Source organism: Saccostrea cucullata, unplaced genomic scaffold, assembly GCF_032062105.1.
Source record: "Saccostrea cucullata isolate Sc308-1 unplaced genomic scaffold, CSIRO_AGI_Scuc_v1 ctg356, whole genome shotgun sequence".
NCBI lineage: Eukaryota > Metazoa > Mollusca > Bivalvia > Ostreida > Ostreidae > Saccostrea > Saccostrea cuccullata.
The window spans coordinates 914,136-980,000 of record NW_026918279.1 but is presented as its reverse complement, the minus strand read 5'-3'; the positions used below and the strand labels follow the sequence as shown (position 1 = coordinate 980,000).

Sequence of the window (65,865 nt, the reverse complement as noted above, 5' to 3'; positions counted from 1 at the left end):
CCGGCTTACATAACAGAAAACAGGAACGGTGACGTCATCGTAGCAGATTTGGATAAACAGGCAGTTATAGTAACAGATCACAAAGGTGTCTATCGATTTTCCTATGAAGGTCCACCAAATGGACCAAAGTTGGACCCACGTGGAATCTGTGTAGATGTACTTGAACACATATTAGTGAGTGACTGGACAAGCAGTTCAGTGCAAATAATTGATAAAGACGGTGTATTTTTGCTTACATTGCTTACTGCTAGCAGAAACAGTCCGCCATATGGGATATGTTATGATGAAGCAAAACATCTTCTTTGGGTAGGCTATGATAACTCTAGCAAAGTGACTGTGTTTAAATATCTAAATTAGACACGATATGGCTACAACTTTGAGTGATTTCCATGTAAGATAGATTTTTTTTTCTGTCAACTTCATCACCAATGCTTTAACATAGTTTCCATCATCAGATATAGGTACGAGAGTTGTTCTGGAAGTTTACGAACCATGTTAATCTGTGGAACATTATCTTCATTCTTTAAATTGAGCACATTATCTTGTGCAAAAATACTTTTTTTTGTTGGTGTCTGATTTTCATTCTATGTAATTTATTGTAAATCTTTATTTTATTTTCAAATCAACGTTTTATATAAGCACGGAGCAAACTCAACATCTTTGTGAAACAGCATCACAGATTTCACAAAAATACTATCCTTAAACATTTCGCAGTAATGGTATTACACCAAAGACTTAATATTAAAACGTTTTTCTGTTACCTTAAATGAATTTTCTTTACAATTATTCCATTGGCATAACTTTGTATGCCAATGTTATTTTTATTTACTGTGCTTAATGTTGCTTTCACATGATCAGCACTCCTGAAGCGGCTTATACATGCATAAAATATAAATTATGGAGATACTAAAAACATTATTCAAGCGCAGAAGTCCATAAAACAATACAAAATAGAAGCAAAGCAAAACAGACCTCCAAAACATTACGCAATTGTGTTTAGCAACGACATTACCAAAAGAGTCAGCAGAATAAGCAAATATTTCAAATTTTGAAACAGAATTGGTGAAAAATTCAAGAAAAATGAATGAGTTTTGTTAGAATGAAAATTGTACTGTGAATTATGAAGATATGAAATTGCTTATGAGAATTTAATTGGTAATTACAGAATTTAGTTGTTTTTTTAATATCGAGAAATAATACAAAGAGGCAAGACGGTAATTGAGCTCAAAAGACCATTGAAACAATACAAATTGAGAGCAGAGTAAATACTTAATACTGATCATTAAAACATTAGAGGTGGGATCAGGTTCCATGGAGGAATAAGCATACCGATCGGTCACCCGCCATGTACTTCGATCTTATGATTGGGCAAGGGGAATAAAACAGAGAAGACTCAAAGGAGAAATAATGGCCTAACACTTTGTATAGAAAATGTGGGTCAAGACTCTACTTGACGATATATTGCACTTGCAAACACTGTCATTTTATCGACAATTACATTTGCGAAATGTTGACTTTAGTGTGGACTGTTGATATCAACTTATTTGTAAATATTTGGTCTTCTTCAATAAATTGTTCATGCAAAGATCTTTCTTCGTCGTATCACAATCAAGTGATATACCTAAACTGAACAGAAACCAAACAATGTTGTCACAAAGAAATGCTAACAAAGCAAATGCACATCATCCTTTAAATTATTACGTCTTATTGTTAATAAGAAACTTCGTTTGGTTCAAAGTCACTTAATCCGAAACAGGCACATATTATCTTACACAATAAAAGTACGTCATTACATAGAAAATATGACAGCAGAGCTATTGCTATTCATAATGCCATGTTCACTAAATAATCGTTGTTTATTACTTATATTTGCATTCTTTGATGTTGTCAAGAATATCAGAGGAAATCCTGGCTTACATATGGATGTGGCTTGTTGTCTTCAGTAAAGAAAAACACGCGGCTAAAAAATTAGTATATCTCATCATTGCAGCTTTTCGGATCTCTAATATCACAAACAATTTATAGAGTATTTGCCTCTTGTGACGTCATCGATCAACGTTATTGAAATTCTCTGACAAAAATCAATAATTTAACCTTATTGGGAAAAAAGTGAATGCTTTAATAATGATTATAACTCCAGAATGCTTTTCTATGATTTTTAAAAGTTTTTTTTCTATTCATTTTTAAGAGCTGAAACAGACATATACTATTTTTTCTGAATGTTTCATAACCCAAGTGTGAAGAGTTATCGTTCTTTGTACAAATATGCAAAAATATGATAAGAAAAAATAAAAATATGGAGTTGTCTTCAATTCTTAAAAAGTTTTATATTACAATTAAATACATTGACCATAATTAAGTTTTAAATATACCAATCGGCAATTTTAAATTGTTCTGAATTTCTTTTTTCCAAAAAAATAATATTAAAAACTTATATTTATTTCTTTTACGAAACATTTCATATATATACTTCTCAACACCTACTGCAAGTGTCGTAGAGCTTGTTGTACAAGAGTGCAATAGAGCACTTGCACTCATAGCAGAACCAGTTGCGTGTATAGTCCTATGAACGCAGTTGATGAGTACATGTTCATAGTGGGAGAGAGCAGTAGGTATGCAAATATGTAGAGAATAATACATACCCTTTTCCAATAAAAATAAATTATAAGATTGATTTAATAGTTTATTACAACAATCCTTACATGGAAAACATATATCATAAACCTTATTGACAAACAGAAGCTCCAGAAGGGAAGTTAAGATCTGTTATAAAGTCACCTTTGAAAAAAAAATTATCGGTTATATCTAATTATGAAGATAATACGAGAGGTTATCAAAAAGTCCTGCAAGTAGTATAGTGTAAGGGAATTTTGACTTTGGGCGTATATTCCCTCACACTGTACTACTTCTGCACCATAATATTAAGACCGTTTAAGATATATCAATGACTTTTTACACATCTAGTTAACATTATATTTTATATCGATAGAATAAACAGATCATGTTTTATTTTTTGAATATTTTTAATGCTTTTGTAAGCAATGGTATGTCCAGGCGGCACAAGCTCAAAATAATTGAGAAAAACTGTAAATATAATGTGTATATTGATTGCTATTTTCATTAACTTCTTAAAAGACATTATTTTCCCTCTCCATTTAGCCAAATCATGCAAGAAGAAAAAACTGTGTTTAAAGATTACGATTAATACTTATTAGCAACATTGCGGAATATTTGTAATACCTTTTGTTGTTATTTTTGTTCGAGAATTCTAGCGGAAATATCGAGCAAATCTCGCGGAAATATCGATAATATCACATGAACAGCAATGAGTTCAACAATATTAATGCTAATGCAAAAGAACAATGAACAGGATTTTTGAGATTTTGATTTTGGTTTATGTTTTAACCGAGTGTGCCCAATGTACACGGCACCACGAATTTTCTTATGGCGGACATTTGTATGGTATGTATACTTCAAATGAATATTTTTTTTATTCTTTTCAGAAAAATTTTCTCCCATCAATAACCGTTTTAAACTTCCTATATATTCGATTCTGATTTATTTCAATTTTTAAAAATCACCTTTACCATTTTTTCTGAGTCCTAATTAAGATGAAAGGCAACCATTTTACACCGTAGTAAACTAATACTCGTATACAGTTTAATCTAGAAACGTAACAATTGTCCAAGTGAATATGTATGGGACAAAAAAGCGTTTGATTAAAGACATACTGTATACAGGGAAATTTTCGCCCCGTTTTATTTTCGCCCCTTTCGCCGTACCCTCATTTGGGCGAATTTAAAACGGGGTGAATTCAAAGAATACATTTTAATTTCTTAAACAAATCAATGACTGGGCGAATTTAAAACGGGGCAAAATTATTTGCAAGAGTAAAAGGGCGAAAATAAGACGGGGCGAAAATAACCCTGTATACAGTATTCAGGTGGGAATGGGAGGCTCGTATTAAAAAAAGATACACGTAACTGAATACCAACCTATTTGTAGGACCCACAAAATGGGGCGTGACATGGCGTGAATGTAATGGAGAAAACCAGTCCCCTATTGACCTGCAGTCCTCCAAATGTAAAAAGAAACAATTCAGAGTGAAGTTCAACAACCATGGCGAGAAATGTGACGGATATCTCATAAATAACGGTAACATAGCGTTAATAAAGCTTTTAGTTGTTATTAATTTTGATGTCAATTTTTAAAATTAGTAGAAATATTACAACAGAAAAAAATACATTTCAAGCCAACACATTTAACACCAAATATAATAATTTTTCATTCATCGAAATAAGTATATATGAAATATATGGAGATAATGAACAGTATTCAAGATCAAAAGTCCATAAAACAAAACAAAATAGGAGCAGAACAAACACGGACCTCCTAAACATCAGAGGTGGGATCAGGTGCCATGGAGGAGTGAGCATGCCCTGCCGACCATGTCATGATCGGGAAATAACGGAAAAATCACTTACGAAATGATGACTTTAAACGAGACTGCTGATAGTCTTGTTTCATCAACTTGTTTGTCTATAATTTACCTCGTTTTAGAAATTGTTCATACGTACTGCGTTTCCTACTCATAGTATGTTTGAAAAGACGTATTTTTCAAAGAAAAGTGGTTTGTATGATACATGAAGAGGTTAATTGCAGGATTTAACGCTGCAAAACTTCTAGCATGAAATATGGAAATACATGTAATAACGAAAAATAATCCAGCCCAAAAAGTTGAATTAAAACAATACTAATCGGGAGCGAATATATAAAACATGGACCTTTAAAATTATCAGTTGGGATCAGGTGCCATATAAAAGTAAACATTCCATGTCGACTGGTCACCCCTTCCTTATTCTTCGTGTTGTGATCAGCATTAATGATATATTGCTTTTGCTGACGAAGTCATTGTATCGACCATTAAACTTGCAAAATGCAAAATAAAACGAGACTATTGATACCCTTAATTGTTTCATCACTTTAATGTTTGTATATTTGTAAATATCTAGTTTTAGATATTTTTCGTACTAAGAGCATTATGAAAAATGATGACTTTATTTGAGACGACTGCTGATATTCCTGTTTCATTAACTTTTTTGCCAGTAATTAACCTGGAGTTACTTCCTATCCCACACCAACCGCGCCTTTTGAAGTTTGGGAGATTGATTTGTATGGACCATTACCCCTATCTACCCAGGGAAGCTCCTACATCTTTACGGCTGTTGACATGTTTAGCAAATATTCCGTTGCTTTTCCTATCAAATCAAATGATGCCTTGACAGTCGCCCATGCATTTTTCAGGCTTATTACGACATATGGAGTATGTAGTACAGTTATCAGTGATCAGGGAAGTGAATTTATAGCCAAGGTTACGTCCGAGCTCTGCAAGATGCTGCATATCGCCCAACAATTTACTCCGACCTTTGCGCATCATTGCCTTGGAGCCTGTGAACGGATACATGCGACACTTGCTGAGAGACTAACATCTTATATATCTCCAGACAAAAGCAACAGGGAAAATTACTTATCATCTGTTGTATTTTCCATTAATTGTTCCGTGAACACTAGTCTGGGATATTCTCCCTATGAGATTGTATTCGGGTGTCGACCAAAGTTTCCACTAGTCAACTATCATACAGAACCAACGGAAGCTCCCAAGGACATTGCTACTTTTCTTAGAGACAAGTTAAGTAAAATAAACATCATTCGTACAGAAATAATGGAAAATGTACAGAAAGCTAAAGACACAATGTTGAGCAATGCCAATACCAATCTTCGGCCTTTAACATTACGGAAGAATGACTACGTGTTTGTTCAAAAAGAAAACGCACACAAGCTTCAGAACCAATTTACCGGACCTTATGTTGTACACAATATACCAAGTGCACACACTGTGTTACTCAAGGATCCAGTTACCAACAAAGTGCTAGATAACATTGTTCACATCAATCGTGTTAAAAAAGCATTTGTTCGGGAGCCTACTCCTGACTTTTTCAGTGTTGTGTCTGCAAGACAAGTCACACAGAAAGACCAAAGCTGTCAAACTGACGTGGTTACGACACAACGGGACATTCCAGAGGTTACATATCCAAAGCGCCCTCAACGGACAATCAAAAAACCACTTCGTTTCCGGGATGACAATCATGTGGACCCGCGGAATATTGTCACATACACGGCATCTTCTGACAGTGATGGGTTTCACAGAGTCAAGAAAATCTTGGGTCAGCGATATTCTCCCAAAGGATTGCAGTATCTGATCCAGATTGCAGGCGAACCTGCAGATAATGCGTTTTGGGTTGCGCCTTCTTATTTGAACGCCAAAGCCAGGGAAGCTATTCGAAAAAGACCCCCTCCCTTTATTACTTGAGCCATAAATCCTATGTTGTACATTATTATGTGTAAATTTTTTTTACATCCTTGTTAGTTGATTTTGTTTTGTATTTATTTTTTATTTTGGCGCCTTGTATAGATATTTTGATTTTATGATTGGATTTTGAGATCATTAGTATTTGGAGTGAATTATGTTTCACAGCATTTTTGTCCGAGAAGGTAATTTGCTCTAGTTATTTAACTGCAGGAGCTCGTCTCGTGGTGCTGAGGAGATAATTTAATTAAGCTGAGTGACCTACTCTGTGAGAGAGCAATGTTTACTAGCTTTGCTATGAATTACTGTTTGATTGTGGCTGTTTCGAAGTCATCCTTTATCTAAGTAATTATTTTAGCTGCTGTATATCAATGTCTCCTTCATGCTATTTGTTTTGTAAACCATGGTACTTACATGATAGATGGATACATGTATTATTTTTCGATTATTTGTGTCATTAAAGGTTATGCCTATTTTTACAATTACAATTTAATATGTTTCTAATGTACAGCTTAATGATAAGCGCAAGTACGAGAACATTATTTTGAGCTTTTACTCATGTTGTAAATTGTATGTGACATTTGCTTATTTTTTTTTCTGTGTAATCCTCTTTTTTTTTTTTTTTTAAAAAATATTAATTTGCATTTATTAACCCCATGTAAAATTGTTTTACAATTTTATTTTCTGTGGGCGGATGTTATGATTATGGGTTATAAGGGTTTCTAAATGACAAATTATTAATTATTGATACATGTATATTTTTATATAATTGATTATTACTTTTCGGTCTTGTTTCACATCTGTAGTTGAAAGTTAATTGTTCTCATTTGATGTTTAGGAAAGGCATTTTTGCACATGTTACCAATATTTAATTCTTGACATCTCTTTCCTGCCTCACGATATCAATGTCATTTGCTCATACTTGTTATCAACTTTATGGTTAGATCTTAGGATCGTGTTCTTTGAATTTGTTATGCTTAGCTCTACCTAATTTCAGTGTTGTAAATTAATGTCATACACGGATTTCCCCTGTTCTTGCAATTTTCTATCCTTAATTTAATTGGCTGGTCAGTACGAAAGGGGGAGGAGTTGTCAAAGATTAGATGTGAGTGAGTTTGTAAGTGAGTCACTTTTAGACCATTCTTTGTTAAATTCAGTTTGTTTAATCTTAAGAAATCCTTTGTTAAATTCAGTTGTTTTAAATTGTATTTGTGAAATTCATATTTTTGGACTTACAATAAATTCTAAACTTTAAAAACCGACTTATCAATTGACAATTTATTACAAAAATAGGACTGTATGTGATGATCAATGAATATTCAGGGAATCGAAGAAAAAGGATGGAGAGCTGAATTTGCTAAAAAATTATAGAGCTTCCCCAGAAGATTTTTATTTGTGTTGACCTTAACAGAAAGGTTTGTGTGATTATTTAAATTTATTAGTAGCATTTATTAACAAAAATCAAAGTGGTTTTGAAAATTTGATCCTTGTACATTTCAGGTAAGATCTATTTGTAGAAGTATAAGATTATCATTACTTTATTGTTAATTTAAATTGCATGGTTCATGTGATTCATACTGGTATAGTATATAAAACTTTCTCATGTTGTAGTGGTTAATCAATTTCTTATTTAAGCTCATTTCTATTGATAATGATACATGCATCGAAGAAACACAAATCTTAACGTTAGAATTTCTTTTCTATTTAAGAATCTTACACTAAAGCCAAGACTTCTATTGATCTAAACAGAACACAATGCAACATGCGATGCAAAATGACAAAAAAGAAAGACAGAATAGAAGACACTGAATCTCTGCAGTTATAATACCTGTAGAAAATATAAAGGAAATTGTTTTTTTTAAAAATGCAATGTCGATATATCCATCTTCCCACTGTAGGTTCATAACCCGGCAAGAAAAGAAAGGTGCAAATTCACCGCTATCTTGATACTGGGGGTAATTAAGGATATCAAAACTGTAAAGACGCCTCAGCGTATCAAGAAAGCATGTTTGAAAACTGTGTCTTGCATAAAAAACAGGCTTATAATTTTTGGTGTGAGGAGTGCAAAGTGCCGGCATGTAATAGATGTGCAGATCATTTCAATCATACTGTAATAGATATACAAGAAGCTGTCGAAAGAAAAATAGCAGAAAACAAACAAACCTTCATGAAAATTTGCAATAGGATACTGCCGTTCAATCTTTCGATTAAGATTAGGGCTCAGGAAGATATAAACAGTAGTGGCGCCCTGTCGAATAAATTACTCGGGTACATGCTTGAAAAAGGAAAGAGGTTAAAAATATTGTTGGATAGATTTGTTTCCAATGATTGTGCTTTTATGTCCAGAAAATCCAGTAGCATACTTCGTAAGCAAATGGTGATGACCAATACGCACTTCAGAAAATTACAAAACCTTTGCGACGAAATCGACCAGTTAGCCAACAAGCCTGTAAAATTTCTTTTTTTTCTGACTGGGAAACCTTTTAAACGTCTGAAATGTGTACCCAAAAATATATCAAAATTAAGTTCAACGTGTTCAGACGAAAATTCTAACATAACTGAAATAGTCCAGATACTGGCAGATTTCACCATCAAAGACGAAAATATAAAAGTCGAGCCAGAAAATATAATGCACCAACCAACTCTTTTTTCTTCGATTCCTCTGAAAGACATAAATCGTGTATGTCATATTAATTGCGTAACTTCAAACCTGATTTGGATCAGTGACTATAAAAATAATCTCTTGTTGATGAGAATTGATGAAAACAGGATATCTGTAGCTCACCGAATTCTTGAAGACTTTTGGGGACTTGGTGTGTACACGGTGTCCACAACAGGCGACCTGATTTATATTGACAAAGGGTCAGAAATCAGGAAACTATCTTCAGATTGTAAAACGAAAGTAAGTTTGTTTAAAATAGGTAATGGCTGGCGACCACGGTGCATTCATTATTCCCATCTCAACAGGGACTTAGTCATTGGAATGTGGAAGAAAAAGAGATGCCGAATAGTCAGGTATGATATTTCGGGTCAAGAAATCCAAGATTCTGAGAATGGAAGTCCGACACTATATAAATATCCGGCTTACATAACAGAAAACTGGAACGGTGACGTCATCGTAGCAGATTTGGATAAACAGGCAGTTATAGTAACAGATCACGAAGGTGTCTATCGATTTTCCTATGAAGGTCCACCAAATGGACCAAAGTTGGACCCACGTGGAATCTGTGTAAATGTACTTGAACATATATTAGTTTGTGACTGGACAAGCAGTTCAGTGCAAGTAATTAATAAAGACGGGGTATTTCTGCTTACATTGCTTACTGCTAGCAGAAACAGTCCACCATATGGGATATGTTATGATGAAGCAAAACATCTTCTTTGGGTTGGCTGTGATAACTCTAGCAAAGTGACTGTGTTTAAATATCTGAATTAGACGTGAAATTGCTACTGCTTTTAGTGAATTGCCATGTACGATAGATCCTTCATCACCAATGCTTAAAGGGGGATGTACGGCCACCTTTAGTGCAGAGAGAACAAAATGTAAACATTTCTTCAAATGGCTAAAATACATTATATTTTGATCTAATTGTAAGTCTTTATGATAAAGATACAATAAATATGCATAACTGAATGCATGTTGTGCATATATAATCTATACTTTTGCAGAAAAATGCTTTTGATATGCTCCTTAGAACTGCGCAGCTACAGAATTCAGCAGAGCCTTAAAAAATCCAAAAAAATACGCAAACTGTGCATTAATCTTCCCTCTACAACCATTTGTTGAGAAAATGTCTAAATTTTGCACTTTTAAATGATAATTTCAAGTTCAGAACAAGGTATTGTTGTCTTCAAAAAGAGTGTAAAGAACCATGAAAGTAGTTCATTGATAGCAGCACGTGGTCTATTTTTAGCACAGAATTTTGTTTTCCAGACCCCTTCTTAATATGGAAGGACATAACAATCTTTAAATGTAGAAGAGAATTACAGTTGCAAAATATTTCAAATAATATGAACACTTTTAAAAGAGGAAATGTGTTATAGTGTGGCTTGAAGTAATTTATTTAGTATTATTATCGAACAGTTGTTAAATAGTGTACGTATTGATATAAACTCTTTGATTCCAGGTAAGGAAAAATGAGTACCATCAAAGTTAAAAATTAAGACTTTGTAAGTTTGCCACAAATAATTTATAATATCTATCAAAAGTTTAATTATCAGCAATGAAACACAAAGAAATTAAACACATAAAATCGATATGAATGACCTTGTGTTAGTACCTACTAGTACGAGGGGTGATCAAAAAGTTCTCGAACTATCTCTATATCTACAAAACCACAATTTAGATTAGAAACAAATTTGGTGCACACACAAGTTCTATAAATAGCATATGCTGAATAAAGTTTTGCTCACAATGTGAAAATGACGAACAATGGTTGTCCCAGTGGAACTCGTTCAACAAACGACTAAAATATTTATGGTATATCTTAAAAATGCCTTTGAAGTAGCGTATAAGAATTTGTTCATAGTTTATTAAGACAAATGACTTCCTAATAATTCAATCATTGATTGGATAGATCGTTTTAGTGAAGGAAGGCAGATGGTTGAATATGATACTTGTTATGTTGCCCGGTGAAAGCAAGTTTGAAAAGGGGTGTGTTTTAAATTAAGCAATATGCTATCAAAGATCTCTAATTTACACTTTGAAAAATACTTGAATATTTCAACAATAATATAACTATCAAATACCTAAGATATCCTTTACTTTTTGATCACACACCCCCCTCCGTATACTCTGTCAAATAAACATTTACAATTTTCATTACAGTGGAGCAACATTTGAAAAGGAATAAAATCATTCAGAGTGGGTTAGGAGATTTAATGAATAAAAAAAACTTTTTTTTCTATTTGCCCATTTTGTCAAAATTACAATTTTACAGAGTAAAGAAAAAAAATCAACTTAATTAAATATTTTATACCATCTTTAAAATGACGTTTGGTGGTCCTCCCAACTGTAGGAAAAATTATTGGGTCCGTATTTATAGGTGAGGGAAAAAATTTCCTTAAAATTTGAACATATTTGTTGACGGAAGAAAAAAAAATCGTGTAATTGGATGTAAAATAAAATTGAGTCGGGCCATTTCTAAGCAGTAGATCGGGAGAGAGGGCAACCAAATATTTTTATAACAAATGATCTTATAAGGCTAGTACATGTTCCATCACATACTTGTAATGCAAAATTTTGAATCTTTGGCACTATTTTGAAAAAAAGAACACAAGGATTTTCGAGGGGGGGGGTAGCCTCTCATTTTTTTGCGATGATAGACATAGCATATGCAATGGACCTTTCTTTGCAAACATTGTGCTTGCTTATAAATTTCAAAGAAACAACTCAATATATTTTATCAAGCTTCGTATGTTCAATGAGCGAGAGCTTACAACTTTGTCAACATAATGAGACATGATGCGTTTTTATGTTCAAACATTACTCCAGTGTGGGTCATTGCAAACAATCAAGCTATTTATGTGAGGTGCCTGAAGGAAATCCTATAACTGCCTTTTTTTCTATCTAACTGCTAAACAAAATAGACATATGTATCAACTTTTCGAATGTAAGACATGTAATTACAATTTGTTTTTCATGCACCGAATATTGTTTAACATTTTCAAATTAAATGCTAAGCATCCTCCTTGCAGTGCCCCATTTCAAAATAACTTCTATCGCCACAGAAAAAAGACCCGACGTAAACACATATGTTTAGGACATTTTTTATCTTTTTTCTTCAGTTTCAAAGAAACCAACAAATTATCAAGACTTGTTCCATGAAAAATTAAATATAATCATGGTAATAAACGCATCGATCCACAGCAGATATATGTACATGCCAACCACGTGCTCAGTGTAATAATATTAACGAGGAAACTCGAGCTGTAAACAGAACAGTTTTTCCCGACTTGCAGGAGTGGGGTTAAAATCGCGTTTTTTCATTAATCAGACGAAGCGATGCAACAAATAAAAGTAGTAAGTAATATTACCTAATGATTATAACTTATTAATTTGTTGTTTTGATGTTATTATGGTCGCATTTATTCGAATCTTGTGTGACAGAGGAATGGTGGACGAAATAAACACATGGTCTCAGGAAGACACCCATATGAAAAATCAAATTTTCAAGAATTATGGATAATGACAAGAAAAAAGCGAAACAAATGGTTGTAGCCATATTATGAATGAATCAAACTAACACCATTTTCAATGCATTTTTCATCTCGCGAATGCTGTAGCTGCGCAGTTCTAACATGATTAATTTCCTCCTAATTAAAACAAAATAAACTTAATTATTTTCTAATTTTGGTCTCTAACAGTAGGTAATTAGTGCATTAGCACTTTGAGTAACTTTGGGTTAGTTTAGTAGAGTATTAAGCGCATTCTTGATATTTCTTATTTCACACCAGACTAGATCCAATATGGCTTGTACATCCCCCTTAGCATAGTTGCCATCAATCAGATATGTACGAGAGTTCTTCTGAAAGTTTACGAACCATGTCAATCTGTGGAGCATTATCTTTATTCTTTAAATTGAGGACATTTTCTTGTGCAAAAATATTTATTTTTTTTTTGGTGTCTTGAGTTTCATTCTATGTAAATAAATTATTGTAAAGCACGGAGCAAACTCAACATCAGTGTCAAACAGCATCACAGGTTTCTCAAAAATAATATTCTTAAACATTTTGCAGTATGGTATTATACTAAAGACTCATTAAAACGTTTTTTTGTTACTTTAAATGTATTTTGTTTACTATTATTTTATTGGCATAACTCTGTTTGTCAATGTTATTTTTATTTATCACAGACTCCACATAAAAACAACAGTGAATTTAATGTTTCCTAATTATTTATTTCTTAAGTTTGGCATTTAATGGCCACGGCTGGTTCAAATCAATTTATGAAAAATACACGTGTACAGTGGGTGCCGACCCAATTGGTTTTTGGCACACCTCCAATAAAAGCAAGCAAACAAACAAACAAACAATCAATCAATCAATCAATCAATATTAACTGTACACATGTCAAAGTTTTACAGGATAAGACTGACGTTTAGCTTCAAAGTTCCTGCAGTTGCGTCAGCCTTATGCATCAATCAATATTCATCAATCAATGTTCAATACGATCAATTAATGTTGAGTTCAATCAATGAATGTTCAATTCGATCAATAATATTCAATTGGATCAATCAATGTTCAAACAAAATTCAACAAATCAATATTCAGTTCATTCAGATCAATGTATTGTATGCTCATGTTAAGCCAATCAATATTCGAATAAATCAATCAATGTTCAATGTAAATTATGTTAAAATACAAGTTCCTTGTATTCCATTCCAGAATTATCCACGCAATCATCTTCGAGTTGCGCCCTGTTAACAGCGGCGCAAGTCGAGATGATATGTGTTAAGCTAAATCCGCCAAACGTGCATAGATACTCATTAACTATGCACGCCGCCACCAATGTGGGGGTAGCTTAACACCCTACTCAAATATCCAGCCGTGACCACACCGATACAGGCTCATAATGAATACACATTATTTTGGGAGTTTATAATAGTTGTGAGTCCACTTTTAAAATTTTCAAGGAACAGCTTATTACCAGGCGTAGAGAGGTGTACCCCGTCGGGGCGGTAATTGTCGGGACTATGATGGATATTTGACTGCTTAATGTACCCTCCATTGTGATGATATAAAACATGTTTTGCAATTGCGCTATTCACTCGCGCCCTACTTTTTTCGATATCGGGTCTCCCTTCACATTTCCAGGCTATCCTTGTTATCATTTGCGACCAAATTATCTTCGTGTGCGGAAGTATCATTTGGATTTTTTTCAAATCACGTTTTATCGCAACTATTAATTCAATGGTCTTTATACGGCCAAGGTCGTTTGCTCCACAATGTAATACATGTACCAAAAATTTTGGTGGATCAATGAACGTAAGTAAATGTTTTAAAAGTTTAAAGACACCATTACAGCGCATTCCTCTTCGACCTTGCCACAATATTTTATGCCTGTCAAAATTAAGGTCAGATGTGAAACCTAATTCAATCTACGGGCACTGGAAGTTAATGTAAATATATAGTATGTGTATGTATAAAAAAAGAAGGGTAGGACACTCTTTTTGAGGCAAATTCGGGTTTGGGGTATTGTAGGCCTTTCTCAGAAAACTTGACGCGATTAATCGTTCAGATATAACTTACTTTAAATATATTTACTGTTTCGTTCCGCTTCAATACCGTCCCTTCGAAGAATAAGATGTTTTTATACCCCCAAGTGCCTAAGAATTTCGTTAGACTGCCTTACTTCCGCTTTATCCAAACTGAATAAAAAGGTAAGTTCTGATTGGTCAATGTCATACACACATTTTATATACTATACTAATATTCTTCATTATTCCTAGAAATTATTTGTGAAAAGGCTAAAATATAATTAACTGCAACTAACTCTTCAACAAACGTCGAACATACCATGACAAATAAATTGTTTCTCGCTTCATGTATATCCACCTGTCTAAATTTTATTTAGACTGGTATTGCCTGTCTTTACCCTACGCAGGATCAGACAGGCAGGCCAGTCTAAATTTTATTTTATTATTGACCAATCAGAACTTACCTTTTTATTCAGTTTGGATAAAGCGGAAGTAAGGCAGTCTAGCGAAATTCTTAGGCACTTGGGGGTATAAAAACAACTTTTTCTTCGAAGGGACGGTATTTGAAGCGGAACGAAACAGTAAATATTTTTAAAGTAAGTTATATCTGAACGATTAATCGCGTCAAGTTTTCTGAGAAAGGCCTACAATACCCCAAACCCGAATTTGCCTCAAAAAGAGTGTCCTACCCTTCTTTTTTATACATACACATACTATATATTTACATTAACTTCCAGTGCCTGTGATTCAATCGCAGCTAGGAAGGCCCATGAAATTAATGATGACCCGATGATCCAAATATCTTGATAATGTTCTGCAACGAAAAAGGGGATAGATTTTCAAGCTTTAATTCTATTTGACTGCTGGGATCCTAATATATAGGCGATAACAATCTGACTTCCACCTTCCTAATATTTTGATTGTTTCGTCATCAACACCCTGAGAATGAAAGTATGTAGCTGCTCCAATTCTAAAGGAGTGTAATTTATAGTTGCATCTAGATAAACTGAGACGCGCGAGGCATTTACTTAAGACGGAATTAAATTGATATCTAGTTAGCGGTTTACCGCCGAAATGACAAAATAATTGACCAGAAATGTTTGGTCTTTGTTGTAAATAATTGCGCATTAGTAATAACGGACAATAAGGACCGCTGATAGCGGGAATAATTAATTGTGTTCCTTTGCCGTACTGGTCAGTCTTTGACCTCCTAAGGTTGACTTCTAAGTAGGATGAAGGCTCATTCATAACGAGATCGTTATTAAGTAATGCTACATTTGAATTTCTAGAGCCTACTGTAAATTCCCCGACTCGAAGAAAACCAAAAAAGGCCAAGGAAAACGCCGCAGAAAAGAGGCTCGCCTCATAACTCGATGTGCATACAACTGGTAATGTATTAATTAATTTATGGAGAAGCTGAATCGTTATTGGTAAACGTGAGTCTTTGGAGTGTCTTTCTCTCTTCATTCCTTCTACCATTTTCCGAACAATAAAATGTGAAGTATAGTCTGGTAATTCTGATGTGAAAATCTTAATCTTATATGATATAGCTGCTAGATATGTTTTGACAGTGCTCACAGCGTAACCTTTGACGGAAAGAAAAGCAACGAAGTTTGTCAATTCCTCGAGCGATGGAGGCCAAGAATTACGGAGATGGAACTCGGACCTGAACTTAAAAAATAAATCGAGGCCGTTGTTGTATGCCGCTTTGGTGTTTTCTGAGGTGGCCATGTCGATTAATCTAACGGTTTCACTCCTGATATCAGTGAGTGAAATACCGGCGGAATAGGAGTTGACTTTACGTCTGCCTTTGGGGCTAGTTCCTGGAATTTGGTCCACTGTCGACGAGACAAAGCATCAGCAATATTATCACATAAACCAGGGATATGTTCTGCTTTAAATCTAAAATTATATTTCATTGATAGGTATACTAAATAGCGAACAAAGTGCATTACTCTTTTAGATTTTGACGTCTGTTTGTTCAAGATGTATACAAGGGCTGCGTTATCTACTCTTAGTATAACATTTTTTGATCTGAAGTATTCTCCCCACAATGTCATTGCCAGAACTATTGGAACAAGCTCTAAAAAGGTAACATCTCTCAAAATTTCCGTATCCCCCCATGTTGAGGGCCAAGCGAAGTGGGCCCATTTACCGTTTAAATATGCCCCGCACCCTAGGTTCTTACCCCCAGCACTGTCAGTATACAATTGAAGAATATCATTGCTTAACCAATCAACATCATTTAAATAGCATATACCATTAAAGTGGTTCAAAAAATTGAGCCACATGAGCAAATCGTCTTTGATGAATTTTGTTATGCGGATAAAATGATGCTGCCTTTGTACGCCAATCATCGCGTCGTAAAAACGGCGATTAAAGGCGCGGGAAGATCGCACTGCTTTGGTGCAAAAGTTTAATTGGCCCACGAGAGATTGCATCTCCTTCAAAGTGACTTTAGATTTATTTGCCATTTCTGTCAACGAAATCTTAAGTTTGATTAGTTTGTCGTTGGGAATACGGACTTGCCCGAGACATGTGTCAGTTTCCAAACCCAGATAAGTTAATTTTGTGACGGGGCCGACAGTTTTATCGATGGCAAGAGGAATTCCCAGTGCTTTATATAACTCCCCAAATTGCCTCATGAGTCTTGAGCAAGCGTCGGATTTCGCTGAACCAGCAAACAAGAAGTCGTCAAGATAGTGCGTAACATGTGGGCAAGCAGATTGTGACCTGACGGTCCATTCCAAAAAGGACGCGAATTTCTCGAATGTAGCGCATGATATAGAACATCCAAATGGCAAACATTTGTCGATGTAGTATTTACCCTCAAATTTGAAGCCAAGTAAACAAAAATCATCTGGTTGAATTGGTAAAAGTCTAAATGCACTTTTTATGTCCATTTTGCCCAATAAAGCGCCTTTTCCGAGCTGACTTATCATTTCGATAGCGCTGTCGAATGATGAGTAGTGCACAGATGAAAGTTCTTTATCAATGAAGTCGTTAACGCTATTGTTATGTGGATATGACAGATGAGTAATTAAACGCCACCCCAGCTAGACTTTGGTACGACGCCTATTGGAGACGCCCTTAGATTTGAAAGTGGTAAATTGTAGAAAGGGCCGGCCATGCGACCCATATCAATTTCGCTTTGCAATATATTCTGGATTTCGTTCGGATGTTGGTTTGCCGAAATTAAATTTTTACACTCCAAGTGAGTGCGTGGGCCTATATACTGAAGTGAAAATCCAAATTTAAACCCATTTAACAACTCATTGCCTACATCCTGGTTGGGTATGACTGCATTAATATTGCAAGTTGATTAATGTTTACTGGAGAATGACCGAGGTGCGTTAGCCCCCTGGGGGTAGCGAAATCTATAGTTTGGGGATTGCCCTGGGCGTGGTTGCTGATTTGGTGATTGAAAACGAAAAGGCTGCTTTTGCATGGGGAAGCGAGGGGATGGGTTACGAGGACAAGCGGACATTGGGTGGTCAAATGCACACCTGATACAACAATGTGGCTCGTTAATGTCCTCTTCCATGCTGTGGATAGTACTGTTGTCATTTTCCCCCTCTTTTTGGTGGGATTGGGTTGCAGCTTTTTCTTTTCTGGTGGACTTTTTTGCGGATGTAACCACAGTTGCGGACGACTTGGGTGTTATTGTTAATCTTTAGACACTTTTCACTCATTTATTAAGCGGCTTATACATGCATAAAATATAAATTATGGAGATAAGGATAAGTATTCAAGCTCTAAAATCCATAAAACTATTCAAAATAGGAGCAGAGCAAACACAGACCTCCAAAACATTACGCAATTGCCTTTAGCAATGACATTTCCAAAAAGAGTCATCATGATGGTTCAGCAATTAAAACATAATCAGCTATGCATATAGAAGAATGCTATTCATATTAATTGTTCAGCAGAATAAGCAAATATTTCAAATTTTGAAACAGAATTGAAGAAAAAATTGAAGAAAAAAGAATGAGTTTTGTTAGAATGAAAATTGTACTGTGAATTATGAAGATAATAAAATGCTTGTGAAAAGTTAATTGGTAATTACAGAATTTAGTTGTCGTTTTTATATTGAGAAATAATACGAAGAGACAAAACAGTAATTAAATCAGAGGTGGGATCAGGTTCCATGGAGGAGTAAGCATACCGACCTGTCACACTTGCCATGTACTTCGATCTTATGATCGGGCTAGGGGAATAGTACATATATAGAAGACTCAAAGGAAAAATAATGGCCTACCAATTTGTATAGAAAACGTGGGCCAAGACTCGACTTGACGATATATTGCACTTGCAAACAGTGTCATTTTATCGACAATTACATTTGCTAAATGTTGACTTTAGTATGGACTGTTGATATCCACGTATCATCAACTTATTTGTAAATAGTTGGCCTTATGCAATAAATTGCCCATGCAAAAATCTTACTTCTTCGAATCGCACTATAGTGACAGACCTAAACTGAACAGAATACAATGTTGTCACAAAGGAATGCTTATTACAAAGCAAATGCTTAGAAAATTCAAATTATCCTTTAAAATTGTTACTTCTTATTGTTATTAAATACAAGTAACTTACTTTGGTTTAACATTGACATTAGGCCGCCTTTAAAACATTGGTTCCCCTCTCCCGACCGACTGACTAAAAATGGCACGTCTCAAAACTTTTTTTTTCACATTCACGAACCCTATATTTTTTCTTTTAATTTTTCTTATCATGACAGCAAATATGTTGAAATTGTCTGGAAAAAATAATGTGCCACCCACCTACAGACCCAATTATTTTACCCTGAGTCGGGAGAGGGATTTAGCAAACATTATTCTAAATATGGCCTTACCATGGAGTGCTATATAAATCTAATTAAAACTCGAGACCCATATACGAGAGGTTATCAAAAAGTCCTGCAAGTAGTATAGTGTGAGGGAATTTAGACTTTGGGCGTATACTAGTATTCCCTCACACTATACTACTCCTGCACCATAATATTAAGACCGTTTAGGGTATATCAATGACTTTTTACACATCTAATTAACACCATATTTTATATCGATAGAATAAACAGATTTTATTTTTTGAATATTTTAATGCTTTTTGTAAGCAATGGTATGTCCAGGCGGCACAAGCTCAAAATAATGGAGAAAAACTTTAAATATAATGTGTATATTGATTGCTATTTTCATTAATTCTTAAAAGACATTATTTTCCTTCTCCATTTAGCCAAATCATGCAAGAATAAAAACTGTGTTTAAAGATTATGATTAATATTTATTAGCAACATTGCGGAATATGTTGTAATACCTTTTGTTGTTATTTTTGTTCGATAATTCTAGCGGAAATATCGAGCAAATCTCGCGGAAATATCACATGAACAGCAATGAGTTCAACAATATTAATGCTAATGCAAAAGAACAATGAACAGGATTTTTGATATTTTGATTTTAGTTTATGTTTTAACCGAGTGTGCCCAATGTACACGGCACCACGAATTTTCTTATGGCGGACATTTGTATGGTATGTATACTTCAAATGAATATTTTTTTAATTCTTTTCAGAAAAAAAATTCTCCCATCAATAACTCTTTAAACTTCCTATATATTCCTAATTTATTTCAATTCTTAAAAATCCCCTTTACCATTTTTTCTGAGTCCTAATTCAGATGAAAGGCAACCATTTTACACCGTAGTAAACTAATACTCGTATACAGTTTAGTCTAGAAACGTAACAATTGTCCAAGTGAATATGTATGGGACAAAAAAGCGTTTGGTTAAAGACATACTGTATACAGGGAAATTTTCGCCCCCGTTTTATTTTCGCCCCTTTCGCCGTACCCTCATTTGGGCGAATTTAAAACGGGGCAAATTCAAAGAATACAGTAGTATTTCTTAAACAAAACTATGACTGGGCGAATTTAAAACGGGGCAAAATTGTTTGCCAGCGTGAAAGGGCGAAAATAAGACGGGGCGAAAATAACCCTGTATACAGTATTCAGTAGGGAATGGGAGGCTCGTATTAAAAAAAGATACACGTAACTGAATACCAACCTATTTGTAGGACCCACAAAATGGGGCGTGACATGGCGTGAATGTAATGGAGAAAACCAGTCCCCTATTGACCTGCAGTCCTCCAAATGTAAAAAGAAACAATTCAGAGTGAAGTTCAACAACCATGGCGAGAAATGTGACGGATATCTCATAAATAACGGTAACATAGCGTTAATAAAGCTTTTAGTTGTTATTAATTTTGATGTCAATTTTTAAAATTAGTAGAAATATTACAACAGAAAAAAAAATACATTTCAAGCCAACACATTTAACACCAAATATAATAATTTTTCATTCATCGAAATAAGTATATATGAAATATATGGAGATAACGAACAGTATCCAAGATCAAAAGTCCATAAAACAAAACAAAATAGGAGCAGAGCAAACACGGACCTCCTAAACATCAGAGGTGGGATCAGGTGCCATGGAGGAGTGAGCATGCCCTGCCGACCTTGTCATGATCGGGAAATAACGGAAAAATCACTTACGAAATGATGACTTTAAACGAGACTGCTGATAGTCTTGTTTCATCAACTTGTTTGTCTATAATTTACCTCGTTTTAGAAATTGTTCATACGTACTGCGTTTCTTACTCATAGTATGTTTGAAAAGACGTATTTTTCAAAGAAAGGTGGTTTGTATGATACATGAAGAGGTTAACTGCAGGATTTAACGCTGCGAAACTTCTAGCATGAAATATGGAAATACATGTAATAACGAAAAATAATCCAGCCCCAAAAGTTGAATTAAAACAATACTAATCGGGAGCGAATATATAAAACATGGACCTTAAAATTATCAGTTGGGATCAGGTGCCATATAAAAGTAAACATTCCATGTCGACTGGTCACCCCTTCCTTATTCTTCGTGTTGTGATCAGCATTAATGATATATTGCTTTTGCTGACAAAGTCATTGTATCGACCATTAAACTTGCAAAATGCAAAATAAAACGAGACTATTGATACCCTTAATTGTTTCATCACTTTAATGTTTGTATATTTGTAAATATCTAGTTTTAGATATTTTTCGTACTAAGAGCATTATGAAAAATGATGACTTTAATTGAGACGACTGCTGATATTCCTATTTCATTAACTTGTTTGCCAATAATTAACCTCGTTTTAAAAATTGTTCATACATGGAGCATGTTCTTGCGTATAGAATGCACTGAGGGATATAAACTCCGTATGATGGCGATGAAGGTATTTAGCTGCATAAGTAAGGAAAGTTGACGATTGGAACGGTAGTCATCACATTTATCATACAACTTAGATTATCACTGGCGTCTTTTTCAAGAAAAATATGTGAGCCAATACACTTTATCATTAAAGTCAAATGATGACTGGCATTCATCATATCATTGTTTTTACCCCGAGTGAATTGTGCTTTTTTTCTGTTTTTCTGATCATGACAAGGAGCACACGTCGGCCGGTGTGAAAAATCGACAGGGGATGCTTACTCCTCTATGGCACATGATCCCACCTCTGAATTATAGAGCTTCTCCATATATATTTGTATTGTTATAGACTTTCGAGCCTGAATGCTTCCTATATGAAAACTTGTAGGTTTAATTAACGCATTACATATTTTTATTCTCTCGTGCAAAAAGGACACGCCCCTACGTTTGTTGTCAGGAAATGTAACAAGAAGAAATTCATCACTGGAATCCCGTATTACCCGAATGTAGACTATCAGCTGGCCCAGTGGCATTTCCACTTCGGTTCAAAAGGAGACTGGGGAACTGAACACGCCATTAATGGCAAAAGATACTCCGCCGAGGTATACTACCGTATGTCACACCTGAAATGCAAGGGTGATGTTTTTTCTTCTTTTAATAAAAAGGGCTTTAAATGCATGGGATTTGCAATGAAATAAATAAGCTTTTCAAAGGCATATTCTTAAAATTAGAATTATCTCTCCTGCTAAATAACCGTGAATAAACATTATACGTATAGTTTAGAAACTTCGTAGACCAAAAGTGGAACAATTTATGTCCATGGAAAATTTAATGCTAAATAAAATATGTTTTAAATTTTGTTGTATTCTTAGCTTCACATGGTTCATTTCAATACCAAGTATGGAACTGTGACCAATGCTATTGATAAGAAAGACGGTATAGCAGTCGTTGCTATTTTATTTAAGGTACCCTCTTTCTCTCTCTCCTCTCTCAATGTTCCAAAATGTGAGAAAATAAGAATTTTTTAAATGAATTGTGTATTGTACTATATATATTTTTTGCAACTTGAAAAAAAAATGTACAAATTGAAGTAAATGTTATTCTAAGAATCATTTCAGTAAGATTTAATAATTATCAATTGATATCATCTTAATTCCAACACCAGGAAAGTCGGAAATCCCGACTCTCACCAGTGGACTTATTTTTCCGGAAGTATGGCTCCCACGTGTTTCACCCAGGTAAGATAGGTGCTTCTATATATACCGGTATTGTAAAGGCATAGGAAAAGCACACAACTAATGATTAACATTCTACAGATCTAGCGCAGAAGAAATATATACTACAATTAACGAACAATAATCATGAAAGTAATATTTACATGTAACTGGTGAAGAGATTTATCAATCGAAGAATGAAAGGTATTTTTCGTGAAAAAGACTGACGAGGCAGCTAGCGTAGGAATTTGAATATTTTTTTATTTGCATTAAGGTGGGGAAGAGTGAACTTCTTTTAACGTTAACTATGGTTTCTTTAACGTACTACATACACAATTTTTTTTTCTATTCATTTCTTGTAATGTTGTATTTACTTATGATGAATGGAACTATATCTTGTCGGAACAATTGTGTGAAGCGACCCTGATTTTGGTCAAATATCTTGAATAGTAATCACTGATCATATATATTAAAAAGGTCAAAGGTACCCAAAGAAAGGTCTTGTTACAAGGAATACACCTGTGAAATATGAAAGCCCTAGTTCTAACTGTTCAAAAATTTGTAGCGAAGGTTAAAGTTTTACAAAAAGTGGTTGAAACTCTAAGGTCAAGGTCAAAAATATTTATACTAACTGAAAGGTGAATTATGAATGGCCAAGATCAAAGTGTGGTATTTTTTGTGAAAGGTCAAACTCCAAGATCAAGGTGTCGAATTTGGTGGTACTCGAAGAATGGTTTAGTGACAAAGAATACACCTGTGACCTATATTTATGCGCCCGGATCGATAGATCTGGGGCGTATAATGTTTTTGTTCTGTCTGTCTGTTTGTTTGTTTGTTTGTCTGCAAACTTTAACCTTCGCCATAACTTTTAAACCATGAAAGATAGAGACTTCATATTTAGTATGAATACTCCACTAATGAAGCTCTTTCAAATGACACCAAGGTCAATGACATTGTGACCTTGACTGCAACCTACATGCTAAAAATAGATTTTTCTGCAAAATTTAACCTTCGCCGTAACTTTTTAACCATGAAAGGTAGAGACTTCTTATTTTGTATGCACAATCTACTAATTAAGTTCTTTCCAATGATACCAAGGTCATTGACCTTGTGACCTTGACCTATATGCTAAAAATAGCTTTTTCGAACTTTGTTGCCGCCGGGCGCATAGTGTTTCACAAACACATCTTGTTTTTTTTATCGAATTGTTACAGGACATGCAGTCAAGGCGGTGTTTAATCCTGTAGAATGTATTCCTAAAAATAACCGTATGTTCTTCTATAAGGGATCACTAACGACGCCCGGATGTTACGAGAGTGTTAACTGGCTGGTTTTCAAACAGATCTTGGATATATCACCAAGAACAGTAAGAGTTGACAAAAATTCCTAACCTTCAAGAATATTGCAGGGTTTTTTTTAAGTGCATAATTCAATTAAACTACCCGGTACTTCAATTTTCAAACTGAACTTGAATTGCATTAAATTTTGATTTGATGAAATAAAATTTAAAATGATTTATTACATAATACACTATCTAATACATGTATATTGATATCAAAAGGATATTAAACAAAATTTTCTCTTTCTTTATAAAGATAAAACGATACTTTAATTACGTATATTCTTCAAAATCATTTTATCCCACTAGATGGCGTATTTCCGGAAACTGAAAACTTTTCATCATGAAGCCCCCATTGCCCAACTGACCAACCTGCGACCACTACAGACACTGGGCAAAAGGAAAGTGTACTGTAACACCTGAACACGGAATAAAATAAATCGAGAAAATGAGATGTCTGAAATATAAACTGAACGAATGTTTGGAGGCTCAATTTTTGCTGTAAAGTGATGACAAACGTTACACGTTTCACACACTGCATTAATCGATGTATAAACATGCAATCAAATACGGAAGAGCATGCTAGGACTCAGTAGTTTAATCCCAGCCACCACCACCCAACCTTTTACAAGGTTTTTGTCAAAAAGACTAAAACCGACAAAAATAATCTAAAAAGTGAATTGGAATCAGGAATGCAGGTTGACTATCGACGATGTTTATTTTTTAAAATAATAAAAGACACACTAGTTTTAGATTAAACGATATTGGGTCAGAAAAATTCGCTATCACTCTAGGCGTCTGACAAGGATTAATACTTTGGTCATTGTTGTTTATTCTGTATGTTAAAGCTAAACATGACTCGTAAATTATAGGCATACGCCATATTCTATCATATTATCTACGATATCAACACAGGGGATATACCCTTAGCATTTGTTACACCTGCTTTATTGTCACGGGTGTCGGCGTGAAATGGTGACATATGTTCATGCAGGTTATCTTACATTGCATTTGTTGTTTATACATGTCTTGTTGCAGTTACGTGTATTTGTGTTTTTTCATTTATATACTGCACTGTTTCATTCGTATCTTTCTCTCCTGCGGTGCTCAGTATTTTTTTTTTAGGCTACTAAGAGCTATGTAGCATACGTCCGCCTGTCTACACATGTGACACCTCATTACACTGAACAGTAACTGAGCAGCTTATAAAGGGGCTCTCAGGTATAGCAAGTGAATAAAGGAATATGGCAGAGAAATTCCTTTTACGAATTGTGTTCAGCTGTAATGACTATTGCGTTAGACTGCAAAATATTTACTCCTTACACCATAACTCCAGAACAAACCCTTTAACCATTGCACCTTGCAATAAACTAGAATTTTTGATATATCTAAATATAAAACTTAAGGTCAGAGATTTTTTATTAAATATTTTTTTCGATATGAATACAAAAACTGGTCTGCTAATAACCGTCAAATTATTTCTCATGTGAATTCAAACAGGTTTTAGAAAACCTGAGCTCAATAAACCCAATCATCTTTTAAATATCAATGAATCAGGAAGATTTTTAAAAATAAGTCGGCAGATGCCAAATGACAAGGTAAGTTAAACTAATCTCTCACTTGTAAAGAAGATGGGGGGATAAGGCGGGCAGAATGCCTATAGCACGAAAGATAAGAAGTGAAAATTTTAATCTCAATTATATCCAAATTTTATGTCACATTTCATCTAATATTAAAGTATACTTAATTTAAAATCTCTATAATTTACAAAAATCTCACAAAGACTTAAAATATTTGCCTATGAAAAGCATACACAGACTTAACAGAACAAAAATGACCATTTTTTCATACTTTAACATTTTTCAATATGAGTGGGTCTTCGCTCCATTTTTTTTGAAAGATAATCCTAAAAGTTTGCAATAAAATAAGTATTTTTTGGTTTACAAAAAAATGGAGTGAAGACCCACTATACCTTAAAAGTACACTTTTATGACAAAACATTCGCATCTTTCCGAGAAATACTTCAAGTCCATTAAGTCAAGGGTCATATCACAAACATGATTTAAATGCCCCTACTCATCATGAGCCATGTAGCATAGTGGTTAGAGCGTTAGTCTCAAAGCAGTATAATATTTCGGTATTTTATTGCTGGGGTTCGAATCCCACGTATACCATCGAATATCTTTATAAATGAAATTTTTTAAAGAGATTTATTTTCTCTCTGAAAATGTTTTTTTTTCTCATCATTTCATAAATTTCAATAATGAGAAGTAAATTTAAATACTCAATTTACATATCAAATTTGATTTCTTGATATCTGATGCTATAGGCATTCTACCCACCTTATCCCCCCATCTTTACATGATGAACACTTTCTTGAAAATATTCAGAACTTAATATGTCAAGCTTTAGTTACTGTAGTACCAAAACTGATCAATGATGTACATATACATATGGAGTACATACAAAGGATGTCAGAAAGGTTGATGTACATAATACATGTAAAAAGAATCTTATTTTTCAACGTGCATGGTGATCAATTCCAAATTATCTTTTTCCAAGTTGCTGCTGCATGTGAATGCTATTCTATGTGAATGTACACATGCACGTACATGTAGTGTCTCTGCATCTTTTCAGTTTCTTTCCCTACAAACTAAAAATAAAACCCACTTAGTAATGAAGATATGTATAGATAAATCCATTCCATGCTTCAAATTATAAACATAAATCCTGAAAATCCATAATTCTATTTTAAGGACAAACACATCAAAGTGGAATTTTTCACAGGAGTACCTCAGTGTCCTACTAACTGACTGGTTTCCATGGACTGAGATCAGTCATTGTTAGGTATAACCAGCACATCTGCAACACAGCACAATAAAAATAAACAATCTGCAAATTATCTTATATATAACAATAAGGAATTCTACAAAATAGTGTTATCTCACCTTTGAAATAAATAAAAACAAAACTTCCATTTTGTTTCATCATTTGCAATACATCATTTAATTGCATGTCAGGAGATGAACAGACTTTATGCTGCCCTTGGATTCTGTGTCTTCAGTAGAAAACTATCCATTTAATCTATCATCTACAACAAAACCTGATTTTAGTGGGAAGCTACACATTTAAAGTTAACATGTCACAAACATTTTATTATTAAAAGGCAGTGAAAAAATTCATAACTCAATTGAAGGTCCATGTTACCTTTGCTGGTTCTCATGTCTGTCATTTTGTCCTAAACTGGTGGTCTTCCCATGTATTGTCATACAGTATCCGTCAAAATTGCCAACCAATACATATTAAATAAGACTGGTGCATTTTTTATTGATGATGTGCATAAGCAATTACAATTCCTACATAACTCTGAAGATTTATCTCAAAATCTATGGCTTTTTTAAAAATATAATTTGCAAAAAAAAAAAAAAAAAAAAGAATGTAAATTTTATTCAAATAGAAACTGAAAATGCTTCATGTGTTTGATGCAACATCACAGAATCTGTGTATAAAACGTAAATAACATCTACTATATACAACAGACCAATTTAGATTTTAAACCTCAGTCATATTAATTACCGAAAAGAAATCAGCATCTAATGCATTAATAAATGAAACCTGTAAGTTTTCTTTCTTTGAATTTATGTGTAATGATGGAGCTACACAAATGCTTCAGAATAGTTGTTTATTCACAACAAATCATAACATAAAATGACTCTAATGATACAGAGCAGGCAAAACCCTGACTAGGGTTTACTTACCCACTATCCAACATGAAATGAATGATCAATGAAATATGATACAATATAGAAGCAATATCAAACTGCATGACAAGCAAGGTTTCTATGATCATGATGATAATATTCTTGTCTTTATGAATTTTCTCTTTTTTTTTCTTCATTAAAAGAATCACACATTTTATGTACACTTAAGCTAAAGATGAAATGAAATAATGACAGTCAAAACTAATATGGAATTTTAAAGATGAAAGTCCATTAATATTGAGAAAAATAGATGAAAACTCAAAAATCATTTTGTTTCATTTTGTCCTGTATAGTACCATAACCCTTAAAGAGGTCAGATGTATTGTCAAGAGTTATTTCCCTTTGTCATCCTTTGTCATCCAGAGTGGTCTTTCTTGGTATCCAGATGTAAACAATGTCGTCGTCAGTCGTAAAATTCTTCAGGTCACGAGTTATCTGCGGTAAACATAATGATTAAATCAAACACCTGCTGCATTTGTCTTCATATCTGATTTATGAGAAGAAAAAAGCTTGTACAAAGATTGAATGATAATTTTTTATATATATAATTTTTTTCCCACAAGATATTTGAAGTAATTTAGGTTTTTTTTATGTGTCAATAGGTTTGTACCCTTTTTGTAAAAACAGGTGTGTTTAAAAAATAAATTATATTACACCTGTGAAAATTTTTTCCTAAACTTCAATGCATAGTAGGATTTCTTAAGGTGGCTCATTACATCCACAGTTTATTTAAGATTTCATTACAGCGCCACTTATAATGAAGATGTCAAATATCGAGAACGAGGTATTGATATCATAAATATTTTTTAGAGAATTTTTTAGCTTTTTTCTAATTTAAGTGGAAGATTTTATTTCAAGTTTATTATTACCAGAATTTCAGAACTTTCAGTGTCAAATGATGGGCATCTTCTTTAGACAAGTACACACAGTGAAAATACCTCATAATACCTAATATTAATTTTATTAGAAAAAATAATTTTCTCCTAAAAAACAATTATTGTCATTATTTTTTTAATCTGTGCACAAAACATTAAGAAAATGAGTTCTGAAGAGACAAGGAATGTATTTCAATGAATTACATGTGACAAATTGAATGAAGAATGTTTAAACGAGATGAAAATTCCAATTTAAAAAAATATGGGTATAAAATGTCCACTTTCAAGAGTTATCTTTCCTAATTAGCCAAGACTCAAAACACTAAAGAACGTTTGAACATTACATCTAAAATTCAGAACAAAGCTTTAAATTGCCAGAGTATAAATTTAAATCAATAAAGCAAATATATAAATTAACACCAACACAGTAAATAGTGCAAGTAAATAACTTTTTTAATTTCAATAAGGTTGTAGATTTTAACTCGAATTTCCTCCATACAAACTTGTCATTGATATAGCATGCATCGCTATGAAATTACACAACACCTGTTTGGCGAAGATTTGGCTGTTGTTTTCTGATGTTTCTGCTTAAAAGCAATCCTTCTTGGTCTATGCATAATGAATCCGTTACTTTGTTTTCACAGTTTATAACACTGCATGTTTCATCTATTTTTAACGCGTTTTAAAGGTCAGGGTCATATTATAGAGGTACCTGTAACAATTCGTCCCCAGAGGAAAACGGTCGAAACAATGGAGGTTTATTTTTTTGTGTAGTACGTCATCAAAAAGTGGTGTAATGAGCCTCCTTAATTAAGTTACTAATATTTTTAAAATAACAAAGTTTTGTAAACAATTCTGACCTGCAAATTCCATTTTTTTTTACATAAATGTGTTTGAATGTTTGAAAAAAAAAAAAAAAAACTTTAGAGACCCAGTGAAATTCTTAATCACCAGACATGAATATCGACTAGACTAAGTCCTGATCTTTTTGATTTTTTACATTATTAACAAAGTTCCTTGTCAAACTTTGCCAGAACTGGCAAGCTTTTTTTGAATACATGTAAATACATAGATTTATTTATCAATTTTTCTCTCACTTTATACTAAAAAATTGTTCAAATTCAATGTACATTGTCATTCTTGTGTCTCAGACATTCTTAACGCAGGAAAAGGTATTATTTCAATATTTTAAATATAATGCATTACTCTATCATTATGATGCAAATATACCAATTTATTTTCATTCAACAGATTGTTATATTTCGTTTTGACTGACACTAGTATTTAATACATCTGACTGACTGTACACTACTCACCCTCTAGGTTCTGGCTTTTTTGGAGGGTTCCTCCTCATCTGGTCCCCGCTGTGGTTCAGCCTCCAGAACTTTCAGTCTATTTCCAGCCAAATTCTGGCCATGTAAAGTCTGGATGGCTTTCATAGCGCTGTCTTTGGTAGCAAACTTTGCATACCCATAGTTACGTGCTGTAAAAAGATGTATAGCTTTTTTAATGCTGTAAACTAAAATTGAAAAGGCAATGTTTTAAACTATGTGTAGTTCACTATTTGGTCATTTTAAAGAAATAACCACAAGACAGGACAGAGCATTTTTTTTAGTTCGAAATTCATGCATGTTAATTAATACAGCATATTTGACAGTGCTGAAAACAACATGGTCATGAAATGTCTTTTGGGCTGCACATCATATTCCCTATACGACAAAAGGAAGAGAAGCTACTTCCATTATTCATTCCTTACCTGGCAACAAATACACGTCAATGAGATGGCCCATCCTACAGAAGGCGTCCCTCAGGACTTTCTCGGGGATCCCCGAGGGCTGACACACGATGAACAGTCTCTGGGCCACGTCTGTGTCCTCCGGTAACATCTGCTTGGGCGGGGGGAGAGGAATGGAACAGTATGGCACGCGCTCAAAGTTGTAACTCGTGTTAAGGATGGTCTCAGGATTCAGGCCTGCCCTCTCCAGCACAGCTGCGGCCTAGTGAAAAAAAAGTTATTAGAATATTTCCTTATTTCAGAATATATATAATATTGTTGCTGAGTTTAAATTGATGTCACACATAAAAGTGATTTACAGTACACTTAAATACGCTTATAGCGAAATCCATAGGACATGCAATATTGATTCCTTATAACATGTATAAACGTAATTCATTAGATCCATTAAGATAACAATATGCATATATTGACTGAGTTCAAGGGTAACATGTGTTTTGCTGGACGCAAGAACCAAACTGTCTGCCTAAAGCCATTAGGCCGAAGGCAGACAGTTTGGTTCGAGGGTCGACAAAGGCATTTTGCTCGAGAACATAGTCAATAAATGTTTTTTTACCTTCCATTTTATATTTTTTTTGGACATGCATGTATTTTGTACTGTCTTCAATGATGTAAGCTCAGATTTATCACTTTTGAACACCAAAGAATAACAAGAGGCCCATGGGCCACATAGCTCACCTGAGAAGCTTTGACCATGCTGTTCTTTAGTAGATTTCGCCTTTGTAATACATATTGCGACCCCACCCTACCCCACTGATCATAATTTAGACAATTTGAAATCTACACTCTCCCAGGAAGCTTCCACATAAGTTTCAGCTTTTCTGGCCCAGTGTTTCTTGAGAGGAAGATTTTCAAAGATTTTTCCTATATATTTTTTCCTATATATTTCTATGTAAAACTTTGATTCCCCATTGTGGCCCCACCCTACCCCCAGGGGTCATGATTTGAACAATTTAGAATCTACACTACCCCAGAATGCTTCGACACAAATTTCAGCTTTTCTTGCCCAGTGGTTCTTGAGAAGATTTTTTAATGACCTCACCCTATTTTTGTCTTTTCTTGATTATCTCCCCTTGTGAGGGGACTTGGCCCTTCATTTTTACAATTTAAATTTCCTTTCCCCCAAGGATGCTTTGTACCAAGTTTGGTCAAAATTGGCCCTGCGGTTCTTGAGATAAAGTCGAAAATGTGAAAAGGTTACAGACGGACGGACAGCTGGACAGCTAGACAGCTGGACAGACCGATGGACAAAAAAAATGTGATCAGAAAAGCTCACTTGAGCCTTTGGCTCAGGTTAGCTAAAAATGAGGTTAAGCTCCGCCAATTCTTTGATGTAAGCGGTCCAAAATCTCAACGACCGGTCCAACATCTCACTCAGCGGTTCAACATCATATTTTTATTGCCCGCTCAGCAAAACATTAGAAATGTTAGATTTTTTTTCGTATAGATTTGTATAGGAACAAATTTTTAAAGGTATTCCACAGGGATTGAAAATCACTTTGTTGAAAGTGTGAATTCATTAAAAGCATGTTAACAATCTTTTACTGTACAACGAATAAAGCCTCCTACCCTCCTAAGAGTCTCATTCTGCCCATCATTGGGAGGCCCTCCACCTCGTGGGCCAGGGTAACCACCATAGCTCCTGAAAACAAAATATTTTTAAAATTTCACCAAAATTTCTTGCCAAAAAAAAAAATCACTCAACATTAAATTCATCATTAATGGTACTTATGCCCCCCCCCCCCCCATTACAACTGTTTATAGCACTTTGGGTCCATCATCTATTTGTAGTACTTACGGGTCCATCATCTTAGGTCCCCCCATTGGGGGCCCTTCCATTGGTCTCTGTTCATCAGCAAACCTCACCATCAGACGACTGCCGATAGGATACTCGAACCCATTGAGCTTATCTCGAGCATAGGCTGCACACTGAGCACTCACATAGCGAGCATAGGCCACACCTATATCAATATATTAAAGTGTTAACAGTTGAAGAGGCTGAAAATCACACAATTTCTTAAATTTTACAATCACAAAATTACTGATGTTATTGTAAAATCACACAATGATTGTTATCCTTTTTCATGGTATTTGGTATTCTTAAAATGTGCTTTGAATAGATGTAAATAAAAGATTAAATAACAAATATGGTCAAATTTTGAAGAGATTACTTGTGACGATAGCTGAGGGGATCTTACATAGACAGAATTTCGTATTTGAATTTATAACATAAAATATGTTTAAATCAAAGAAAGAATACACATGTAAGGAAATTTATACATCTACAGATATGTGTATGTATAAATTACCTGTGGTCTCATTAAGGTCGCAGTACTCGAGTCCTGGAATGAGACTGAAGAGTCGGGTCAGATACCCCTGGGTCAGACCTATGGGGGCCGTGATCTGTAGCCTGGTACTCAGTGTGGGGGTGTTGTAGGACTGTAGTAAATCCATGGGGCCCTGCCCACCACCCCCCATCACAGGACCTACAGAACAAAACTAAATAGTTAATCGTTTATAAAGTTCACATTTCTTTGCATATTATCTCCTCCTAGAGTTATTATTCTGGGACGAGGATCCTTAAAGAAATGAATTGCTTGAGTTTTTTGTTTTACCTGGAGGTCCTGGATTTCCCCCTTCGTGCATGTAGGCATCATAAATATCCCTTGGAGGGCCCCTCATCTGCTCATAATGTCTTTTGGATCCTAAATAAATTATTTTTATTAAGGCTTTTTATAAAACAACTTGAATCAGAAAACATTCGGCAAAAAGCACATCAAAACTAGTAAACTATACGCAAGATTTTTTTTTTAATTAAAAAAAAATTATTACTGATACATCTTGAATAATATTAGGATTTTCCAATCTCAATCAAAAATTGATAACCTTCTTGGGTATCTGTGATAGAAAGATATTGATAAACCTCTTAATAAATCTCCTTGTCTGATAAAACAGAAGACTTACCCCTGTCTCTGCTGTCATAATCGTTGTATCCGCCCCCAAACCTGTTCATCTCCCTGTCATAGCCCCCTCCTCCATAACCGCCCTCAAAATCCCGGTCTCTGTCCCGCCTCTCAGAGTTCTTAGGATCCGCAAACTTTGGCTTAAATGCTGCATCAAATAAACAAGGAATAATGTGAAAAAATTCTGTGAACTTTCTTTGAGGACAAAATGATTAATGATCATAACTCATATGTCATGAAAGTTTGTTTTAGTCTTAGTTTAGCACATAAATCTAGTTTACCCTTAGCATTCAAATAAATTACTAGGAAGGCTAAATCAATAGAGTCGTCAAAGAAGAGGAAACAAAACAAAACAAAAATGCTATCAATCTCCAGGATATTTAAGCAAATATCAACACAACCATCATCAGGTTTATTTGCAACAAAACGGATAAAGAAAAGTTCATGTCAAACACATGTTCAACTTCTTTCTTTGTAACTTACAGGGGTCACAGTTTTCAAACGCCAAAGCTGCGTGATAGGGTCGATGAAATCGGATGTACCCAAAGCCCTTTCTCTCTCCAGTGTGCTTGTCAGAAACAATCATCGCAGAGTCAATGTCACCATATTGCTATAAATTAATAATTAAATTGCTACATAAAATGTTGTCTTACTTTTGTTAATTTCATTATTCAAAACCATTTTAAATAATAATTATGTTAAGAAGAGAAAAATGTTTTTCCTTTTTATGTTAAAAGTACAGGGCTCTGCTCCAGAAAAATCTTCATTTACAGTTTGTTTCCAGTAGATTCCATATATTTTATGAGAGTACATAATATTGAAAGAGGATTCTAAGATTTTAAATCAAGAGAATATAAAGTTGCAAATGGACTGCTGTTGAAGATTTCATACTTGCATTAATATTGCACCAATATCAAATATAAGTAATTTTATTTTGAAAGTGGTTTTCATACAAAATTACAAGAAAAATTCCTTGTGCATCATGTGTTTATTTGGGAATGATGATCAATCATCACTACATGTTTTCAATTTACTGTAAACCAACTATAATTCATGTCATTTTTCATTTGCAATTCGTCAGTTTGAAATCGATCCATGACAATTAATTTTTATTACTGAGGAAACATTTTTTTCTACATATACTAAGCAAAATGATTGGTTTCTGGATTAATATTTACAAGTTAAAATAGGTTGCAAAACTCATGCACGTGAATAATAAAAGACCGTTTCATGGTAACTGCGGTACTGCTCTTTTGCTGGGCAAAATGATAAAGTTTGATGAAATATGACGTAAGAGTAATTGTTAAATATACGTCATTTAATTATCTATCTACAAAATTCTATTCACCAAACGTTATTATTTTGCCCTGCAAAAGAGTAGTACTGCAGTTACCGTGAAGGGGCTAATTGGTTTACAGTAACTTAAAAAAGTTTTACCTCGAACTCCTTCCTGAGGTCCTCCTTGGTGTAAGTTTTGGGGCAGATGACAAACAGGCGGAGGTTTTTCTCATCCTCTCGGGGGTCTCGCACCGCTCCCTCTCTCTTGCTGCTGGCAATTATTACCTGAAAATGCAAATCATTACGTTTAAAGCTTTATTTTATTTATCATTGACAAATCCTACTCTTTGTCACATCAATCATTCTTACTTTTTCGAAGAGACTGTATTATTATCCAAAATTTTATCTTAGCTGAAAAGTTTCTGGTTAACAGACTGAAAACAAATTAATCAAAGTTTTCTTGTTAATTAATTAATCTTTTACAAAAATATATATTTTTCTTTTTAAATGTGGAGAATGCCACAACTTGAAGAGACCTTTTCATGATAACAGTGATAATGGTCTATTGCAAAATAAAATTAAACATTATGTTGAATTATAATCATAATAATGTAAAAGCAATAAATTGTTTAATATGGGTCATTTAAACATTTATCAATAAAAACTTCGCCAAATGTTATTAATTCTTAACAAAAGAGAGGTACTGCAGTTATCGTGAAGGGGCTATTATACATATGTAGTTGACCTTTAGTGGTTTGGGATGTCCAGGCAGAGTTTTCATGTTCATTTCCTCCAATGCGAGAGCTGCCTCAGAAGCTTTGGAATACTTTATGTAAACTACACCTAAACAGGATCAAATTAATAAAGATCAATTAAAAATATACAAAAACAGCAAAATATTTTAAAAGAGTTATTATGCACATTACCGTCTTCATGAACCAGTTTGCTGATTCTTCCATCCTTCTTTGGCATCACATTGATCAATCATTTGTTTGAATTTTAAATCTTTAACTTTAATCTCTTTTATTATTTTTCTTATACTACTTCAAAAATCTTTGAATTCAGAAAGTTTGCCATTTAAAATAGAATTCAATTAAATATGCAAATAATTGTATTTTTCGTTTTTAAATTTAGGGAAATACTCATTTGGTTGAACTTAAAACCGAAAATAGACCAGCAACCTTTGTCCTCATTTGTCTTCCTGTCTTTCACGACCCATATGTCTTCTACGGTCCCAAACTTTTCAAAAGCTTCTTTGAATTCTTCTTCTTTGATTCCTTTGCCGCATAAAATAAATAATCTGCTGTTTGGGGGCTTGACATCCTCTTGTAACTCCCTATGTCTTTTATCATGCGGTCTGTGCGCCATCTTTATTTTCGGGTACCCCGAATTACCGAAATGCCCCTGATTTACCGAAATGCCCCTGGAAATTACCGAAATGCCCCCTAAAACTACCGAAATGCCCCTTGAATTATATTCTAATGGTCATTTTATGACAATTTATGATAAATTTTATTTATAAAACTGTGTTTTTTGAACAAAAATTAAAAAACAAACCTTTTAATTCACTCGAATATAGTGACTACTAAGAGCGATAACTCTTGCAGCATTATCGCAGCAGGAAGCGTGTTATTGGCCGTTGTTATATTATTACTGTATGATTTAATGATCCATATATATATTTCTTTCTCTTTTAATTTGTTGACAAAATTTTATACGGTATGTCTTGTTAAATATTTAAAAAGAAGAAGAAGAAAACATGACAGAAGTACAAGTAAGTACACTTTATTATTTACACCTCATATAAGTACAGTATAATAACGTCAGGTTTAAAAATACGAGATTCTTATTTATTTTTTATTTTAATTTGGAACAAAACATATCTTTTTAAATAGAAATCACTTAAGAAAGTTCGCCGGTATCATTAAATTACAATCTACCACCCACCGCAACCCCAAGATACCGTTGCCCAGCTCTTGCCACGTGGAGGCCTTCTCAATAAGAGCCATAATTTGGAAGAAAAAAAATTTAAAGCCAAAGATGAATTATTAAACAATCAAACTAGAAAAAATTTAACACAAAGATCAAGTTTAAAATCATAATAATTTAACCCAAAGACGAAAACTTAAATATGAATTTAAAGAATCTAAAGATGGATAGTGGGGGATCATTCTTGAAACAATAATTGATTAAGCCCAGATTACCTAATAAGAAAAAACGAATCGATAAAAAATAATTCTATAAGAAATTGAAAACGTCATGGTATTTTTGGCAAATTTTCAAAAAGCTTAGAAAGGGTAGAATTTTTCGATATGTGGCTTAATTAGCGACTTATTGATAAAAATTCAGGTGCCTGTGGATAGATCAACTACACATACCAGAGTTATCTCTCTTAGATAAACACATGTTTTTTGACCAAAAAAACACATTTGTAATTTTTTTTTTAATTTTAAAGTTTAAAATATGTATAGTAAACTCACCACCTTTCATATTAATCAAAATATTTAAGTTTTTAAAGGGCATTTCGGTAGTTTTAGGGGGCATTTCGGTAATTTCCAGGGGCATTTCGGTAAATCGGGGGCATTTCGGTAATTCGAGGTACCGTTTATTTTCGAACGAAACGGACAGTGTTGTAAATCGATCATGGAATGTTTCGTGATAATCTTGAATGTTTTTAAAAATTTCCTATTGACGCATTGAAATACATTGAAACATCTTTATTTCTTGTATCAGTAATAATATCTTTATTTCTTGTATCAGTAATAATATCAGAAAAATAGAACGAAAGGGGAGGAGACCTGACTCCTTTTCCGATAATAATATTTTCAGTTGATTTCTCCCTTTAATTTTTTATTGATTTTTTGTTTTGTTAAAATTTAGTATCTGCTTTTCAAGTATTCTCTTGTCCAATACCCACCCCACCCCCCGTAGTTTGTTATGTACCATATTTTAAAAAAATGATTCTTAAATTCTAGTTCTCCTTGACTGCTTTAAGTTTTTTCATAGCATTTTCACTGAAATAAATTTTTAAAAATTCCATTAATTGTTGAAAAGGTTCATTAGAATTTAAGGTAAAATAAGAAAATAAGAATAGTTTTTCCATTTATGGTCTTCACATGCGCGGATCTAGAGGGGATCAGGACGACCCCCCCCCCCCCCCCCCATTGAATTTGCAACGTTATTAATATACAGTTATTGACTGGGTATGAGGGCAACATATGATTTGTAGGACCTGAAGGTGAAAATGGCCAAGGGCAACATTTTCACCTTCACAAAATCATATGTTGCCCGAATCCCAGTCTATAACTGTTTTGTTATACCCTTCACTGCTCACTTAAGTGTGATCAATTTCATCAATACACGCTATATTATCAATTATTTTGTATGGAAAAATATGGCTTCTTCAGTAAATATAAAACATCAAGCTGAGAAATAAATAAAACAATTATATATCTATTGTATCACAAAAATTATTTATCACAAAATAAACTCTTCCCTTCTTCCTTACCTAGCTGTTAGCAACAACTCTTGTAGCTCTTAACTTCGGCTATTTTCGCGTCGCCGATATTTCACGATGATTAATTAATTGTGACGTAACAGACGAGTGACGTTGCGGTCTAACAATTCTTATGTAAGACCGGTCAATAGTGAAATTGTTAGACCGACGTAATGAACAGTTCTTTTGTTGGACTTTTTATAAGTAATAAATATATAGAATGATATTTATAAGGGTATAACAAATTTATATACTAAGCAGACTAAGCTATACTATGCAGACCCTCCTGGTAAACGCGAACTTGTGTGAAATTGGTTTGAAAAGTCAAACGTTTGAAGCTGTCGATTTTTTTTTTTTTTTTTTTTTTTTTTTTTGCTTGTCAAGAAATTTCTGGGTTTTTTTTTTTGTTGTTGTTGTTGGACTGGGGTAGACCCCCCCCCCCCCTGGAAAAAAAATTTTGGGATCCGCGCCTGCTTCATTTTATTTTAAATCTGTAGAAATTATATTTGTCATGAAATCCTTAGCGATAACACGTTTTGCATTCCTATATATATATAGTTTTAATTTTAATTGTAAACTATATATACGATATTGTGGGTCCCTTAATTCTGATGAAAGATATATCTCCTGGTTGCTAGGCTAAGTCCAGTGATGACAAAAATAGCTTAATGGTACAAGATACAAGATACAAGATATTTTATTTACCAATCAAGGGCCCCGAGGGGCATTTCAACATACATAAATGTACAGATTAAACATTCTTTTTCTTTTTTTTAACAATATAATTTTTTTAAACATTTATATAAATGACCAAGTTACATAATAATATTGTTCTCAGTGTCAATGATCATGCATAATACAAGTGTCCAGAAGAATGTCAATGATCACAAAAACAAGTATCTTTTAAAAATTGGTGTATGTACACTGATATTTTTTATTTATACATGTACTCTCAGACCTTACAATGGTATATTCGGCCTTAATTACTCTAACAATTTTAAAATCGGCTACGTCGAATCGAATACGAAGATGCACATTGCTAAATATATCTCATCATTATGAAAATCAGATTCATTATTTAAGATCATCATTAGAAAGCCGAATAAACCAACAATAAATAATGTCAATCAATGTGTCGCGGTACACTTTATATCACACAACATAATGATCATTAATTATTGCTGACAGTTCGTAGATGAAATGAATAACTGAATTAAATTTGAATGAATTCACGCCAGCCGTTAAATTTTTGTGGCTCTTATATACATATGTACGTTATAACTACATGTATGTAGGTACATGTACAAAGCTTTTTTTCAGAAAATGTTCATTGAAAGCCCCCACTCCCCCAAATACACACACTTTTTCTTGCGGCATATAGTCAAATAAGGGTGATGTAGTAGTGTATTCAGTTTAGTAAATGTATTGTTGGTACTGAGAAGTTGGAACCTAGATATAAAACCTTATTTTTAAGATTTTAGAGAAAGAAAACAAAATCTACCCACTGGACAAATTCTGACAGTTGTCATGAGTCGAGAGAGGACAAGAAAAATATCATTCTAAAGGTGCCTATTTTTTAATGGGGTGGGTTGGTGGGTGGGGATAAATTTATAGACTCAAAGGGACATTAGCAAGAAAAATAAAAAAAAAATAAATCTTTCCAATGTGTAGGGGAAGGAGCATAATTTTTGATGGTAGGATGCATCCAGCTTTTTAAAAATAATAATAATAAAGGGTCCAAAAACCAAATACTGTAGTAATGAAAATAGGGTTCAAAAACTAAATACTGTAGTAATAAAAAAGGGGGTTCAAAAACTAAATACTGTAGTAACGAAAAAAAAGGTTCAAAAATTAAATTTATACTGTAGTAAAGGTTTACAGACGGTTTCTTAATGAAAAAGACGGGTACGATCCTAAGCGCTTCTCCCTAGCTCAGGCGCGGATCAAGGAATTTTTCCAGGGTGGTGGGGGTCCGTATCAGTAAAAAAAAAAAAAAAAACACCCAGAAAAAAAACACACATTTAAACTCATTTCCAAACGTGAAATACCTATTTCGTGTGAAGGGGGGGTCGTTGACTTTTAAAATTTTATACCTTTGACTTGTCATACAATTTTCACATTAGATCTGCGTTTTCGAGGAGGGGTTTGCGTTTTCTAGGGGAGACTTAGGTCAATTTTGCTTGGCTTAGTATCAATAACTGTGCAAATTCCAGGGTGTCCGGACCACTGATCGGCCCTCTAAATCCGCGCTTGCATGCTAACTTTATGCACCTAAATTTAGTTCATAGTCGGGATTTAATTTACTACATGCAGGTAAAGTCAGCTTCTGTGTTATGCCCCATGATTAAGTAATGATGTATTTATACATTTTTTTACTGCGTCATTTGAAATTTAAATCAGGTCCTAACATTCATCACATCTTGATACCTTTAGAAACCACACAGTGACACACATTAATTTAATTCAATTAAGAAAGCAAACGTATGTTGTTAATATTACTAAAAGACCTTGAATTTTAGCAATGCAGGGTTATAAAATCATGTAAAATGAAGAAATGCAGAACTTTTTTTAAAACAATGAGATAAAGTTACTATAGTATTTAAAAGTTTCCGATCGGAGTAATAGATATTCGATCGACAGAATTATATATAATTAATTTGTTTGTACCTCTTAACCATTTATTTTCTCCTTTTATTTGTTTCCTGATACTAGTATTAACTGAAGAAAGATGAAACACTTCTTTCTACTAATTCTAAAAGACGAATATTTTTAATTAAAATAGCTGTGTCATTTTTAAATTAAAAAAAAATATATCCCCCTTCTTCCATAAATGCTTTCAAGACTTTCATAAACTCCTTCCTACACTCTCTTATTCTCTTTTTCGTTGTAACATTCGTTTGCTTATTTAAGTCCGTAAACTTATTTTTCTTTTTTACAAGTAGTCTTAAAATACGACAAAAAATGGATCGCATTGTCTAAATTCCAAATCGTCACTTCCGGTTTCGGTGTCACCAATTTGTAAGACGTGGAATGCATTTATAGATAAAAATCAAATTCTGTGTATATTCCAGCTGTTGTTTATTGATCTGAGGTGCACATTTCCCGCGGAAAGTATCAGCCTGGAAAGTCAACAGGACACAAAGCTTTTAGACATCCTGGAAACTTGCTACGGATTTCATTTTTTATCGATCTCACCAAAACCAAGCTGACATAAATTTCGGCTGATTGACTCGAGTGACAAGTGTGTCGCATTGAAAATGTACGCGTGTTGTCATTAATGGTCGTGAGCAATAAAAAAGTCATGGAAGAGTGAATGGTGACGATTGAAGAAATGTGAGTCAATTTTAATTAATTTTTTGTACACTTAAATTTTTATGAAGCAGGAAGAAAATAGTTTGGAGAATATATCGCGACAGATATTTATTATTTAGACATGTTAGAGTAAGACTGGTATGTTTAGTTAAATGGGGTTCTCTTATTGAGTATTTTAATAAAGAAGAAGATAATTATCAACGTAAACTCTTTATTGTTACTTTAGGTGATGCTCTAACTAAAACAGTTGTCAGAATTGTGATAACTTTTACTTTATGCAACATGCACATATATATATCTTAAAATTAAATTCAAACCTGTCAAAGGGTTTGTCTGTTAAATGAGAGATTTATTGAAAGGGGGTTAAAAAGTAAACTGGGTCTAAAACTGCCATAATATAAAACTTGTCATAGTACAAATTTTACTTTTCTTCCATAAATTAACATTGATGAAATTTTTTTCAATGTACCCTTTTTGGTCATTTTGGAATATTAGAATTTGTTTCTAAGTTGTAATAAGATTTTTTCAAGCAAGATATTAATGAATAAGAACTTACACTATGTCTCAATATATATACCTGATGGTTTGTAACTTGGGTCTAGCAATGCATATTTATAACCAATGTATCTTTGTATCCTCATTCCTATAACATGTCTAGCATGCATGAAAATTAAAAAAAAATATTGCCTATTTTAAAACTTGCATGTCAATGATGAATTAATGATTATCATTATTAAATAAATATTAAACTGTACAGCACAGGATACAAAAGAAATGTATACCAAGACAAAAAAGTAGAACATGGTTATGAAAATTAACCATCTTATATTTAGAATTAAAATAAGGCAAAAAGACATAGGGTGAGTAATATGTTATGCAGGGCAAACAAGGACTAGGGGAAAAACATCAGACAATGGCTAACATGTTGAAGATTTTTATTAACCCTTGCCCAATATATCTACTTGTCATGCCCAGCTGTGTCTTTTCTTTTATTGACTCAATGCTTTGATCATGTTGACATGAAACCCAAAAAAGGACATTTGTAATTTAGATACTTTGTAAGTGTAAAATTACTAAAATATAGGGGATGTGCGATTTTATCGGTATACCGGTTTATTGCAATACTTATTGCGTGATACGGAGACCTAAAATACCGGTATTTAAGTACATATTATAAAGTCCAGAAATTATTCATTTATTTGTTCAATCTTTCAAATTACAATTACAGAAAGTCTAAAAAAAAATGTTGTATGTGAAAATAACAGCATAATTAATAGCATCCAAACATGATTAATTTTGTGTACATAAAAATTTCAAAAAGTGAAATTTTGTTTTTCTAGCATATTTTTAAGAAAATTATGACTATTCATTTAAAACAATTGTAAAAATTGCTTGACGTACAAATATCATGATATTATTGTGATACTGTGGGAAAAAATTGTGATATATCGCGATACGAAATTTTTGGCGATACCCATCCCTTTTAAAATACAGTGATGGCAGTTCCTGTTTTAACATATCTTGAATTTAACATTATTTAACTGTCCTTTCAGGATGTGATTTTTTCTGCAAACTTTGTTGGGACATTTGAACTAGAACAGGATGGTCAGCCGAGCCCGCCTCCATTACTGTAAGATAATTCTGGCCACCTCGCTGGTATGGTTCCTGCTGGACGTCTTCATCTTGATGTACTTCACAGACTGCGCAGCTAACAGCGCCAACACGAACTGCAAGGAACACGGGGGAGTGGGGGAAGTAAAGAGAAAGTCTGACGGTGGGGGAGGGGGAATTCTGGATAGAATCCTCCCAAAAGGTATACTAGCATTTATTAGAGTAATTTTTTTATTGAAAGGGGATATACAGTTGAAAAGTTGATTTTCCAAGGCAGCAATTTAGTGCTGGTTATGCAATTCATATTATATTTTTTTTATGTGACTGTATATATATCGGTTGTTTTGCAGGTAAGAGTGTATAATTAGTAGCTTCTAGTGTGTAAAAAGTTGCCCGGGCAAGTGTGTATTAATTAGTAACTTCTAGTGTGTAAAAAGTGACACAAGTACACAAACAGATAACAAATAAGATAGATGATTTGCTTAATTACCAATGTTAATTAGAGTCTGAGTAGGGTAATGAATATGTATTAAAACATTATATTCTAAGAGAAATTCTTAACCAAGACTTGGATATGTTGTATGTTATTCTTATATTCACTTAATTGCACATTTCTTTTTGATATACAGAAATAATTTTATTAACTTGTGAGGTTGCAGCTAATAGCTATTATTTGGGGTAGAGTTGGAGGGTATTTTATAACGATAAAGCATATAGAAACATATAAACCTCTTAATATTTATAATATCTGACCCTTACATGTTAAATAATCTCATACTTTTCACGTGTAACATATTCCAAATATTGCAACAATCAAGGGTTGATTCATTTCTGACAATGAATTTCTCATTTTCTTCTTCCCAGTAATAATGTTTTTATAACCGTGATTTTATTGATAAAATGATAAAACTGTGGCTGTAATTGTCATGTGTTTGGAACTGTGTCATGTTTAATGTCACTTGGTACATATGGGCTTTACATTCTATGCTTTTTATCAGGAATATACATTCGATAACTTCTTTCTAGCTGTCTTTGAATTTAACATATACTATTACATGTATTCATGTTATTGAAATGTGAAACAGTTCAAACTGCAATTTATGATTGTTATTTTGCACTCATGTAAGAATCTACATGTGGTTGGTTGTATAATGGTTGATTATTTGGCATTTTGTGAAAAAGATTGGTTCTTTTCAAAACTTAATTACCCTGTGATCAAATGTGTGGATCATCAGATTTCTTTTCAGTCATTTAATTTAAAGTAAATATTTTGGTACACTGATGCTTATTGCTTAGTCATATCTTCTCTGGGCCTCCGGAGAATGCACGAGGCTGTAAATTGGTACATTGATAACATCAGTCCTTAGTAAACGTGGGAATTTGGGGGGGACTATATATAAACTGTGTGTACTGATAATTTTAAAAAAAAATTGTTCATTTCAAGAACATTCTTCATTAATTTGAATTAGGAACAATTTCAATTCTTAACTATATGAACATGTGATTAACATAAATAATTTTTAAGTTGAATAATATGCATTTTAAGGTAATGGTATTAATATAATGTACACCATATGTACTAAAATGAATATAGAATTTAGGAAAATGCTTGTGAGTTAAATTGACATGCATTCTTGGGTCAACATGTTCAAAGTATGTACATGTACCTGGAAGCCTGGTTACTTCAAAGATCAAGGTTATCAAGGTCATATGACTATCTTGCTGACCATGTGTTCTTGAATCCTTTACAATGTAGCACTAATGGAAGTTTTGATTTGATAAAAAAAAAAATATGTGTACAGATCATATTGTTAGATAAAATGTAGATATTAAAAAGAACTACAAAGAACTTATCATGTTTAAAGAACTTTAACAGTTTAAATAATTGATATGTTAATGAAATATTGCTTTTAATACTGTAACACACTGTTAATTACAGACGAATTGGAAGGAAATAGAGAGAAAATATTTATACCCGAACCCGACTTTAAATATATTCCAACACCCAAAACCATACACAAACTACCAAACAGGAACTCACAAAATAAAGGTTGTACAATTCTGGCTCAGGCTGGTGGATGAATCATTTTATCTGTTGTCCCCTGGTGAATGGGTTATCCCCCCTTTATCCTGACATTTTTTGTGGATACAGATATATCTATCTTATCTATGTTGTGGAGGGTACAAATATAAAATGTAGATATGACACAAAGAGAATTGGTAATTATATATTATAAATATGCCAGCTGGTGCCATCAAAAACGATCAAGCAGAGCTGATTACTAATAATTAAAGCTGTTTAATAATCAGTTTTTTTCTATACATTGTGAAGCATTGATTTTTGCTGAATGTATTGAAGATTTATACAATTTAATTTGAAAAAAAATCTCTAGCTTTTATTTTTAGCTAGTTCAACATATTTTTCCTAGAGAGAAAAAAACCAAGTGGGATATTTCTTATTTGATGATCAAAAATAGAAAGCTACTGTACAGTGTACATGTATATGAAGATTAAAAATTACCTATCAAGCTTTCATGTTTCTAAAACATGACAGAGCAAGTTAATAATTGGCAAGGATAAATATCAGCAAATTGCTCATTTGAAAAAGATAAATTGCTCAAGAATCTAACAGGTATTTGTTGTAGGTGTATACCCTGGTAAAAGTTGAGTCGCAATATGTTACTAATACTGATAATAGAAGGCTATCAATACAGTTTTGTATTGCCTATGGCATAAGCTTATGAAATGATGGAATAAGTGCTACTTAATTAATCATAGTTATATTTTCTGCGATGCTTCTTTCCATTGATTCAAAGGTTAATAAAACTGTTTAATCAATGATAAAATTTAAAAATAAACATTGTTAACCCCCCTTTCAAATGTATTCAGCCTCAATTTCTGATTTCAAGGGATAATATCTTCAACACTCCAATTTCGTTTGGACGAATTTGATTTTCCTTACCTAGGCCAGAGTGTAGATTATTTATACATATATATGATATGTATAGCGTTACATTTTTGCATTCTATTTATAGGTATCATTCAGCGAGTTCCGACGGGCCCTGGAGAGATGGGAAAACCCGTGGTGGTCCCCTCTGACAAGCAGAAAGAGGCAAAGGAGAAATTTAAAATTAACCAGTTTAATCTGGTGGCCAGTGAGATGATCTCTCTAAACCGGTCACTCCCAGACTACCGAATGGATGCGTAAGGCTTAGCTCTTCTGTTTAATTAAGGATAATCAAATTAAAGCAAAAGTGAACAGATGACCTATAGTATTTTTGATCTTTGAGACCTATAATACCATGAATATGGAAGTGATTTCAACGTACAGTTGAAACTTCATTATCTCAAACACAATGGATATATTGAAGTGAAAAGATAATTTTATGATACACTTTTGCAACAACCAAAATTGAAAGGAATAATTTTCTGTCCATTTAGAATATGATTTTAAATTTTTTCAATATATGTTTATGGAAAAAAAAACTGTTCAAAGTAATGTTTTTCAGACAAAGAACATCATTGATGATTTTTGGTGTATTTCTGCTTCTTTCAGCTGTAAAAGAAAACAGTATCCCCCCAATTCCCAGCTTCCCGATACCAGTGTAGTAATTGTATTCCATAACGAAGCCTGGACGACGTTACTACGGACTGTACATAGTATTATAAACCGGTCACCACGGGAACTACTTAGAGAAATCCTACTGGTAGACGACGCCAGTGAAAGAGGTATTTATAGAAAACAAGGCTGTAATTAGACACAACTAACGTACCATGCAATTTTAAGATTTATGGTAAAGAAATTATTTGTGAAATCAGTAAAGTTGTCAGAATTATTTATGACTTTTAAAAATGTGAACATTGATATGGTGCTTTTTAAAGTTTGTAATGTCTGTTAAGTATAAACATTTATGATTTATATTTTTGTTTTCTGTATTTTATTCTCAAAGTTAACTTTCAGCTGACATTGTGTTCTGAAGAGAAGCTTCCTTCGGAGTGCATGTTACTAAAGTGATATGTTATATTGACTTAAGAAAATGCAGTATACTTCACTGTATTATAATTTGATGAATTTTTGCTCATTACAGAAGAGTTAGGTAAACAATTAAAGGAGTATATTGCCACTTTACCAGTTCCTACCCATGTAATCAGGTCAGAGGAGAGAACAGGTCTTATTAGGGCAAGGTTAAAAGGTCAGTGGATTTTAGAAATAATACATGTACATATCTTTAAAAAGTACATATTTAGAGATTTTCAAATGTTTAAAAAAATCATTTAATTTTTACATTCCCTTAATCTTCAAGCATTATAATTTAAATTTGGTCCTCTTTGTATGGTGATCAGACAGGTTTGATTGCCTGGGTCAAAAAGCTCAGGTGATGAAGCACCTGTTAACTGATTCAGGGGACCCAGGTCTGAATCTTGTTCTGATCCGTTCCAGTTACTAAACAAATGATACAATTTTTTCTCCTGAATTAGATATAGACTTAGATGAGTTGAATTAGTTTGAGACACATTTCTTGACATTTTAACTATAACAACTTAACCATTATATCTACTTCATTAACAGGTGCAAAGCAAGCCAAAGGAAAGGTCATAACCTTTTTAGATGCACATTGTGAGTGTACACAGGGCTGGTTAGAGCCCCTATTGTATGAAATCCATAAGGATAGGTAAGGAAGACATTACATTACTTTCATTGAATGTTGGGTATAAAATTTCGAAATTTTATGAAAACAAAGATCTGTGCAAGAATATTATTCTAGCTAGTATTAGTAGTTAGCTTCTAAAATCTAGGAATTTTTAATTTCAAGATTTACTTGGTAACAATACCCACTTGTTTCTCTGCAATTCACATAACTTTTTATTAAAAAAATACAGAATGTGTATCTGTTATATTCTGTGAACTTTTATTAACAGTTTTTTGGTAATAATTTTATATTGACTTCAATTTTTAATGCCAGTAAGTTGCAAGCCCAGGGTTACTGTAATGTCGAGTAGAATAAACTCTAAACTGTGGCTTTGTGATGGTTTATGCAACAGATATACAACTTCTTTGAATACACTATTCTTATTTGCGAAGAAATATTTTGTTTTAATTTCAGTACCAAAAAGACTTTATAATCAATTTAATATATCATGATACACATATCATATTGTGGCTCAAATATTGTGATATTTATCGATACAGAAAAATTTGTATCGTCCCAGCACGAACGTCATGTGATGATTTCCTTATTATTCTGTACAGGACGGCTGTGGTGTGTCCTATCATCGACGTCATCAGTGACGACACGTTTGAGTACATCACCGGCTCAGACATGACCTGGGGAGGCTTTAACTGGAAACTGAACTTCCGCTGGTACCCCGTCCCCCAGAGGGAACTAGACAGGAGGGGCGGGGACAGGAGTAACCCCACAAAGTACGGAATTTGTCATCTGTTTACAAGGGGATGGAAAATAAAGCTCTAATTCTCATTCCTCCCTTAAAAAAACAAATAATAAAATGAAACAGAAAATAATGTAGAAAAGAAATTACAAAAATAGGAATGATTGCTCTTTGAATTTGATATGTTCCATAAAATGTTTAAAAAAATATATAAATCTTATGTCATGAATTGCATTATGAAATATGCTAGAAAACAAATTTTATTTAAATCTTGCACAAATAGGAATGTCATTACGATTTTAGAACTTATGCAAAGAACAAAGTACGTTATTGGCTATATGCGGCCGAGAAATTTTACTATTTTTAAACTACCATTATTTATGCAAGTCCCTTATGTTTCGTTTACAATGAGATCAAAGCTAAACTCAACTTATATAAAAATGACGTAATATGTTACAGTGACGTCATAATACCACACCAAACAGCGGTTGCTCAGTGAAATCCGTTCATTTTTCATGAAAAATCAGTAAATGTTGATGAAATTGAATATGTTCCCAAGCATTAACCACTTTTATTTTTTGTGTATAAAATAATTGGTTAAAAATCTCCGTCTAGTATTAAATTCGTGTCGGTTAATGAGTGGGAACAGTATTCATTTTTTATAAATAGTAAGTCCGGAAATGAAAATTATGCAACATTAGCATTCATTATTTTACGCTGATTTTACACAGTATTTATGTGGGAAACGAATAATATCAACAGCTATTTTAACTTGTGAACACAAAAAAAAATCATACAAGATAAAATCCACATATGTTTATAATTATTTTTCAAGTTTATAAAATCCATTTAAATTAAGAATGAACCATTCTAGAGTCGGAAATTTTATTGATTGCATGGTTCAGAATGTACGTCCTTCCTCAATATACGTGCTGCATTTGATGGTGACCTGATAAAGGATAAATCATACATATGTATTTTAAATATTTTTTTAAGTTATGCTTTTATTCAAAAGTAGTAAGACTTTACAAGTATATAGCTATCACCAGCTACATGTTACTAGTACGTGATGGTAGTCCTGATGTTTTGTTTTTGTTTTTTGGTTTTTTTGTTGTTGTTTTTTTTTGGGGGGGGGGGGGGGGGGTGGGTCATACCGTAATGTGTCTTGAATCGTTCCGCGTTTCCGAATTTGCGAACCTTATTTACCACTGTACTTTGCACAATTCATACTTAACAGTCATTCAAACAAAAAATAAACAAGATAAATATGTCTACTTAATCAATAAATTCACGATATTATCCATGAACTTGCTATCCTAACCGAGTAATTGTGCCCTTTAAGAAGCTCATATGACAATTTTTTTTTCGATGATCATGTCGAAGGTTTGTTTGATCTACGAAACGGGACATATTATAGAACGGCAATTAAAAGCTACAAAAAACTTTATTATCATTATAACGAAATATTATGAATAGAACTTATTTAATTACAGTGGCATTACTGGCCGGGACATATGCAGCGGTAATGATTTGTAGTCGGCAATGGTCTTATTGAAAAAAAAAAATATAGCGGAAAGTTGAAATTTTCGTTATGTAGCGGTAGTTTTGTTGACAATATGAGCACTGTGCACACAAGTTTTTTCTTTATTTATGTCAGATATTCTGTAATATCGGTTTTATTCAAATGCCTGGAGTGTAAAATATACCAGTGATCAACTTTATACATGTAATTATACGTCTACCTCAGACCCGCCTCATCATAATGCTTGAATCTTGAGGGGGCTCGGAGTCCCTCCCCCCCGGTTGCATTTTCAGCATTATGAAGTAACTTTCCAAAATAAAAAAAAATCACTTTGGAAAACACCCCATCCCCTTGTGAAACACAGATTCCTTGTAACAAGGTAAAAAAGCCATGAATCTGAAGAAAATTAAATAAGGAAAGTCCCTTGTCAAAACCACCACTTTCCCACAAAATGAGATTTCCTCAAGGCTATTCCTTGAGGTAATATTTGAGGAATACATCAGGCACGTAGCAACGGGGGGAGGGGGCAGGGGTTTGTGATATAAGGAAAATGTAGTATTGTAGGTAAAAGAAATTGGTACTGAAGGAAATCTGCATTGAAAAAAAAATGGCTTCTATACACACACCCACCAACCCCGGAAGTAGGATTTTCGGCTTTGGGCAACTTTTAATTTTTTTTTCTTTTTTCTTTTGGTCAATTTTTTCAGGTAAGTATTTTTTTCTCTGCCTGCCACCCCCCCCCCCCCCCACTTTAAAAAACGATGCTACGTGGCTGTACGTGGATAGTTTACAAGAAAGAGACTCGACAACGGAAGTCTGAAACGATTTATTAGAACAGAAGAAAAATTTCTGTCAATGCGAACTATTTAAAGAAGAACAATGATTGATAAAAAATTCGACCTTATTGAAGCGGAGTGTGTCTGAAACTGATCTAGGTAACTCGTGGAAAGAGAAAGGAGGGGATGCTCTATATATACGAAGCAAGTGTCTGTGGGGAATGCCCTAATTACCATTACCTAATTACGCTTTTTACACATACACGTAAGCAGTATTCGAGTAACTAAAGTTCTAATGATTTAATATCCCCATTTCTAAGATTATTTTTCGTCTTTGCTCACAAATAGAAAAGCACAGTGACAGTGTCAGTTTGACAACAATTTATTCCCCATAGTTTACACTGGACCTTATTTTTCCAATATCTAGGAAAAAATCGCTTCTGCCCTTTAAATATACCGAAGACAGTAAAAACCATGTACAGTCGCAAAAGATGGGTTTTGTGTCCGGTTTTATTTCCAAGGTTAAAAAAGGAATAGACACGAAGCCAGTGTTTTTATATTACATGTATATAGATATTTATTTATCATGTATTTCTGAAGGAGTGTCCTCAGGTTCGAAACATTTGAGCATTGTGCAGTGCGCCGCCTGTGTAATACAGCTGCCATTTTTCAATAAGGCAGATTTCAATTGCGTGTTAAACGTTGGAAGGGGGGGATGTGATCGTAATGCAACACAAAAAGGAAGGTCGAGAAACGGGTTTTGGATTTTAAAAAATCCATACTACATTGTAAATCAACAGCAGAAAGCTAGTCTCGGAAAAAAAAGAATGGGGGGGGGGGCAGTATCACGGGCCCGCTAACAATATAGAATGGGCGTTTATTCCCACTGTGTTCCATTAATTGCCTGAAAGTTTTATTTCATGCAAATAATTTATGTGTGTGCAAGATTGACTTTCCAGAATTGTGTGCATAGTATAAATTTGTTTTTGAAAAAAAAAATAAAAAAGTAATTATACGGAAAACTTTACAAATATACGTAGTATTATAATTTTTTAAAAAAAAATGAATATAACTTATGTGCCACGGGTAAATTCTGTTTAGTGTCGCTAAATCAAATACTGGTAAGAGTACCAAGATTCATCAACAACACGTGCAACATCGTCAAGACGGTCCATCCGTCGTTTTCAATTTATAATTATTTTAATTCGATAAATATTTAAAGGATACAATCGGGCTTAGTCCGACGGAAAAATGAATGTCAACAGTTCCTGAAATTCTGTTTTGTTTTTTTTTTTTGGTTGTTTGTTTGTTTGTTTGTTTTTTGTTTGTTTGTTTGTTGTTGTTGTTTTTTTTTTTTTTGCATTATCTCTGAAAAAATTATCTCTATGATCTCTATGACAGGTTTAGATTCATTTCAAGTATTATAGCTACCATCATTTATTATTCTCCGCTTTCCATAACCTCAAATTTTGAAAAATATACAGGATGTTCACATACAGGTATGAAACGGTGTATTTAATAAGATATTTGAGATGGCTCGAACTCCCGGAAAAAATTAAAATCATGGGTAGTTGTTTTGTGTCCTATGCAGGCAGTCGGATGATCCGCTATGCATTATATATTCATGTAAAATACTGTCATTCCTACCCCAATCTCTGCCATGGCCCAAATGATAAAATGTAAAGTTAATTGCAAATGAAATTCTTAAAATATCTTTGAATGGATTGATTTCTATTTTAAAGACAGTCGCACGTCGTTTTAATACATATAGGAGCTTTGTATGACGCAAGAGAGACATGTACGTTATTGACGTCGTCTAGCAAAATGAACGTCGGAACTGACGTTACTACCGCTTAAACACCACTTTTTATCAGAATTTGCGATGTGTTACACGTAATTAGATATAAACAAGTTATATATTGTTAGAAAGATAAAGTTCTCAACTTTTGAGTGCGATAAACCTCAATTTAGTTAAAGGTTCGGCGAAAATCAACCAATAACGTACTTTGTTCTTTGTGAATGTGAGACTCTTTGATGTTTAGCCATTTATCCGAGATATTGATTATAATGTATGCATTTTTTCTCTAATAGAACTCCCACAATGGCCGGTGGACTGTTTTCTATAGACAGGGACTACTTTTATGAAGTGGGATCTTACGATGAAGGAATGGATATATGGGGAGGGGAGAATTTAGAAATGTCTTTCAGGGTTAGTGTGACAGCCAGGATGTGATTTTTCTATTACACTGTACATACAAACTCATTCTAACACTTTTGCCAACAATTAATTGCAATTTAGTCGATGCTTCCTTGTTTTTACAATTCAGAAAAAAAGATTTATACATTTATAAAATTTTGAATAATATTAAGATGATGAATGAAAAAAATTATGTATTTATACATGTATCTGATTTTTATCTCCCCTCTGTATATACACAGATATATTTAGATAATAGAAATGTTCTCTTATGTACAAAACAAGCATATAATAGTTTTTTCCATATTTAATTTTGTGACTAGGTGTGGATGTGTGGTGGCAAGGTGTACATTGTCACCTGTTCAAGGGTGGGCCACGTGTTCAGAAAAACCTCGCCTTATTCCTGGCCAGGGGGCGTGGCCCGCATTATCAATCACAACACACAGCGTATAGTCGAGGTGTGGATGGATGAATATAAGGATTTCTTCTATAAAATTAATCCAGGTAGGATACACTTTTAATATACCGTATAAGTGGAAATTTTAGCGAGATGCAAATTTAGCGATTTGTCCTAAAAAATAGGTGTTTTATTTCTGGCGAAATGCAATTTTAGCGATTTTAAAATGTTCACTATAGAAGCTATCACAAATAAAACTTAATCAATTTTTAGCAATAGGAAATTTAAGCGATCTCAACTCCCTCGCTAATAATGCTAAAATTAAATCCTCGCTAAAAATTCTGCTTATACGGTATATAGCCAAGTGTAAATAAAAAAAAAAGTGTCACTGTAGAATACCAGGTTTTCCACTCAATGCCTGATTTTTGTAAGAAATTTAAGATTAATAAGCAAGACAGAATTTTTTGGAATGTTGGTATTTTCTGTATATAACCTTATGTTATAAAAAAGGATCAAGGAGGAAAATTTCCAAAACCAGATGGTCTCATGTAACTATGCAAAAGTCTAGTTCCTGGAATTACTTGATCTAAGAAATTCAATGGACTATTGATAATATTCCAGTAAAAAAATATACATGTACTGCATATACACAGATAGGTACTGAAAATCACTTTTTATTTTGGAGAACCCAATTTTTGCATGATTACATAAGATATCCTCATGAAAATGCCATTCTTGCATATTCGTATTTCTATTAATGTAGGTAATGTGCAAAGTCCATTTACAGTACTTTGAATTATAAAAGGAGAAAATTATTTTTAAAATTGGTAAATACATTTATACTTTGTTTTCACAGGGGTAAGGAGTACAAGTTATGGAGATGTATCAGAAAGAAAATCTCTGCGAGAAAAACTACATTGTAAAAGCTTTAAATGGTATCTAGAGAACGTTTACCCTGAATCTCAGATGCCTGTGGAGTACTATGCTTTAGGAGAGGTGGGTCACTTAGCTCTGATTTTAACAGAGTTCCTTATTGCTTACTTGGAAAAAAAATCATAAATCAGACTGTATTAGAAGAACATTCAATCAAACCTTATGTCTAACTGGATAGGGCTTAGAACATATTTCAAGATATGAGAGAATTTGAGAAATTAAGGTTAAAATATTATATAGAAAATGTGGATGAGATTTTCAATAAATTTTCTTTGACACATTCAATTATCCATCATGTTTGAGATTCAGAAATTTAACTGCAAGAAATCCGTAAATAGAATTTAATTCTTTAAAACTTAATGAATAGTATCTAAGTTATACAATTTCTACACAAGGTCTACAATTTTTGTCAGTAAATGTTCTATTATTGGTAATAAGATGTATCTGTTATAGATAAGAAACAAGGCCACGGGTCAGTGTATAGATAGCATGGGTCGTAAGAGCGGAGAGAAAGTTGGACTGGTCCAGTGTCACGGAATGGGCGGGAACCAGGTTAGTGTTTGATCGTGAAGGATGTGGTAGAGCTCTCAAATACTGTAAAACGTAATTTTTTTCCATGGGGCCATAATTCTGAGAAATCACCATTTCTGTTTACTCCGTAAATACTTTAAATGTACTTTTTTCCATGTGGCCTTATTTTGGCGAAATGACAATTTCTGTTTTATTCTGTAGGTAGAATATTGTGCCTATTTCTTTGATTGTTTTAGTTTATTCTTAAATGCACTTTAAGTATTCTGTGTCAAATTTCTGCTGAAATTACAGTTATTATTTCCACATAGAAAAAATATGTTTACAGTATTAAAAAAAAACATTGAAGGAAAGAATTGCTATATTTTGAACTTTAAATTGACAAATTATTCCCCTTAATATTTAGAATTATTTTATTCAAAAAAAGATGAAATTGTTGCATATCATATCATGATTTATCATGTACAATGTATATAATTCAGTGTGTTATCATTTATTTGTCTGGTTTGTTAATCTTAATGCAGTATGTTACATTTTCAGGCATCATATGTATGTATTTTAAAACTATAATTTTCTGTGTTAAGTTTACATATATTGCAAGTTTACATGTATTGCAATATGTAGCATATATTGCAAATTAAAATCATAATTAGAGGTGCACTGTTTTTTTTTTTCAACATTGGTGGACTTTACTTCTTCAGCTTTCATATCAATCACAACAAAGTTCAAATAAAAGCAAATGTGATTTTAACGGTTTTTAACTGAAACGTTGATGTCATATGAACTTGTGTATTATATATATTTTAGCTATTTACATAGAGTTAAGATTATGAAGCCTTGTATTTCAGATTTTTTCTTACACAAAAAAGAAAGCATTGCAGACAGATGATGTATGTCTAGACGTATCATCACTGCATGGGCCAGTTAAGTTATTCCAATGCCACGGTTTAGGGGGAAATCAAAAATGGGAGTATGATCAGAAGGTAAACTTATCTCCCGATGCCGAAGAGTGATCTAGGAAAGATAACTCTTAGACTAGTGTGTGTGTTTCAATAAAAGCTGAACTTTCCAAAACTGTCTTTCAACATACACCATAGAAGCACACTAAAGTTTGCCTTCACATTAAGAATTGAATCACTTGACAAATGGTTGTGTTCATGTGAGACAGATTTTCTGAGAGTTCAGCTTTTGTTCTTCTAATTTTACTTTCATTTTCAGTTTCGGATTTTAGTATTCCAGCGGAGTTGAAGATCACCCCCCAGCATGACGTGTTTTCTCTCTCACTGCACCGCTTGACTGACCTTTCCTTCTTACGTCTTTCTGGGGGATTATTATTTATCATGGAATTTTGCAAGCATTTTGAAAACTTTTTTACATGCACTATACCTTATATTGTGGTATGAGGCATTCCCATGGCTTCAGAAATTTATCAAAACATTAGGAATTTGTGTAATATTTAATATTTCTAAACTCCCTCTTTTGCATGGCTTATTTTAAATAAACCGCTAAAAATTTAATGAAACAGATCACTGGCCATTCTGTCAGAAATAAATAAGAGAAAGGGAGATAAGTCCTGGAGTGGGAGAGAGGACAGCCTTAGTTAAGTGTTGGTAGATAGTACGACTTTGGTAGTTGTGTAGCCTTTTCTTTTAATGTCTCCCTCTGCATGACTACGTAGGTGTTCGCATATTCGGGGACCAAACAACTAGTTACAGATGACAATCTGTGTATTGATGCTAGCTACAACACCCCCGTCTTTATCCGCTGTGATTCGGGCAAGGGACAATGGGAGTTTGTTAAAGAGGTAGATTTTACTAAACATTATTAATCTGCAACTTCCCTCAGTGCTCCGTTATTGTAATGACGTCTAAATGTTGAGGTGGCTTGTCATATGTGAGATCCTTGTGTTATAAATGTGGTTAAGGAATCTCTAGGCTTCTATGGGAGGAAGATGGCTCTTTGCATGTTGGGTAAAAGGTGTGGATCGGATGTTTTTTTAAGGAGGAATGAGAAAAAGGACACTTTAATGAGAATGCTGCTGATTTCACGATATGCTAAGATAGAAATAAAATATCATTCTTTTCTAGAATATTTTAAGTTTGTGCAATTATGATTATAGTAGCTTATAATAGAAATGAGAAGTTGCTTATAGTTGGTCTTCATCTAAAGATTGCAGGCACCAATATGAGATATGTCTTTCACTCTTACTATCTCTATTTCACTCATTTCAAACAGCAATTGGAAATTTGAGGCATGTGTGATATAAATATATTTTTATAGATAATAATATTCATTGGTTGGATAAGAGCTGTTTTATGTGCATGTAGATCTTGTGGTGGTAGATTTTATCTGGGTAAAGGTATATAGCATGATTAGAAATAGACAACAAAGGTATTCCTACAAATGACATCATTGCTTATCTTAAAGAGAACCTACAACAGCTTTAAAATGTAAATGTGTGAAAATAATAGTGTACATGTTTTGCAAAATTTACCCCTCCCCTTCCTCCTCTTCATGTAAATGAAAGAAAAATTCTTCGATTCTTCGTGCTATGTTGGGAAATAAATCAGTGAAATCTTCAGACCTAGCTATACCTTTAAATAAATATTTGTTATAATAATTCTTTTTGCATCAAACACTAGAGAAATATGTCTGAATTCAATTTAACAATGTTAGCTGTCAGGTGGAGAAAATAACACATTCATATGTAGCATTCTTCATTGATAGATAGTATGAGCATTCAATACCACTTCTGTCATAGAATAACTTTCTGAATCATCAAAAGTTTCAAATATTTAGAAAAAGTGTTTTAGAATTCAAACTTTTTTCAACTACTCTATCAGTTGTTATTTCATTGAATTGTTCCTTCTTATGTACACCTCTAAATTGTCCCTTCATACAACATTTCTGAAGTATCATTTCATTTGAACATTAATTTATGTATTGTTCTTTCATGTAAAATTTTCTGAACCATCCCTTCATATGATCATTTCTGAATTGTCCCTTTATTTGAGTTTTTTAAAATTATCATTTCATTTGAACAGTTATGAGTTGTAAATTCATATGAGCATTTCTGACTTGTCCCTTTATTTGAACACTTCTGAATTTATCCTTCATTTGAACCTTTTGTAAATGATGAATTGTCCCTTTATATGAACATTCCTGACTAGTTCCTTCATGTCCACATTTCTCTTACAGACCTCTGAGCTGAAGCATGTGAACAGTAAGCAGTGTCTGGGAGCAGCTGGACCAAATGACAAGGACGCTCCATCTGTCGGTGAGTGGAGGGATGTCTATAATACTGTAGATCACTTAATTTTTGCGATACTTTATTTAAGCGAGATATTCATTGCCTCTTTATTAGCGAGGCAAAATTTTCATGAATTGTGGTTATTGCTCTTCATAATCTAAAGCAATACTTATGTACATGAGAATGATATTTTTGGGAGCACACTGTCTCACGTAATTACGCCAAAAGAAAGTTCTAGTGAATAAAAAGTGATTTACAGTATAATGTGTAGGCTCGAGAGTTTACACATACAAGGTATACCTAATCTATGCAAAGAAATTTCGACCCCTGTTTTATTTTTGCCCTCGTAGCAATTAGGAGAATTCAAACTGGGAAGAATTCATAAAAAAAATTGATCTTTTAAACAGAACTTTGTCTGGGCAAATTCAGAATTAGGCACAATAATTGATGTGAATTGCGGAAGGGGAAAAATAAAATGGGATGAAAATAACCATGTATACAGTATGATGTATAGACTGGATTGTATAGAGAATAGAGGAATTGCCTTTATTTCTTCTTTGATTGTTACTCTTCTCTTTTCTCTTATCATTGATTCATGTTCATTTCATAATGCTGTGTATTTTATCCCCATGGGATGAATTACAATAGGGCCTTATTCCATTCCACCATAGATTCACGTATTATCTATGACTTATAGACAATGTGACCTTGACCTTAATGTACTGAATATGTCATTAAATTGTATTCTTCTATTCCAGGACCATGTGATGGTAGTGCCAGGCAAAAATGGCTTCTAACCGACATGAAATTTTAGAGGAAGACAGAGACTTTTATTCTGCCGTAGTGTGATAATCAGCGATAAACGTCCGTGTTCTCAAACCAATCTCATCACCATGGGGACCAGAGGTCAAGGTCAGCCAATCAAATTACAGAGTCATTCTGTGTCAGATTGTGTGAATATATCCAGATTGGTGCTCAGATTTCTAGTCATCTGATTATGTGTGTCAGGGTCATCTGATCTTAACCTTTGACCTTGATCTGACTTTGTCTGTTGAGAAATGATTTCTGGATAATTTTTAATTGGAGAGTCAAAGACTTTGGTCTTATATATATTGATGTTGCTAGAGGATTTTTTAAATTTGTTATTTTCTTATATTACTCTATTGCATCAATATGAAACTTGTAAAAATGTGTGAATATTAAAGTTTGTGGATGATTGCTTTTTAACAAAGTTAATTTAGCAGTGTGATGGTTTTGTTTGTATACAACATGTAGAATTTGTAAATTGTGTTTGTTATGTGTTTTACTGATTTTAGAAGTGAAATACTTAGATTTACAGGAAATAATCAGAATGTGTGTTAAAATTATATTAATTTATTGAAGCACATTTCATGTTTGTTTACTTAGATTTCAGATTTTTCTGTGAAAATGTTGGGAGATTTATGAATGATGCATATGAATTAATGATTTTTTACTTTGTTTCACTTTTGTTTGTAGCTACAATCAGTTTATTAACCTCTTTATTTAGATTTCAGTTTAATATTAATACATTTTACTTTTGTTTATCATAAAGAGGGGGTTGGGGAGAATTGATGTATATTTTAAGATTGTAGGCTGATCATAAAAGAGGGTCCTATATCAAGGGTTGCCTATGTTGTATAGTGTGTGTGATATGTAAGTAAGATGTACATTTAGTACGTACTCTCATCATTCCAAGAAGTGGAGTTATAGCTCAGAGTATGTTTACAGTATTATATTGTATTGTTTGTATAGAGGGTTTGCACACACAAAAAGGTTATAAAGTCTATTATTTTTCGTTGGGATAGATATTTTATTTTGTATAACTCTGTCGTGTAATCAATCAAATCTTTAAAGGCAGTTTTCTGAGCAGAATTTGTCTATCTTTTCACATTTTTTGATAAACATTCTCTATATTTACAAGCTAATGGGTGAATATTAAATCTGATTAAAGGCACTTGATATCAAGGGGGGCTTTTCCAAACATATCTTTTACTGATGAAAATAATCATTAAAAATGCCGGGGATGAACAGCTTTGATTAATTTTTCATGGAATCGGTTATACCAATAATACTCTCTATTAAATTCATAGTTTATGTCAAACATCATTTTGCTATAAGTGGGAATTCATGATAAGCATGATCCATTTGGGTATTTTTTAAAAACAATTTATATCTTATTTTTTTTCACCCTTTCTCCAAACCCACTCAATTCTATCAGTTCCCCATCACCGTCTCTGACCAGGATGTCTCTGAGTGATGTGTTTGATATTTTTAGGTCACCTGAGTAAACTCAGGTGACCTATTGCTATCTGTTTTCGTCCGTCGTCGTACGTCGTACGTCGTTCGTAAACTTTTGAACATTTTCAGCTTCTTCTCTGCAACCACTGAACCAATTTCAACCAAATTTGGCACAAAGCATCTATGGGTGACAAGGAACAAAAAAATGTGAATTTCATGATCCATGCCCCCCTGGGGCCGGAGGGGTGGGGCAAAAACCACTAAAATTAATGCAATCTTTGAAAATCTTCTTCTTTACTCCTGGACATCAAGCAGTCAAACTGTTTGCATGATTGTAATCAGCATTGAGTCCTCTACCAAAATTGTGAAATTCATGGCCCTGGGGTCAGGGGTTCTAGTGCTAGGGCAGGGCTAAATAAGTAGGTAGTGATAATGCATTATTTCTTTGAAAATCTTCTTCTCTGCTCCTGGGTATTAAATAAACCAACTAAGTAGTTAGTTATGATGAGCAAGAGTGCTTCTACCAAAATTGTGAATTTTATGGTCCCTTGGTCAGGGGTTCTGGTGTTAGGGCGGGGCTCTCTTGATTATATACATTGAAAATACATGATTTCTTTGAAAATCTTCTTCTCTGCCCCTGGGTATTAAATAAACTAACTAAGTGCATAGTTATGATGAGCAAGAGTGCCTTTATCAAAATTGTGAATTTTATGGCCCCAGGGTCAGGGGTTTTGGTAAGGGGGGGGGGGGGGCTTTATAGATTATATAGTAAAAATACATGAATTCTTTGAAAATCTTCTTCTCTGCTCCTAGATATTAAATAAATTAACTAAGTGCATAGTTATGATGAGCATGAGTGCCTCTATCAAAATTGTGAATTTTATGGCCCCAGGGTCAAGGGTTCTGGTAGGGGGGGGGGGGGGGGCTCTATAGATTATATAGTAAAAATACATGAATTGTTTGAAAATATTCTTCTCTGCTCCTAGATATAAATAAATTAACTAAGTGCATAGTTATGATGAGCATGAGTGCCTCTACCAAAATTTTGAATTTTATGGCCCCAGGGCCAAGAGTTCTGGTGTTAGGGGGGGGGGGGCTCTATTGATTATATAGTGAAAATACACAAATTCTTTGAAAATCTCCTTCTATGCTCCTAGGTATTAAATAAACTAACTAAGTGCATAGTTATGATGAGCATGAGTGCCTCTACCAAAATTGTGAATTTTATGGCCCCAGGGCCAAGAGTTCTGGTGTTAGGGGGGGGCTCTATTGATTATATAGTGAAAATACACAAATTCTTTGAAAATCTCCTTCTATGCTCCTAGGTATTAAATAAACTAACTAAGTGCATAGTTATGATGAGCAAGAGTGCCTCTACCAAAATTGTGAATAATTTTATGGTCCCTGGGTCAAGGCTTCTGGTGTTGGGGGGGGGGGGAGGGCTATAGATTATATTGTAAAAATACATGAATTCTTTGAAAATCTTCTTCTCTGCTCCTAGGTATTAAATAAACTAACGAAGTGCATAGTTAAGATGAGCAAGAGTGCTTTTACCAAAATTGTGAATTTTATGGTCCCAGGGTCAGGGGTTCTGGTGTTAGGGTGGGGCTCTATAGATTATATAGTAAAAATACATAAATTCTTTGAAATCTTCTTCTCTGCTCCTAGGTATTAAATAAACTAACTAAGTACATAGTTATGATGAGCAAGAGTGCCTCTACCAAAATGTGAATTTTATGGTCCCAGGGTCAGGGGTTATGGTGTGTGGGGGTGGGGGGGGGGGGCTCTATTGATTATATAGTGAATATACATTAAATCTTTGAAATTTTCTTCTCTGTCTCTGGGTATGAAGCAGATGAACTACCTAAATAGTTATGATGAGCAAGGGCCCTAATCTTGCAAAATTTTGAATTTCAAGGCCCCAGGGTCAGGGGTGGATGTGGGGCTCTACTTATATACTGAAAATGAATTAATTGTTTGAAATCTGCTCCTTTGTATTTATAAAACATTTATTTATTTTTTGATAGGCAATTTTAACGGTGCCTTTTTAAAATTTGTGCAATGTGTGGACCTAGGGTCAGGGGTTTATTTCACAGTGTTAGGGGCATTACTGATTATTGCTGAATATTACTGATTAGTTGGAATGCATTTTTTTTCCCTACCTTGCGTATGGGTATTCAGTACCCCTGCGAGGTGATCATGAATAATTCATGAATTACCTTGAATTTTTCATGAATTTTATTCATGAAATGTTCATGAAACGTTTAAGATCCTATGAACTTATTATTGGGCATATTTAAATCAATAAACCAAGCTAAGCAACTGCTAAGTGTATTGTTATGATGATCAATGGTGCCTCTTTCAAAATTGTGGATGCCATATAGCATCTGGCTTAAAACATGAATCAAATTCAATAACTGGAAAGTTGTTGCAGAATGTCAGGTGACCTATAAGGCCCGTGGGCCTCTTGTTATGTTTCTCTCTTTATAAGTATTTCAAACATTTTATTAAATGTTCTTCACTCTTTTTACAGCAATATGAATAGATTTTTGTGTCGTTATAAAGTAGGATTCTGTATCATATATTGTTTCACATCTTTCTTTTTTTCTTTTTATTTGTTAATTTACAGATGTGAAAAATGCATACCATATATACTTGCCTTTAAGTCTGTTGTATTTTGGAGTAGGGGAGATGTAGAGGATTTTACTTCTGAGTATATTTTGGATATAAAATCAATCTATTATCTTGTATGAACAGTTAAAACAAATACATGTGTCATTAAATTCAGTAAAATTTTTCACCTATTAAAGCATATATACCACTATTGTCAGTATTGGTAGTTATATAAATACAGTAAAATTTCATTATCTCAAACTCAATGAGACCGAGACAAAACTTCGAGATAATTGAAGATTTGAGATATTGAGGGTAAGAATAAGTGGTAGGGACTTGCACATGGTCTTGATCTATCCATGATGTTCAAGATACTAGTTTCAAAATACCGAACTTACACTGTGCCATGTTTCATCTTTAAAAAAAAAAATGCTGATGTTGTTTCAAAGACGCATTTATGAATATCATAAAGGGTAATCATATAAGTTCAACATAGAATTTTGGACCAAAATTTACTTCCCCTAGAACCAGACTTATAGACAAGTATATGTTTGAGATGTGTCATATAGATGTGATAAAGAGTTGTAATGCTAGAGAGGGAGTAAATTAAGCCATTACAAATGTTTGTTGTTATTGTCCAGCCATAGTTTTATTAATACTTACTGTTTGAGAGTTATTCCAGCATTATAGTTTTAGTGTGCAATTGCAAAATTTTGAATGGAGAATTTTTTGTGTATATGTTGCAGAATTTTACATTATTTATGTATATATGTACAATTTATTTCATATGAATAGCATTTTATGCAAATTTGCAACTATGAAGTAGCATTTTATGCAAATTTGCAGCTATAATAACCAAAAAAGCTTAAAACAATTAACACTTTCTGCAACATGGTTAGAAAATCGTTCCTTTAAAATTTATGAATTTTATCATTTCGGTAGTATTCTTTTCAACTTTATCTTTTTGGGAATTATATAGTACATTGCACTAATCCTATGCAGGTTTAATTATAAAAATGATCCAAGTTAATCCCAGGTCATTTCTCCATTCAGAAATACTGACAAATTGTTTAAGGATTTTTTACAGATATTGGTAACGTCATGTCCATTTTTATAATATGCTTTAAACATTGTTTATATTAATATATTGTCATGTTCTTTAATATTTTAATCATTGAGGATATTGTTGACATTTAATATTTATTAACTATGATTTAAACTTGCCATTTTCAAAATATGATTTTGTTCACCCCTGCACTCAGCTACATGTATTTGACTGTTGAATTTCTTCCCTAATTCTTCCTTAATTTTTTAGAAAGACTAATGATATAATCTGACTGACATTATATGTACAAATTTGAAATGCAGCATTCAAAATCGTACGTGTATTGAACGTATGTTCAAGTGTGTTGTTAAGTGCGCATACTGTATACAGGGAAATTTTCGCCCCCGCTTTATTTTGATCCATTTCGCCTTATGTACAGGTGGGCAATTTTAAAATAGGGCAAAATTGTTTGCAAGTGTGAAATGGCAAAAATAGCATAGAGCAAAAATAACCCTGTATACAGTATTTATTTTGGAAGATATCATAATGGGCTGTGTTTATTGTCCACAATATGTTTAACAAGTCAAATAGGGGGTTGAAAAGGTACAGAAGTTAAAACTGATTAAAAAGAGGGGGTCTTAAAATGAATTAATCTTCCAGAAGTATGTTTCCTTCAAATTGTTAAAGTTTATATCATTCTGTTTATATGAGAAAGTTATATGTATAAACAGGTACTTATCCAGTATTATTTTATTCAGGTTTTCCTCCTTGATTTTAATCTTGAAAATATTCAGAAGTCTGATTTATAAAGTGCTAGGTTCATTGCTTTAAACTAAGGCTATTAATTTTTTTTTAAGAAATGTCAAGGAATCAATGTATTTTAAGATTCTGTTTTTTGTAATGAAGATTGATATTAAGAATTTTTTCAGAAAGATTTTAAAATTTCTGTACTGTATTTTCACTCGAAAGTTTTATCTCGTGTCCATTGTAGCACAATTAAAATGCAAAAATATAACAGGAATTGAACCAATTTTACATAAATATCCAATGAAATCATTTTAAAGGTCAGGTGTTTTTCTAATTTCTGATGCAGAATGATTCAGTGATTTTAATAGAAAAAAAAAGAAACTAATGTTATTTATACATTCACAATGTTTGATAATCCCATATACTTAAAACCATAACATCTGACTCTTAGTTTTGAAAACGAAACATTCCATTAATGGCAAATCAAGGGTGCAATGCCACTTTATAGTTACAATAGCTTTATAGTGGTATAGGTAAATGAAATTTTATGCATTCTAAATCTTTGTTTAATCATTCCATCTGACTAGTGATTAATTAATGAAAAATTGTACAAGTATAATTCTGTAAAAGGATATTTTTAGGTCATTGTCAAATTCAAAAGAATCAGTTCTTACAGAATTTTTTTTCTGTGTGTTTGATGGAAAGATTTTTGCTTTTTAAAAAAGTTTTTATTGGAAACCCTAATTGTTATATGTCTAAA

At 33.3% G+C, this 65,865-nt stretch overlaps 5 protein-coding genes across 10 annotated transcripts in view; 4 read left to right on the top strand and 1 right to left on the bottom strand.

Moving 5' to 3' along the window:
- Positions 1-4,150, top strand: part of LOC134261413 (uncharacterized) — a 6,619-nt gene extending 2,469 nt beyond the window's left edge. The window contains exons 1-2 of one of the 3 annotated variants that reach the window (XR_009990816.1): positions 3,279-3,462; positions 4,006-4,150. Coding sequence is in view for 2 of the 3 variants with exons in the window: in XM_062743860.1 (XP_062599844.1) it covers positions 1-357 (357 nt within the window). In the remaining variant the exon portion in view is untranslated. Of the gene's footprint in view, positions 566-3,278; positions 3,463-4,005 lie in introns of those variants that run through there. The other 2 variants (XM_062743866.1, XM_062743860.1) reach the window with 2 other exon arrangements.
- A 3,003-nt stretch (positions 4,151-7,153) lies between these two features.
- Positions 7,154-9,864, top strand: LOC134261962 (uncharacterized). 2 transcript variants are annotated; one of them, XM_062744353.1, is made up of 2 exons: positions 7,154-7,782; positions 8,266-9,864. In XM_062744353.1, the coding sequence occupies exon 2, from the start codon at positions 8,373-8,375 to the stop codon at positions 9,801-9,803; it is 1,431 nt and encodes a 476-aa protein (XP_062600337.1). In that variant the 5' UTR covers positions 7,154-7,782; positions 8,266-8,372; the 3' UTR covers positions 9,804-9,864. The 2 variants fall into 2 exon arrangements, with proteins under 2 accessions (XP_062600337.1, XP_062600331.1); XM_062744347.1 differs by having other exon boundaries at positions 8,077-9,864.
- Positions 9,865-19,978: 10,114 nt separating this feature from the next.
- Positions 19,979-25,084, top strand: LOC134261401 (carbonic anhydrase 1-like). Of its 2 annotated transcripts, none has more exons than XM_062743847.1 (7): positions 19,979-20,094; positions 20,635-20,784; positions 22,239-22,408; positions 22,679-22,771; positions 22,972-23,044; positions 24,235-24,386; positions 24,669-25,084. In XM_062743847.1, exons 1-7 carry the CDS (start codon positions 19,995-19,997, stop codon positions 24,780-24,782), a joined length of 852 nt encoding a protein of 283 aa, XP_062599831.1. In that variant the 5' UTR covers positions 19,979-19,994; the 3' UTR covers positions 24,783-25,084. The 2 variants fall into 2 exon arrangements, with proteins under 2 accessions (XP_062599831.1, XP_062599837.1); XM_062743853.1 differs by having other exon boundaries at positions 24,235-24,429; positions 24,669-24,794.
- A 2,943-nt stretch (positions 25,085-28,027) lies between these two features.
- LOC134261953 (RNA-binding protein 45-like) lies at positions 28,028-36,404 on the bottom strand. Its single transcript, XM_062744337.1, has 12 exons — positions 36,213-36,404; positions 35,777-35,874; positions 35,191-35,316; positions 34,237-34,363; positions 33,755-33,901; positions 33,406-33,495; positions 33,100-33,276; positions 32,589-32,751; positions 32,360-32,432; positions 30,752-30,992; positions 30,308-30,478; positions 28,028-28,555 (listed from the first exon to the last, which is right to left on the bottom strand). The coding sequence occupies exons 1-11, from the start codon at positions 36,397-36,399 to the stop codon at positions 30,315-30,317; spliced, it is 1,593 nt and encodes a 530-aa protein (XP_062600321.1). The 5' UTR covers positions 36,400-36,404; the 3' UTR covers positions 28,028-28,555; positions 30,308-30,314.
- Positions 36,405-41,522: 5,118 nt separating this feature from the next.
- On the top strand, positions 41,523-60,727 carry LOC134261939 (polypeptide N-acetylgalactosaminyltransferase 1-like). Of its 2 annotated transcripts, none has more exons than XM_062744328.1 (14): positions 41,523-41,860; positions 43,393-43,652; positions 46,486-46,654; positions 47,007-47,179; positions 47,539-47,643; positions 48,021-48,123; positions 48,702-48,872; positions 53,228-53,345; positions 53,657-53,837; positions 54,587-54,726; positions 55,117-55,215; positions 56,870-56,995; positions 58,390-58,468; positions 59,200-60,727. In XM_062744328.1, exons 2-14 carry the CDS (start codon positions 43,442-43,444, stop codon positions 59,253-59,255), a joined length of 1,731 nt encoding a protein of 576 aa, XP_062600312.1. In that variant the 5' UTR covers positions 41,523-41,860; positions 43,393-43,441; the 3' UTR covers positions 59,256-60,727. The 2 variants fall into 2 exon arrangements, with proteins under 2 accessions (XP_062600312.1, XP_062600306.1); XM_062744322.1 differs by lacking the exon at positions 56,870-56,995 and adding an exon at positions 56,040-56,174.
- Positions 60,728-65,865: the final 5,138 nt, after the last annotated feature.

Bases quoted from the DNA above. Each gene is read 5' to 3' on its own strand.
- LOC134261953 (XM_062744337.1), bottom strand. From the start codon at position 36,399: ATGGCGCACAGACCGCATGATAAAAGACATAGGGAGTTACAAGAGGAT. The intron at 35,875-36,212 runs GTTGCTGGTCTA...GATCCTGTTTAG, and splicing joins GAAGACAAATGAGGACAAAG to GTGTAGTTTACATAAAGTAT. The intron at 33,496-33,754 runs GTAAGTCTTCTG...TAATTTATTTAG, and splicing joins TTATGACAGCAGAGACAGGG to GATCCAAAAGACATTATGAG.
- LOC134261939 (XM_062744322.1), top strand. From the start codon at position 43,442: ATGGTCAGCCGAGCCCGCCTCCATTACTGTAAGATAATTCTGGCCACC. The intron at 43,653-46,485 runs GTATACTAGCAT...TTCTATTTATAG, and splicing joins GGATAGAATCCTCCCAAAAG to GTATCATTCAGCGAGTTCCG. The intron at 54,727-55,116 runs GTGGGTCACTTA...TATCTGTTATAG, and splicing joins AGTACTATGCTTTAGGAGAG to ATAAGAAACAAGGCCACGGG.
- LOC134261962 (XM_062744353.1), top strand. From the start codon at position 8,373: ATGTTTGAAAACTGTGTCTTGCATAAAAAACAGGCTTATAATTTTTGG.
- LOC134261401 (XM_062743847.1), top strand. From the start codon at position 19,995: ATGAACAGGATTTTTGATATTTTGATTTTAGTTTATGTTTTAACCGAG. The intron at 20,785-22,238 runs GTAACATAGCGT...TCGTGCAAAAAG, and splicing joins CGGATATCTCATAAATAACG to GACACGCCCCTACGTTTGTT. The intron at 22,409-22,678 runs GTATACTACCGT...TTGTATTCTTAG, and splicing joins GCAAAAGATACTCCGCCGAG to CTTCACATGGTTCATTTCAA.